The 72,089-nt window shown below is 49.0% G+C and overlaps 1 long non-coding RNA gene across 1 annotated transcript; it reads left to right on the top strand.

The window, feature by feature from the left end:
* The first annotated feature begins 32,204 nt into the window (after nucleotides 1-32,204).
* On the top strand, nucleotides 32,205-33,455 carry LOC149345428 (uncharacterized). The gene is made up of 2 exons (XR_016282849.1): nucleotides 32,205-32,676; nucleotides 33,264-33,455. It is a non-coding gene; the product is annotated as an uncharacterized LOC149345428 (long non-coding RNA).
* The last annotated feature ends 38,634 nt before the right edge of the window (nucleotides 33,456-72,089 follow it).

Raw genomic sequence — 72,089 nt, 5'->3', positions numbered from 1 at the left:
GTCGCGCTTCGGGTGAGCCATCCGAGCCAAGATTTGCCATAGCTGCGCATGCGCGAAACCGAGTTGTGTCACACGCGGCAAAAATAAAAAAATAAATCAAATATATACAGTGCGCCAGGAAACATTCATATCTCGGTGGACACCCAAAGCGCACAGTAAGGGAAGGAAAATCAAAAGAAAATTGGTCTTAAGGAAAGGACGCCTGTTTCTCATATCTCAGTGGAGTCCCGTACCACGGTGTCACAAGGGCCGTCAGAAAATGAAATGAAATTTTGTTTTAAGGAAACGAAATGCCTGTCTCTCATATCTTTGTGTACACCCTAAAGGAGTGACGTTACACCCGGCACAAATAAAATAAAAGACAAACAGTGAACCAGGAAACTCTCATATCTCGGTGGACACCCGAACTGAGCCGTAAGGGAAGGCAAATGAAAAGAAAATTACTTTTAAGGAAAGGAAGCAAAGCCTGTCTCTCTCTCATATCTCGGTGCATATCCGTATGTGCCATAAGGGCCTTAAGGAAAATGAAATGAAATCAAAATTGGTTTTAAGGACATGAAATGCCTGTCTCTCATATCTTGGTGTACACCCGAAAGGAATGGTGGTGGTGGTGGTGGTGAAATTAAGGAAAGGAAGCAAAGCCTGTCTCTCTCTCATATCTCTGTGCATATCCGTATGTGCCATAAGGGCATTAAGGAAAATGAAATGAAATCAAAATTGGTTTTAAGGACATGAAATGCCTGTCTCTCATATCTTGGTGTACACCCGAAAGGAATGGTGGTGGTGGTGGTGGTGAAAACTTATTTTGTGAAAAAGAGTTTGGGAGCCACAGAGTGGCCCCGCTACATTGTCGGCGTCCCTAGTCCGGGACACCGCATGACGAGGCCCCGTCTCTCGCCCGTTTCACCGGAGCCCTTTGGGACTCAAGCGAGGAGCAGTTGAGGAGGGAAGTCTCACATGTCTCTCTGGAAGGGGTAGGGGAAGGGGGGAGGTGGGGATTTTGAGTACATGCACACACCGTGTGGAAGATATCACAGGTCTCCCCACAGTGTGGGCATCGCCCATCCGTGTTAGGATCGTAATGTTTTATTATTGCAGGACAGAGTAGAGTACCTGTCTGCAGGCGCCTTAAAGTTCGCTCCTCCGTCTTACTCAGCCCTTTTGTAGGGGCCGGGAAAAGGCGGTAGTTGTCGCTATAATGTGTTAATATTTCCCTGAATCGTAGCAGCGGCTGGTTAGTCTCCGAGCCAGAAGAGCTGGGATGAGGAGCCCAGTGAGTAAGCGCTCGGGCAGCCGCGTCAGCGGCCTCATTACCTCGTAAGCCCTGGTGGCCAGGAGCCCAAATGATTCGTTTGGGTGTTGGATCAGTGGCAGTCCGTCGTACAATACAAGCAGCTAAGGGGGAGATCTCCCCTGCCATGTAATGTTCACATGCTTTTCGGGAGTCTGTGATGATTATTCTCGAATTGGCGTGGGCGGCAGCAAGCGCTATCGCTACTTCCTCGGCCCGCATTCAATTCGGGGCTCGAAAGGAGAGTCCATCAACGTGCATTTCCTGGTGAACGACAGCGGCCGAGTAAAATCCCGTGGGCGATGGCCCTGCTACGTTAACATAATATACACCGGGTCGGGAGCCGTGTTGTCTCTCAAGAGCCCGAGCCCGCGCTTGTCGTCTGTTTTCATGCATGTCGGTGTCCATGTTACGGGGGAGCGGGGAGACCCAGAGCATATGGCGCCATAGTACTGGGATACGCTCCGCCTCCTCTGGAGTGCTGTCGTGTTGGATGTGTAAGCGGTTTAGCAGGCGGCGCCCAGGAGCCGTCTGCGTGAGCCGCGTGTATTGGTTCACGAGGTGGGCCTCCCGCAGCTCCTGATAGGAGTTTAGCACCCCCAATGCCTTGAGTTTGGCATTAGAGGTAGCCACCGGGAGATCCAGGGCTCGCTTAGTTGCCTTGCGGATGATGGCGTCTATTCGCGCCTCGTCTTGCTTAGTAGTGCGGAGATATGGCACGGCGTAGAGGATCCGGCTAGTCACGAAGGCATAGACGAGCCGAAGCGCGTCCCTGCCCCGCAGACCACCCCGCTTGTTGGAAACGCGGCGGATCATGCGCCCTACCTGTTCGCCTACTCTCTTGAGTTTCGCAATAGTGGAGTCCGGTCTGAGTCTCTGGTGAATGAAAAGGCCCAGAATATGGAGCTCCTCCACCTCTCTAATAGGACCTCCAGCCAGAGAGAGGTGTATTGCTGTCCTATCCTTTGGGTTCGCTCTGACATGCAGAAGCTCTGATTTCGCTGGAGCACATTGCAGCCCACAGTCGCATCGACTATGGAAGCAGCCTGCTGAAGGCGGTCCTCCATGTCCCCAAGGCTCCCCTGAGTGGTCCAAATTGTAATATCATCTGCATATAACGCGTGTTGAATGCCTTCCACACGGGCCAATTGGCTTGGGAGGCGCATCATAGCAATGTTGAACAGGAGCGGTGATAACACTGCTCCCTGAGGGGTACCCCGTGTTCCCATCATGTAAGGGCCGTATTCCTCGTCCTCAATCCGAAGAAAGGCCTGGCGATTAGACAAGAAATCTCTTACATACGCGTAGGTCCTAGCCCCACAATCGGTAGAACTCAAGTTGGCCAGGATGCTTCCGTGTTTCACATTGTCGAAAGCCCCTTTCAGATCAAGGGCGAGGATGGCTTTGTCATTGTGTTGCATAGTTGTGGGTCGTATTACATCCCTGTGCAGCTGGAGAAGGACATCCTGTGCAGACATGTGAGGGCGAAACCCGAACATGGTGACTGCAAAGAAGCCCTTACTCTCCAGGCATGGAGAGAGGCGATCCCGTACCATCGTCTCCATAAGCTTGCCCGCACACGAGGTCAGTGATATGGACCTCGGGTTGTCCGTATTCACGGCCTTACCTGTTTTAGGGATAAACGTCACAAGTGACGTTTTCCACTCGGGAGAGAGTGGACGCCCGTCTCAGATCTGGTTGATGTATTCTAATAAATGAAGGTAGGCTGAGTCCGGTAGGTTCGCTAACAGGTTCACTGTTATGTGGTCCCGTCCCGGAGCCGTACAACGGCGCATTTTTGCTAAGGCCGCCTTAAGGTCGTGCAACTCAAAAGGGGCATCGAGTGTTTCATTAGGCCTGCCAGAGTACATGTACTCTGGCCCAGGCGGGTCCTCCATACGACAGAGATATCTGTCGCACAGAGTGTCCGCAAGTTGCGCCGTCGTACCTTGGAACCCTTGCAGAGCCCGCCGGAGCTGCTTTTGCGTCTCCCCTCTTGCTTGGGAGGGGTCGATTAGACTGCGAAAGAGACGCCACGTCCCCTTCGAGCTCATCTGATGAGCTGCGGCGCCGCAGCGTGCTATCCAAGTTGAATCTGAGAGCTCAGTAGCATACGCTGCAGCCTGCTCTGTGAGTTTGGCTATGCGGTCGCGTAATTTGCGATTAGTTTTCTGCTTTTTCCACCGTTTAGTTAAGCTCCGGCGCGCCTCCCACAAATGCAGGAGATGGGTGTCCACTGCGGGGATCTCTTCGGTGGTTTGTAGTGTTGTGACGTGTTGTTTCTGAATGTTGTATATGTGGTTAGCCCACTCCGCGTAGCCGCCGGAAAATAGTACGGGAGGGATAGTGTGATTCCGGAATTTCTGCCAATCGGTCAGCTTGGCCTGACCCCATTTTTTGCGCGCTGCCTTTGCCTCGAGTGTAATCCGGAGAAGGAGGTGATCGCTGCCTAGAGAATCTCCCAAGTTCTCCCAGGCAGCCGGTCTAGCATTTTTAACGAGAGAAAGGTCTCGACACGTGTCGCGGGTTACCGAATTCCCCACTCGAATGGGATACGCCGGTTCCGTGAGCAACGTGAGGCTGAGGGTGGAGATGAGCTCCGCCAGCTTACGTCCTCTTGCCTGTTCGAAGTGGTAGCCCCAATGAAGGCTGGGAGCATTGAAGTCTCCAGCGATCACTAGAGGCTCTTTGGCTGCCAATTTTATCGCGCGAAGGAAGATTTCATTGAAAGTTACGCGCGGCTTACGCGGAGGGCAGTATATGTTGAGGATATGTATTGACGGGTCGCGGCGTCTGAGAGGCAGTAGTCGGACCATTGTATATTCTTGCTCGGTAATCAAGTCTAAGTCGACCTGAACCACGGTGTAAGCCTTATTCACCAGGATTCACGTAGAGGGCCCCCCTGAAAGGTGCTGTAGCCTGATAATTTAGCGTCTATGCCGGGCTCCTGCAGGGCAATGAGCGCCGGCATGTCACTTAGGGACTGCAGGTAAAGCTGGAGGTATGACCGCTTTTTCCAAGCTCTGAAACCCCTGCAGTTCCATTGGATGATCTGGAATTTTTCAAAGTTTTTAGCATTCCTATTACATCTGCTAGCCATCTTGTCGTATTTATTTAAGGGTGATCGGAATAGCTCTGACCGGGAGTCGGCGCAACCCCAGTGAGGGGCCGCACCGACCCACCAGCTGCCGAACCTGAGCCATGTTCCTCCGCTGCCTGGCGGGAAGCTGTCTTACGTTGAGGTGAGGGGATTCGCAGCTTATGGCGTTCTTAATTTGGGTGTTGACCCAGGGCTGCACGGCTTTAAGGACCGAGTCAGTGACCTGGGCCATAAGGTCGGGAAGTGCTTGCGTTAAAGCTGCCTTGAACATGTCCTGGAAGGACTCGCGGACTGCTGACATGATTTGATTCGGGAGGGCCGCCAATTGCTTCTCCAGTTGCTCGGTTTGGCGCTGCAGTGCCTCTAGGCCGGCAACGCGACCAGTAGATCCAACTACCGTGTCTCCGCTCTGCCGCGAGACGCTAGTGAGGCAAGATGATCCGTCATCCTCGTCGTCTGGCTCAGCTTCTTGCATTGGTTCGGATGACCCGGCCTGTTTGGCCTCTAATTCCTGAATTTTGCGCGCTAGAATTTGGTTCTGGCGCCTGAGCTCCTCTACCTGCTGCTGTAGGGCGGTTTCGGTAGGGGAGGGAGGGGGAAGGGAGGGACGGGTAGGGGGCCCGGAGACTGCCCTATTCCAACTGCTCACCTGTGGTTGGACGGGTGCCAAGGGCGGGAAGTCCCTGGCGTTGAGGACCGGGGGCACCGCCTGGGTCGCGGACTTGACAGGTTTCGATGGCCCGGTTTGGCCTTGGTTTCCTGATCGGCTGGCGCTTTCTTGGCCTTGGGCGGAGGAGCCTGCTTGGGCCCCATCTTTGTCTTCGGTTTGGATCCTGATGGGGAGCTGGGTTTGATGGCTTTCCGGAAGCGCCCAGCACAGCCAGGAGCTCCGGTATGGTGGTGGTGGTGGTGAAAACATTTATTTAGAACGGACAGAAGGTGTTTGGATAAGCCCGTAAGGGACCGATCCTTACAAACACTAGGTGGAGGTCCCTAGTTTGGGACCCCAGTGGCGGTAGCCGCCGCCTGGGCGCGCCCGACTAAGGCTTGTTGGGCCTGTAAGTCGTGGCAGCCGAGCAGGGTCGCCTCCCAGTCCTCCCGGGTTGGGTTGGGGATAGGGGGAATGGCCGGGTTGGAGCGGCAGGCCCACACCATGTGATAGGTGTCCGAAGACACCGCACTACAGTGCGGGCAGTTGCCGCTAAAGGAGGAGTCGAAATGTTTTAGGGCTGCCGGGCACAGCAATGTATTGGTGAAGAGGCGGAGAAGGAGCCGCTCATCCGCCTTCTTGAGGCCTTTACAGGGGCTAGGGTAAAGGCGATGGCTATCTTGATAGTAGGTAGCGATATTTTTGAACGTATAGACCGGATTAAAATCGGGTTCCTGATCAGGTGGGGAGGAGAAAACAGCCCGGTGAGAGAGCGCGCGGGCGGCTGCGTCTGCGTCTGCTGCCTCGTTTCCTGCCAACCCCTGATGAGCAGGGGCCCATATGAGGTAACGGTGAGCGGGGTCCGTATCCCATATGCAATTTTGGTACCGGTAGGGTGGCCGCCTCCGCAGATGAGGCAGCTCGGAACACAGTCATGTTCCGCCGGGCCGTCAGGAGTGGCATCGGGAACCTGGACTCCGCCGCGTTTGCAGCGCCCCGGCTGCGGTCGCGAGCACGCATCGGCCCGATGGCTCACTGTGCCACAGCGGTGACATGCAGGCACTGTTTTCTTGTACAGGCGAACAGGGAGCCGTTCGTAGCTGTACAACACCGTCCGTGGTACCTTAGTCCCCGCGAAGGTGATCACCGCAACCGGGGTTCCCCCAGCTTGCGCACAGACACATTTGGTTCCGCACAGAGTTTTCTTTTAACGCTTTCAGACGTTTCGTCAGGCGAAACACTCACGACGCCGCGACAGAACGCACCGGAGAGTTTGGGGTGTCCCCGGAACGGTAGCTCGCGTTCCCCAACCCGCAGCACAATATCCCGGAGTAGCTTCTCCGCGGCGTCGACTGATTTCAACGCACATACTAGCACGTTTTGGTCCCAAACAGGCCACACCGCAAGTCCTGCATTTGAGTCGTCCCCGAGGATACTGCGGATTGCAGCGCCGGCTTGTCCAGGACCAAAAGTTGCTCTGAGGTCGACCGTGTTTCGCGGTTTCAGCACCGCGACGATGTCGTCTTTTTCGTTACGAGGCGTGTTCTGCGGCCGCCACCGGAGTTGCTTGGAGCGCTTCGAGGCTGCGTTCAGCGCACTCCCACCCTGCGTATGCGTAGAGCTAGCCGGCGCCTGTTGCTGGGTGGCACCAGCACCAGCGTCCCGCGATGCCGCCGCCGCGTTCTTCTTTCCGCGCGAGACGCGGACCATATCTTCAAGGTAATCGTCCTCAGTTGGTAGAGGATCCTCGCCTTGTGTCGTACCCTCGGATTGGTTGGTATCTATTGTCACGATCCGCAAGGACTGCGGGTCGTACCCGGTGACTTGATTTGGAGCCGTCGGAGCCGAGGGATCTCCGACCGGGGCCATCGCAGGCCCCGGCGCCGTTAGGCTTAGCACCACCGCGGCGCGACGAAGACTTCAAATGCCCGAAAAGTGGTCAAAGATTGGCCCCACCTTTACAAACGTGGTGTAGACGGATGCCGCTGAGGTTCCTGGAGACGATGGTACCAGGCTTACAGGGGGAAAATTTGATGTAACGCAATTGATTGCGATCTATCACGGAGCCGACGCGGCATGCGACCGCTCCCGTCACCGACGCTCGTGGCTCTCCCCCCGAAAGGAATGGACACACCAGTACATGTCTCTAAAACAGCCTTCTAAGAGAGCACCATACTCACTACACGCGCGTCTCCACCTTTGCCTCCGTACAGGCAGTGTGTGGACGGCTGAACGCCTCCACCGTTATCGTGGTGCTCCCAGTGCATTGTGCGCCAACTACGGTAGCCATGACGTCAAACCAAGCACTACTGCAGCTTTTCGCTTGTATATTGCCACGTGTCATTGTAGTGTCCGTTCGTTCGCGCAAGGCCGCAGGAAAGGGGTGTTATCATTTTTGTTTGTGACGCGAGAAGCAACCGGACTAATCTCGATTGACCACAGCCATGAAGAACTGCATCTACGTTGTTCTGGATTACTGTAGATGATCTTGACCGATTATCTCGAAGTTTCCTTGCTGGCTTTAAAATTGAGCGATGCCGCAAGCGGCGGGCATTCGTACTTCGACGACTGGCGAGCACGTTTGTTGCTGCCCGAGCTCGTCCAGAACCAGCGAAGTTTTTTCGGCGCTGGCTTGCTGAGAAGTTTTGACAAGTGCAGGCGGGCCTCGGATCCACTGCGACCCCGAGGATCCGCAACCAGCCTCCCAGCCCAGGCGCCGTGCCTTTGCCGGTGCTCGGGTAACTTCCTGGCCTTCAAGCAGCAGCCCAGTCGGCCGCCCGTGACGTCATGGGAGGCCCGGGACCTGCTGCCCCTCCGGTGTTCCGTGCGCCGCCCCCAAAGGCGCACTGTTTTACGTTTACAGTTACATCCGACGCGACAGCTGACGACATCGTCGACGGCATCGAGTTGGTTGTCGGCCCGAAAGGGCTAGAGAGCCTCCAGCACCATGGAGGCATGAAGTTCTGCGTCGCCATGGCCTCGGCTGCGGCGGCGGAGAAGATGCTCGTGGAAGGCGCCTTCAACGTGAACGGCACTTCCGTCCCAGTAGCCTGCGTGGGTCCTGCCGTGGTCCACGTGACGGCTTTTCGTGTGCCGCTGTTCGTGGGAGACGCGGCGCTGGCAGCGGCACTGAGCTCTTTCGGCAAGGTGCTGGACATCACCCACCCCGTCCTCAAGGGCCGTCGTCACGTCGGCAACGGGACGCGCGTGGTCCGGATCGAGATGAAGCAGGCGGTGCCGAACTTCTTGACCGTCCAGGGCCACCGCGTCATGTTTGACTACCGAGGCGTCCGGAAGGTGTGTTCCCGCTGCGGGCAGGACGGCCACATCGGCGCGGCGTGTCGAACGCCGCGGTGCGCTCGCTGCGAGGTGTTCGGCCACGACACGGCCGGATGCGGAGCGGCTTGCAGGCGCTGCGGTGGAAGCCACGCCACAGCGGACTGCCTGCGGCCACGGTCCTATGCGGCGGCCGCCGCCTCGAGGAAGGAACCGAGTAAGGAAAATGTGGCCGCAGAAACGCGGAGCCCACCAACCGTCCGGACGCCTGTTGCCGACGAGCACCCAACGACCAGCCGCCCGAGGGAGCCCGAACCAGCCCCCGCGACGGAGGTGCCCGTGAAGGAGCAGCTCGAGGGGACGCCTTCAAACGAGGTGGAGCCGTTCGGTGCTGTTTTCGCGGAACCCTTGCCGCCGCTACCCCGCACAGCTTCCTTCAACACCGAGAGCAGCAGCGGCGATGAGTCGAGCGTGGCGTCGGGCGACCTGGTGGACGTACCGGACAAAGTCACGCCGCTTCGCCAGACAGGCGACTTGACGTGCGGCCAGGTGTCAGGAACGACGACTCCTGGAGGTGCGGACGACGCGCGCTTCCCGTCACCAGCCAGCCACACCCTCCCATCGGCGACCCTGGCGTCGGCATTGGCTTCAGCTGCGAGCGTCGCCAAGACCACGCAGCAACCGGTGAGCGAGGCCACAAGCGCCGACGGCCCCGAAAACATGGACTTTTCCCGACCAGACTTCAAACGTGCCCACCCCCAATCGTCGGAATCCGAAGGGACTGTTAACGAACGTTCTAGCAAAAAAGTGCCGCGCGCGCCAAGCGCCGCCCATGGCAGCGCTCTTTAGGTTGTATGCTATGCCGTCGGTGCTCTTGGCAGTCATGGCGGTTGTGCATCTCCTCTCCCTGAATGTTCGGGGATTTCAATCCGTAGACAGACAGAGAGAGGTGATGCACTTTGCCAGGGCTAGGGGCGTCGACATCCTGTTTTTACAGGAATGCAACTTCCGTACTTCACTTGATGTGCTGAATTTCACCACCCGGTTTTCTGTTTTTGCTTATTTTTCGTTGACTGATTTTCATATGTGCGGTGTTGGTGTCGTTTTTGTAAACCCCTGCCTGCGCGCGGGTGCTCATTGCACTTTCGGGCTGGACGGCCGCACTCTTGCGGTCGACTTCACACTAAACCAGCGGCGGGTACGTGCGTTGGTTGTATATGCGCCAGCACGGCGGACTAATAGTTCTGATTTTTTTGAGCGCCTCGACTCATTCCTCCTTGATCCCTACCCCACTTTCATCGTCGGTGACTTCAATTGTGTACTTAACATCGACCGTGACGTCCGCGGACAGGGTCACGGTCGCCGTTATTGCGGTGCCCCCGCGCTCCGCGATCTCGTGACTCCCCAAGCAGCACAAATTGATTGGTCCAACAGTGGCAAAAGAGTGGCGGAAATTGGCATGAATATTGGTCCTACACTGGCATTTGAGCAATCCGAGACTTTTTCCAACAATGGCCCTTCATTCATGCCAAGATTGTGCCTATACTCAGCCAGTCTAGCTGCCAGCATTGACCCAACATTCAGCCAGTCTATCCACAAATGGCCAACGTTCGTGCCAAGACTATGCCCATGTTCAGCCAATCTATTAATTATGGCCCGACATTCGTGCCAATACTATGCCCATATTCAGCCAATCTCACGCCAATAGTATGCCCACATTCAGTCGATCTGTCAATAATGGCCCGAAATTCGCGCCAATAGTATGCCCACATTCCGCCAGTATCAATAATAGCCCCAGGTTTGCTCCGACTTGTGCCCACTTTTCCACCCTTGATCTAACTTTTATAGGTGGCATATCAATTGCAAGGCCAGCGGGAAATTGTACGCGATCGGGGGTCCCACCTAGTTTTGTACCACACCTCTTGCTGGCCAGCAACAATGCAGACATATACCGCTTGTTTTCCACCAGCCGGAGCTTGTATGTGTAACATTTTACATATGAGCAGTCAGCAGACATACAAAAAAGAAAGAACGGATTCAAAGAACAAAATTTATTGCATCTACGGTGCCAGTACATCGTGAAATGCATTGTGCCGGAGCCGCTGAATCGATGAGTCATATCGGCACTAATCGTTGCACTCCTCTTGTAAGAGAACTTTTGCAGTGCCTTGAAACAAATTCCTCGCCAAGCTCTTGCACGATGACCTGGCTGTACATCGCAGCTGCAAAGAGGTGCATGATGTGATCATGAGTGTAAGTACAACCATCGCAGAAAAAAGACAAGAAATAAAATAACACATTGATCTTAGTGGCGCGCAGTGTGCGAGAAGGTACTCGCAACATATGTTGAAAGTATAATTTCTAAATGACTCTTAATATAAATCCCCACACTAATAGCAAAATGTTGAATTGAATTTAACAATTTTTTCCCAGCGTATTGCTAATTTCTAATCCCAATTTGCCGTGTCACACCCTCAAATGCATATTAAAAGTCACAAAAAGAGATAAATATGGTGTTTAATACAAATCAATCTATTTTTATATTTCCTATAAAAATTATATGTCTATTGCGAGCTGGTTGTTTGCCTTTTTGTTCCAGCAAAGTATGGCACAGGTGGTAGCAGCTCCTCCCTATTGAACAGCTGTGAGCAATTTTTTTTTCGCTATGAAATATAATATTCCATGCAAAGACGGCTTGCACAGTTTTGCGAAATGCGCTGAACGCAGGAGACCGAATACACTTTTTTTAAAGTAAGCAGATTATCGATGCCGCTTGGCATGCATGTAACGGGGCAGACGGAAATCTTACTTGAAAACCACACGAAATCACTCTTCCGTTAGTCCATGGGTGATTAATTCCGAGACAACATGGATAAAGTTCGCTGGGACCAGGAATTCCGCTTTTCTCGTACGCCTGCAACTGGCCAAGACAAGGGCACCCGGCACGGGAATATTACACGCGGCCAGAAAACTGCTGCAGTGAAAGAATAAGCGCTTCTGGTACTCATCTTGCACAAACGATAGACGACCAATGTCGTAATGAACGCAACATGAGTCGGGCCACACGAAACTCCGCCACGGTGATTGAAGAGATAGTCAACGTTCGGTAAATCCATTTTTTCAAAGCTGAAAAATAAAGTTCTCACCATTCTGTGCATGCCTTTGCGTTAGACATTTCGCTGTGAAAGTTGCCATTCAGAAGTTGGCGCCAGTGCTTTGTCGCTTTCTCGTTTCCTGCCGGAGAAAAAAAAGGTCGGCGCTGATTCAAAGCGGCAATTACGCCAAGAACCATATTCATTTCCGAACACATTTCAATATAAAAGTATGGTGGTACTCACAAATAGAATCTTGCAGGCCAGGCTACTGAATTCCGTCATAATTGTCAAATCGTATCGGGTGCGGATTCTCGACAACGAACGGCGTCAGCTTGAGCGCGCATGCTTCGTCGGCACGCTGGTTGTGTGGCTTTTCGCCGCCTTGCTAGCTACAGGCGATAGTCGTTGGGCGAGTGTTCGGGAAAGGAGGAGACGACGATGGGAAGGTTTCTTATATTTTTCGGAGAATTTGCTGCAGCAAGAGAAACGGCAGCTGGAAAAGGGGTAGAAGAAAATCTAGGGAGGGTGGATGAGCGGCGTTGCGCTTAGTTGGGCGCGAGGGGAAAACAGGTTAGAGAAGGTCAGTGTACCTAAAATCACAAAGAAAAAAAAAACTCCTAGCATGGTGAGGGCCAGCGCTCTTCCAACAAAGAGGCTCGGCCCGGCAAAAGGCGGCTGTATGGGACTTCAAAAAGGGGCTGGAGAGGGGGGGGTGAAATGAGTGAAAGAATTCCGGAATGTCCGGAGGGTGCGCCATAGGCGTTGAGCACGTGAAAAGCGGCAAGGAAACGACAATGCGGAGATGTTGGAAGTGGAAACGTGGAGCTTGGGCATGAATTTCGTCAAAACGGCTCCAAACATAAGCGTAATCTCTGCGGTCGTGTGCCTCTTTGGTTGAAGCTGAGATAAACGTGTTACTATGAAAATACCGGAAATATAAAACAATAAATAAAATTAGCGGGAACAATGCGTGTTTTTTGAGTGTTTTATATATGATACTTGTGGCGGACTAAGTAGGATGACATACGTCCAAGCAACACCATTCATCAATATAATCCAATGATTCGCTTCTAGAGCGACGAATACTCTACATTTTATACACACCAGTGTAGGCAGGTCGGTCTAAGCCGTCATGCGGCCCACCCGTGCGTGTCTGCGCTAGCTCGAAATGACGCGGCGCGCTAATCAGCAATGCACCTGTTATGGCTCATTGGTATTAAGGATACGCGCAAAGAAAAGGCAAAAAAAAAACTAGTGGAAATGCGACCGGGAAAAAGTTCCGATCTTTAATTTGATAAACGTGATAATTTAAAGCAAAAACGTATGCTAGAGCCGTCGTTATAGAATACCCAAAAATCACAGCAGAATAACAAAACAATTTGCGACATTAAAAAAACCTAGCCACCTTAGCTTCGCGGCTTCAGGAAGCAGAGCCGTTTGTTCGCTTATTATTATTTTTTTAATTTAACATACATCTACATTTTCTTTCTCGTCTGCTGCTTCTTCACGCAGTAAATGCGCAGCAAGTTGTTCACGTCAACTGTTTATTTGCGATAAAACCAAAATCCCGTTTTACTCACATCGTTTCTTCTCTCAAAATGCGCCACGCAATAATTTATGACCTAGTGGAAAAAGCGATTTATTTGTTTTTTTCTAGGGTGAGCATCCTGTGGGTGAGGCATTGTATTCCGGATTGTGTAATACGATTCAGCGTTTCGTGCAGCATAAACTTATTAGTTAAGTTGAGCCTATATCTTGAGACACGAATTTGAACCGGCAACCTATAATCGGGGGCTGTGGTATGCGAGGTATGCGAGAGATATGCGAGGCAGTACGTTAATTAGTGCGTTATTATACCATTCCTCGAATCGAAATTTCATTTTCTTGATTGTGGCACCTCTTTCTCTCTTTCTTTTTTTTTGCATGCCATAATTACAAAAGACGCCGCTTTTCAAAATTCGTATACCTTCGTGAATGAATCTGACCTCTGCTCACTTTCGCGCAATCAATTACATCGCGCTTTTTATTGTAATTTCGCGTCAGAGTTCGACGCTAGCGCTGTTGTTGGTCATAAAAAATTAAATAAATAAACAAGTCCGAATATTAAAAAAAACGGATTGAGAGAAATAACCACGTATAATCACAGGGACATCATTTGGTGTGTCGTGCAGCGGCACTGCCAATACAGGGAAAACAGCGGACAAGTAGGGCCATCATAGCGGGTGTAATGAGGCGGCACTGCCAATATGGGGACGACAGCAGGAATTTAGGGCCATCGTTGGAGGTGTAACTAAGTGGCATTGCCAATATGGGGAAAACATCGGACAAGTAGGGCCATCGTTGGAGGTGTAAATAAGCGGCATTGCCAATATGGGGAAAACATCGGACAAGTAGGGCCAATGTTGGAAATGACACATTGTGGCAGTGCCAATATGGGGACAATGAAGGCAACATTGGTCCTGTATAGGGCCACCCATAGCCAACAGACTCCCAATATTGGGCCAACGGTTTGTGCTGCCTGGGTCAGTTCCGCTTGTCTGACGCGTGGGTGCAGCTTCACGGGGATGCCTTTGGAGCGACGTTTGAGAGAGCACAGTCAGCGAGTCGGATAGACAAATTCTATTTTCCACCAAAGCTCGCTTCTTTTGTCGTTAGCTGCGAAGTTCTCGCGTTCCCTGCAGGCACGCCGGTGATTTCCGATCACCACCCCTTGTCAGTCAGGCTCGACTTTGGTGAGGACACCCCACGTACTGTTACGTGGCGCATGTACACGAGCCTACTGGCGGACCCGGAAAGCGTGGCGTCGCTGCGTACGGCGTTGGCAGCATCGTGCAGGAGCTTCGTTGCGACTGATTCATGGGACACACTCAAGGCTCGTTGGCAAGCAACCCTGGTGGCGGCCGGTCAAGACCGCAGACGCCGGGTAACTCATGCACTGAATGACACCCTCAAGCGCATCCGTATAGTGCAAAGGGGAGCACCCTTAACCTTTGCCATGAGCGATTACCTGAGTCTACTTAAAGCACGTTACCACGTGTTGCTCTGCCAGTCATCACGGGCAGCTAGTCGTGCACACCAGCTCGGGCGGCCGATATCAGACCCGGCTGTGCTACGACACGTACGCGCAGGCACGGCAGAGGAATTCGCTCCCGCTACTGTGCCTTTCGTGACACTCCCAGACGGCACCCAAAGCAAAACCACGGCCGATATCTGCACGATCTTCGCAAGCCACTTTTCGAACCTGTTCTCTACGGACAGTTGGCTACATCTTCAAGATGGTTATGACGGGCTTCTACAAAGTTTTTTTGGAAACTTGCCACGAGTAGCTGAAGAGTTGCATGAAAACCTTTGCGCACCAGCCACAAGCCAAGAGCTGCACGCCATCCTGCAGAGTATGAATGCAGCCTCTGCCCCCGGTCCAGACGGCATTCCAACAAGTTTTTATTCAAACTTTTTTACGAGATCCAAGGAGCGCTCCTGAAGATGGTCAACGGCTTCCTCGCGGATGGGTTACGTCCAAACTCTTTCCGCGAATGTCGCATCATACTCATTCCGAAAGCGGGCGGTGACCCCTCCGACCCGCAAGCATGGCGGCCCATAAGCCTCTTAAACGCAGATTACAAAATAGTCACATCTTTACTGAACACAAGAATGCGGACGATCCTACCTCACCTAATTCACCGGGCTCAAACCACCAGCGTGCCTGACCGCTCTGTGTTTGATGCATTGGCACTCACTAGAGACCTGTTCACATTTGCCAGCAGGACGGGCTTCAGCGGGTGCTTTGTTTCACTAGACCAGGCGAAAGCATTCGATCGGGTGGAACACTCGTATCTGTTCGGAGTCCTTGAAGCCTTCGGATTCCCTCCGCAAATTGTCAGCAGGCTGCGCTTACTTTACGCAGACATGAATGCTCGTCTCTCCGTAAACGGCCACCAGAGCGCTCCCTTCTCAGTCACCAGGGGCATAAGGCAAGGATGCCCTCTCTCCCCAACATTCTTCGTGTTGTGCCTGGATCCACTCATCCGGCGCATTAACGACAGCCCATCCATACGCGGCTTCCCTCTGCCTGGCCAGGGCCAAATCAAGGTATCGGCCTACGCCGATGACGTGTCGCTTTTCCTCAAAGACGAGGATAGCTACGCCGCTTTTTCGCGGCTGTTTCTCGAGTACAGCGAGATATCTGGGGCCCTATTGAACAGGGGAAAAAGCAAGGCACTAAGGTTTGGCACCTTCACACCGAACCTTGCGGGCGAGGTGGAGTGGGTGCAGGGAGTGAAAGTCCTGGGAGTAGTATTCCTCGCCAGCGGAGAAGTAGCCCGCGAAACCTGGACTAACCTCCGCACGAACGCTGAGAAACGCCTCTCGGTGGCGTCAACTTTCCGCCTTTCAATGGCAGAGCGCTGCTATATAGTTAAGTCCACAATCCTAGCCGCATGTTTTTTTGTCGCCCGCGTCGCAAACCCACCGCGCACGTTTGCGCGCAGGCTAACCTCGGCCTGTGGCTCTTTCGTTTGGGCGGGCAAAACCGAACTTGTGTCACGAATGTTCATGCGCCTTCCATCGTACATGGGTGGGTTTGGTATACCTTGTATCCGCACCATGTGCAATGTGCTCGCCTTGCGAGGAGTACGAGATCTTGTACGCAACCCAGACTATCCCGGGAGAACACTCCTCACATATTTTCTGGGTACAGCGCGTAACGTGTTTTTTTCACAACACGTGGTTGGCCCTACAGCCGAGCAGCCGCCGGCATTTTTCGTTAATGTGCGTCGCACACTGACGTCGTTGACTGCCAGCGTGCCCGATCTGGATGTTGATGAAACCCCACCCTCCAGAATGTGTGAAGCACTAACGGTCGCTGCGCTGACCCGCGAACAACTCCAGAAAACGAGACGGGCACGCTGGCGCCAACTGACCTCAGCTACGCTTCCTGCAGATGTCAGGGACTTCGGCTGGCTGCGAGGCTGGCGGGTCCTGCCCACAAGAGACCGCCTTGCGGCGTGGGGCGTGGCGCCCTCCGCCCGATGCCCGCAGTGCGGTCTGCTTGAAACTTTGCAGCACGCAATGTTTGAGTGTGTAGTTGCGCGCACTTTTTGGACATTAGTGTCACGCATGTTTTTAACCCGCCTGGAAGCGCGCACTAGTTCTCCCGAAGTGTTTCAAAATATGCTCTTGTGTGTCGGCATGTTCGTTTTGTGGCGGCAGCGTGGAGTGGCATCCTTAAATGGGCGTCCGCAAAGAACAATGTTCCCAATGTTGCAGCGCCTGCGCACGCGCCTCTTTGAACAAGCATGCATGGACGCTCTGTCAATGAGCGAGGCTGAGTTCTTGCGCAAATGGTCGACATACTTTATCGTCCTGCGCGGCGGTCGAGTATCGGCATTTTTACTGCATTACTGACATGCTCAGTGCTGCGTCACTGCGCATGTGCTTGAATGATCAGAGAATTAAGTTCATCTGTTTTGTTGTATTTTCTATGCTATGACAGATAAAATAAACTTCTCTTTCTACGCCGGCGCCGAGTGATTCAGTTCTTTTGCGGGTGCAAGTCAGCCCAAATGAAGAGCTTCGTTTCCAAGTCTTGTTGGTGCCCTACTTACCGCTGGACTGCCGTCACTACAAGGTGACAATATGCTCTGCTACGTTAGTGCACTATAAGGCAGTTTTTATCGTAACGCGTGAGTTTTAAGGCCCCGTTACGCAGAAAATCAGTCGTCGGCGTTGCCGGCGCTGTGAGCGAAAACTCTCGAGCCTGGCTCTGGCAGGCGGTTCCCACAGAGCAACCTAGGAGGCAGGTGGGCCACAAGGTCGCGTGACCTTTCACCGAGTCATCGCAACCTGCCCATCGGATAGTGAGTCAGCTGCCCACCGTGGCATTTAAATTAATGACGGCTCGCTCGGGAAGAGCAACCTGGGCGGCACAAGGCCCACTGCTGGGAGCGCCTGCCATCGCAGGGATAGTGGCGCGTCGCTTAACCGCTGCATCACTGCGCTAAGAGGACTTCCGGGCATCTATGAATGTAAAGAAACGGATCGACCTTGGTTATATATGGGAATTAACCCCTTACGCTATCACATCATAGCCTTAAGGTGGAACTTGTGTCCTTAATTTTTTTAGTTGAGATTCCGCGGTCTAAGCGGCTGCAAACATTGAGAATTGCTTGGTTTACAAAGACACCAAACGACAGGTCGGCTATGATCGATGGTCGCTACGAAGGAGGGCTCCGGTTCAATTTTAACCACCTTAAAACTGCAATTTAAACTTACAACTGACATCGTACAATACACTGGAATTTTTGTATTTCGCTTCGATCCATCGAAATACTCTGCTGCGGGCGAGATCAGCAGCCGAGCGTCAAAACCACGGAGCCGGTACAGTGGGTCGCCATAAACATTACGCGAAAGTTATCGGCTAAAGGAACGTTACATGAAGATAATACAGGGAGTGTCACCTAAGAAGTTAAGCAACTTTCAAAAATACGCTTTTTTCGGCATTGCATTGCGATCAGTGCAGCGCATCAGAATACAGCTAAGACGTGCTAACTAGTAGGCTTTGTAACTAATATCGGCTTTTAACATTTGATGTATTACTGGCAATCTCCTTATTTATTGAGAAACGTGGAGGCCACCGGAGGTAACATCCATATCAGTTTTTAAAATTTGGGAAAGGAAAATTTCGGAACAAATTTACGCCACATCGGACCTAAATACATGCGCGCGAAAAGCAACCCCTCCAGTACAAGTAACTCGGTGAAATAGCCGAAATTTGGTGGACCATGGCGCACCAAATTTCGGCTATTTCACCGAGTTACTTGTACTGGAGGGGTTGCTTTTCGCGCGCATGTATTTAGGTCCGATGTGGCGTAAATTTGTTCGGCGACAGCGACGAGGGCAACTGCGCTTTCGAAATTCTAAAAACGTTGTGCAGATATTACTGTCGCAAAGCCGAAAGTTGCGCAATTTGGATAACGTTCGTGGTGTAGCAATAGCGCGAAAAACCACAGTTGCGAGTCGGCGCTTGTCTGCATCGTTTCCTTTCCGTTCCTCGCGTTCCATTTGCGCTATTGTTACATCATGGATATTACTTATGGATGGTTACATGCCTCTAAGTGAATAAGGACACACAGTAATAAAGTTCCCTACTCAGTATTAGTTAACTATACTTCTAGCTAGCACGTCCTAGCTCTAGTCTGATGCGCTACACCGCACACAATGTTGTGCCGAAAACAGCGCTCTTCTAACTGAAGAACCCTTCTTAAAAATTGCAGAACTCGTGAAGTGAATCACCCGTTCCAAGAAAGTTTGCGCATGTGTGTAACACAAAAATTCGATGTCTCACCAAGAATAACCCCTTAAAAAACAATATAATCGTAAAGTTCTATTACTCTAGTGTGCTTGAAGTCTCCGCAATCGCTGTTTGCGAACGACGTTCGTGTCTGCTATCTCCTCGATTGGGTGGCAATATTTTTCGACGATTGCTGAGCTCCCGCCAGCCGTTGTGTGGCGTGGGCCGGCTGCTTCGCTTGATAGTAAAATGTGTGCTTGGCTCTAGCGGAGGGCATTACGAACGTTGACGCACGCAGGATATCGTGTCATCCCGAAAGCAGCTGACAGCTTCTACAAATCGAGACCGTCAAGCCTCACCACTAGTTGTGGCGATGCGTGGTGGCTAGATTCAGCAGACGATGGCTTTGTGTTGAACCCCTATACCGCTTCGGAGCGCTGCAAATAAAGAAGCAACCCTTGATGCCACGATGGCCTTCGCGGCTAGTTGCAAACTTTCGCACGTTTAGCAATCGACGGGTGGGCTAATGGTATTCGCGACAGCTGCGCTCGACAACCGGAAACAGCCGCGTAAACCGGCTGGCGCGCATGGAGTCATTGTTCGGCAAATGCTCGACGTAAAAGTAGTCTGCTACGTAAATGATTGTTTGTTTGCTTGTTTGTTTGTTGGGTTTTATGGCACATAGGCAACTGAGGCCATCATGCGCCAAGCACGGGGTATGAGGGAATTGTCCTGTGCAGAATTTTATAGGAATATTAAAATAATCGCTGGTGTAGAGAGCCTATGACATTGGTATGTGTCATCTAGTGACGGCAGATGAAAAAAAATTGTAAATGGCTAATGATAAAAGCGTTACGAAGGTCAGGTAGGCTCCGCGGCCATCCTTGGCGGGGCAAGGACGTTGAGCCCCCAACAACCCAGATAAAAACCTCACTCCCTTTCTCAGGAATGAGAAGGTGGCTGAAGTGCATCTTAAGGTAAAGTGAGGCAGTGGATAAAAATTTAGATATTGTTGAGCAGACCTGCTTCTCTTAAAAAACCAAACACGCAAGCTGTGTTAACAACTGCATCTTCTCCCAACAATAACATCGGGTGCATAGGAATGTAGTAATTATAAAACTGTGTAAAATACTTTTTCCTTAGTTTTTCTACTTTTGTACAAGACAGTAAAATGAGATTTACTGTTAATTCCTCTCCGCACTTCTCACAAAGAGGTTTTGCTTGTTTTGTCAATAGAAAGTTATGAGTAAGATGTGTATGTCCTATACGAAGCCAGCAGAGAATTACTTCTTTCAAACGTTCCTGGTGTGTGCAAGAGTTCCATTCATCTAAAACTGGCTTTATCAAATGTAGTTTGTTATTTACTTCATTGTTCCAAGTTAACTGCCATTTTTTTCCTTAATTTACGGTGTACTAAGTGCATGCAATCATTAAAGGGTATGTTTACTTTGTTTATTTGCTTGCAACGGGCTTTAGCAGCACACAAGTCTGCTCTCTCGTTGCCTTGAATTCCAATATGGCTAGGTACCCAGCAGAGTTTTATGTTTTGTCCTTGAGCTATGGATGTTTTTATGTTGTGTATGAGGTCACTAAGTAGTGGACATTTTGCATTTCTTGAGTGGAGGGCTCTAAGTACACTTAGTGAGTCTGTATATAATACTGTTTGCGAGGTTCTCATTTACTATTTTTTTATGGCTAGAAAGATGGCGTGACATTCGGCAGTGAAGATGGATGTACACTGCGGAAGCCCTACTATTTGATTCCAATCCCCTTGTACCACTGCACTTCCAACATAGAGATCTGTTTTTGAACCATCTGTGTAAAATGCTGTGAAAGTACTGTACTTTTCCTCAAGTGCGAGAAATTCTTGCAATATATGTTGTTGTGGAGTTTGTTTTTTATGGAACTGTGTAAGGGTGAAATCGCAGACTGCAGGGAAATTGCACCATGGTGGCAGTGGATTTCGTCTTTGCGCAATACCAGGAAATGTGTTTAGTACGCCGAGATCCTGGCACATCTCTTCAAATCGCAGTAGTAGTGGTCTGGTAGCTTGCGGTTTGTTGTTAAAGAGTATTCTATATGGACACTTTGTGGCTGTAGGATAACATAGATGTTTCTGTAGTAACCGGATTTTTAGGATGTACGAGCATGTGAGCATGGCTCTTCTGTGTGTAAGTGATGGTTCGTTAGTTTCTGCACGCATACCTTTAATGGGCGATGTCCTGTATGGACCAGTGGAGAGACGTAAACCTGAGTTATGTACTGGATCCAGTCGTTTGAGATACGACGGTCTCACTGACCCGTACACGATACAACCATAATCTAAGGTAGAGCGCACTACAGAGCGATAAATTGGTAAAAGGCAGGTCCTATTGGAATGGAACCCCAGTGTTTTCGAGAGAGTACCTTAAGTATGTTCAAGGATCGAGAGGCTTTCTTTTTGAGACCGTTAATATGAGGTAGGAAAGTTAGTTTTTTGTCAAAAGTAATGCCTAGAAATTTTGTTTCATTCTTTATAGGTAGTTCGGTATTGTTCAGATGTAATGTGGGGTTTGATTGTAGGCCTCTTTTTAGTGAGAACAGGACACCCACTGTTTTCTGTGTGGAGAATTGGAATCCATTTTTGTCTGCCCATGTTGCCGGTTTATTTATTGTTAGCTGTATTTGTCTCTCACAGGTTGTTACGTTGGAGGACGTGGAGGCTATTTGGAGATCATCGACATAGACAGAATACATAATTGACTTCGGGATTATTTTGCTTATGGAATTCATTTTTACAACAAAGAATGTTGTGCTTAAAACACACCCCTGAGGAACCCCGTTCTCTTGAATGAAGTTCCTGGAAAGGGTTGATCCCAGGCGTACTTGAAATTTGCGGTTCGACAGGAAATCATTTACGCAGTTTAACATCCTGCCGCGAATGCCAAGTTCTGCAAGATCCCGAAGAATCCCAAACCTCCATGTTGTGTCGTCTGCTTTCTCCAGATCGAAAAATACTGCTAGGCAGTCTTGTTTGTGTATAAAAGCTTCACGCACAGTATTTTCAAGGCGAACTAGATGGTCGGTCGTTGAGCAACCTTTTTTATAACCGCATTGATGGATATCAAGGAGTTCACGCGATTCAAGGACAAAATTCAGTCTTATATTAAGCACACTTTCGAAGGATTTGGTTAAGCAACTCGTAAGGGCTATTGGTCTATAACTTCTTGGGGAGGTTGGTGGCTTCTCAGGTTTAAGAAATGGTACAATTATAGCTTTCTTCCAATCTTCAGGTATCCTCCCTAGTGTCAATATTTTGTTGAAAAATTTCAAAAGTGCTTCTTTAGCAGACTCGGAGAGATGGGCCAGCATTGAATAGTGTATTTCGTCAGGCCCCGGAGCAGTTAGTTTTCCGGAAGACAGCACTCTGTTTATTTCTGAGAGTGTGAAGAGACTATTGTATTGTTCATTAGTGCTGCCACTAGTTGGGAGTCTTTGCTTTTCAGCTATATTTTTGTAATTTAGAAATGACTGCGTGTAATGTGACGAACTAGAAATGGCAGCAAAGTGCTCCCCTAATATGTCTGCCTCTTCTTTTATACTTGTTTGTGTACCGAGTGTCGTCAAAAGAGGAATTGAGAACGGTGAGAAGCTGCCGTTAATTTTTCGAACCTGCTCCCACATTTTTTTCGACGTGACCTGGCTGTTTATGGATGAGATGTAACTTTGCCATGATGCTTTCTCGGCGCTGCGACGAATGCACCGAGCTTTAGCTCTGGCTTTTTTAAAATTTATGAGGTTTTCTTGTGTCGGGTACCTTCGAAATGTGCCCCATGCTTTGTTTGGTCGTTTTTTCGCTTCCTTGCAGTCTTGTGTCCACCATAGCTTGTGATTCTGTCGCACCACTCCAGAAGACTGAGGTATAGATAAGTGTGCGGCAGCTAGAAGGCAACTTGTGAAATTTTTATTTATCTCTTCGATGTTAAAATTATCTAACGTTTTTTTTTCTAAAGTGGCTTCTGTTCTAAAAAGTTCCCAGTCTGCTAAATGAAGTTTCCAACGTCGCGGTTTTGTTGGGATGATTTCTGTTGGAGATGTTAGACTGATTAGTACTAGAAGGTGATCGCTGCCATATGGGTTGTCAATAACATCCCATTTAAAATGGTTAAAAACAGACGGTGCACTAAAAGACAAATGTAAACAACTCATTTTCCCCGAAGTTGGGGAGCAATATGTACTTTTACACGAGTTTAACAAACAAATACTACTGCTAAGAATAAGATCCTCTAAAATGTGACCTCTGGTATCTGTTTTTTCACTTCGCCAGAAGGAGGAATGTCCATTAAAATCGCCAACTACCAAAGAAGGCTCTAGTAGCTGCGCTAAAAGGTTTTGTAGCCCTATGCAGGGTTGCCAGATTGGGCTATTAATAGCCAAATTGGGCGACTTTTTGTCCGAGTTGGCGTCAGAAATTTCGTTTTGGCTATGTGGCTACTTTTTGGCTACATCTTTTTCAAGCGTGAAAAAAAAAGTTAAAGTACTTATAATGTGTTCTTTTACAATTATACAGTGACAGAAATAAAAGGCATGCTGGAATCAAAATGCAGGCTATAGCAGGTTAAAGAAATTGAGCGCGTCTGCTACAAAATGACAATTTGTAAACGCTGTGTTCGAGAAAACTTATGTGTTTCAAGCGGTCAAGAAACATGGCCTTTCGATTTCTTTTATTAAGAGTGGACCCTACGTGAAAGTTGCCCCCGGAAACACTTCACGGCCTATAGATTGCACTCCATCCGGGAACTAACGCCACCCGCGCACGCGCGCCACCGAACATAGACTGCTGCCGTCTGCACATGTGAGCGTTCTCCCATTGACGGTGCACCGCGGGTGACCATGGTACCAGAATAGAGGGAAAACACTAGAACTTAAGTCTCCCTACATGGTGCGAATGCGTAAGCATTCAATGCTACTGTTTCGCTTCTGTTGCCTGGTTTCGTGATCCTTACATGTTAACCGTTAACCGTAGACGTGGCCTAGTGGTTTGGGCGTCCGCTTCGGCTGCGGTAGGTGGCTGGTTGGAAACCCATCGCCAGGGATGTCCTTTTCTTGTATAGTTTATTCTGGTTCTGCGGACACATTCTGCTCAAGATACGCATGAGGCAAGTAATGCGTACGCATTAATAAGGTCTTTTTCTGTTTCTTCCTATTCTCGTGGTGCACACACCAAGCGCGCCACACGCAAGAGCCTACGCTTTTTCTGTAGCCTCAGGCGGCACACGTGCAGCCCTCTAGATTCATTGCGAGCGACGCGAGAGCGCCGTGTCCGTTGCGTAATCTGCATGCACTGATCCGGAGCCATGGAGCCATCCTTCGGCGCGGCGCGGAACCCACTGTAACTAACGAAGGCGGCGGAAGTTAGTGGCATGACATTGCATTAGATCCGTCGCTACGAGAACTTTCAGAATGGGCAAGTGGATGATGTACAGAGGGCAAAACGCTTGTCTAGAACGACCGAACTGTGCGCTCCGCAGCTCCCAGAGCCGCCGCGACCAGGAAGGAACAAAATGACGATGAAATCGTATGAGTTTAAATGCACATGCTTATTACATCAAAACAACTTTTAACCAAATACTATTGCTAGATATCGGGCGTTAAGCCCGAAACACGCCCATAACGTGTTCTAGACCAGCGTTTTGCCCTCTGTGCATCCATAATTACAAAAAGAAATGAAAAAAGGAGCTGCAATTCAAGAGTAAATATGTTTTTCTCATTATTGTGAACGTGCTGTTAGAATGAAGATAAAATTGACATAGATTATCATGTGGTATATATCCTTGATTTATTCTGGGCTCATGCATATCGTAGAATGTAGCTTCAAGAAGGCGCATGCTAGATGCTTTGAGGTGACGCTCTCAGTGAGAACCTTTCTCTTAAAGCATAAAATTGAAATATGAGGCTGCGTAAGTATACAGTAAGGTATTTTCATTGTCGATGTGTCTAATCTGCGCGCGAACATTTAAAAGGTGAAATATTCCTAAACTAGAGCTGCGATTGCGTTATATAGCGCCGCCGTTCTTTTCCGCGTGCAGACTGGCTGTCGTCATCAGCCTCAGGTGATATGGCCTACTGCCGCGCCTGCGAAGTGGAACTGCGGCCCCATCTTTAGGACCTGGTTAGCGCACCTGGTTAGCCGCACTGGTTAGCGCGCATGACGGGTGCGAAACGTAACAACGGAAAGAACACGCTTTGCGCACCTCCTCAGACATCATGTGCGGGAAAGAAATCTAATGTGTAAATATTCCTGCCGAAAATTAATTCAATATGCTTAAGAAATGTCGTCACAAAAACAAATATTTTTGGCTACTTTTGGGCTACGCAAAAATTTCGCTTTTGGCTACGTTTGGGCTGCTACGAAGTCCAATTTGGCTACCTGAGGTCGGAGCCATCTGGCAACCCTGGCCCTATGTTCATGACTTAAGGTGTGGTTCCAGGTATACAGAGCACACTGTAATAGTTTTGTATGTAAGTAGAGTGGCTCCTACAGCCTCTAATTTAGTCGTAAGTTTCCCCTCTTGGCCTGCTATTCCATTTTGCATGATGATGGCTACCCCTCCCGATAGCCTGTTTGCATGCTCTCGGTCACGCCGGAATAACTTATATTTTTTTAGTAGATTTTTATGCTGCCGACCTAGGTTAGTTTCTTGCAGCCACAACGCAACAGGAGAGAATGAAGTTAGAATGTCCTTTATGTCAATGAAATTATTTAAAAGTCCCCTACAGTTCCAATGAATTATGAATGCCATCTTGTGTGTGAAGGGTAAGAACTGTGTTTAGGTTGGCCCCATCATTCGGGGCTTGTCTCTTTTTTTCGATCAAGGGAGTTCCGCCGTACTTGTGACGTCGACGGCATGGAGCTACCCGGGCTCTTGTCCATCACCTCTTCAGAGGCGCTGGACGATCGTGCAGACTGCACGTGGCTCTTTGTGACAGACCTTGCCTCGTGGGCAGAGGTCTTGAGGTCCGTTGCATCGAGAGGCAGCATGACCTGCTTTGGAGGTGGTGGAGTAGTGTTAGCTACTTCCACCTGGGGCGAGGATGGCTCCGCCGCAGCCTCATTGCGTGAGGTCTGGGTAGGTGCCAGAGGCCGGTGTGATGGGTCGCCCCGTCGCACCACATCGGCACAAAGCTTGTATGTACAGAGGGTGAAAAATTGTTTGCCATTCTGATACGTGTTCTTGCTTCTTTAAATGAAATGTTCTCTTTCGTTTTCAGTGTGATGATTTCTTTCTCCGTCTTCCACGATGGGCAGGACCTAGAGTAGGCTGGGTGTTCGCCTTCGCAGTTAGCGCAGCGGAATGCTGGTTCGCAGTTTTCGGAGGCGTGTTCTTTCGAAGCACATTTCGCGCACGTTTTGCGGCCACAGCAACTCTGGGATCCATGGCCAAATCTTTGGCAATTGAAACAGCGTCTGGGGTTGGGAATGTAAGGTCTCACGGCAATCTTTGTGTTCCCCACTTCGATGGAGTCTGGGAGTGTGCAACAAGTGAAAGTAAGTACTAGATGCTTCGTTGGGATTTCTTTGTTTTCTTTCCTTATTTTGATCCGTTGAACTTTGGTAACATTTTGATCGGTTAAGCCATCCAGCATTTCCTCTTCGGTGATATCCAGTAAGTCAATTTCAGAGATCACTCCACGGACTGTGTTCAGTGACCTGTGGGGTGTGACGGAGACACGAATGTCCCCAAATGTCAGAATGTTTGAAAGTTTCGGAACTTGAACTTTGTCACGAATTTCTAGGAGCAAGTCTCCGCTAGCTAGTTTCGTCACCTTGTAACCGGGGCCCAAGACTTCTTTGAGACTCTTCGCAACCATAAATGGTCCGCGTTGGGGTGATGGAGATTGTCGAGTGCGGGAAGCTGGAGGTGGAGTCAGGCTTCTATCCGATGCCGGTGAACTATTCCGCATTTGTGCAGGCCATGGGTTGTCGACATCAAGCTAGTGCGACGGGCGCCGAGAACGTACAGGTTGGTAATCTGGCCGCGGGGGATAGCCTGAGGAGCAGTAACGCGATGGTTGGCGGTGGGGACAAAATCGCGAGATGTGACCGGGCTGACCGCAGCGATAACATACAAGAGAGGGACCAGGAGCACGTTTAGCCGGCAAGTAGTCTTCTTGCCTAGTATTGGGCCAAAAGGTCTCGTCGTATGTGGCCGGCGGATGTTGGTAAAAGGGGGGCCGGTGCTCTGGACGCGATCGCGGTACGTTGCTCGGCCGCAGCTGTCGGGGCACCCGGTGGTCCTCAAAGTCCGCTGCGTTAACTGCGGTTGGCGGAGGAGGACGCGTGGGATACTCAGGGGAAAGCACTGAAGAATTCCGAGTGAGTTCCAGCGACCTGGTCAACTCTTCGCGCAAGATCTGGCGGATCGTGGAAGCCAGATCACACGACGATGTTGTGTCTACGGCTGCCACCGTTGTCACACCGGCCAAACGTCCGAATTTCGGTGTGATGCGGCGCGTCATCAAAGTCTCAAACGTGCTGCAGTGCTGGATGACGTCAGACACGAAATCTAGACTTGCTTTGCCGATAAGAAAATTGTAAATGTCTTCTGCAAACCCTTTAAGTAGGTGGCCAACTTTGTCCTCTTCTGTCATGCCAGGAGAGACGACCTTGCATAACTTTATGTTTTGTTCAATGTACTTTGTACAGGTCTCTCCGGGAAGCTGAGCCCTTTGCGCAAGCGCTTGTTCAGCCCGCTTCTTCTTCGTGACAGAGTCGCCGAAACACTTCTTTAGGTCCTCTACAAAGCGGTCCCATGGTGTAAATGAATCCTCGTGGTTGTCATACCACGTCAGGGCCGTGTCGGTCAGGGAAAAGACGGCGTTGGCAAGTCGGGCAGAAGAGTTCCACTTATTGTAGCGGCTCACCCGTTGGTAGTGGGTAAGCCATTCATCCACGTCCTCGCTGGTTGAGCCTGCGAATGGCCGTGGCTCCCGGAAATGCTGCCATGAACAGCTGGGCACACACCTCGGAGCGTCACCGTCCAGGGACATCATGAGCACAGAAGGCGGCAGACCAACAATGCGACGACTCCGGCGAGGTTGCAGCAGAGGATTCGTCTTCGGGGAACCAGTATACCCCGCTCCTCCACCAAGATGTTACGCCCTGGGTTTATTAAGACCGGGACGGAGGACTGAAAGCAGCTGGGTCCGCTTGCCGAGCACGAGACACCACCAACCTCGTTCTCCTCATCTTCGGAGTCAGCAACGCCGACCATGTATAATAGGAATAGGTAGAATAGGCCTTTTCATGGGCGTCACAATATTTTCTTTCCTGGTTTTTTAGGATCTTCACTGTGGACTACGTGATATTTCGGGAAGACTTCTTTCGTTTTGCTTACAAACTGCTTCGTTACTTCGGTCCGCCCTCTCTTGAGAGGGCGATCGTTTGATGAAGGAGGGGGAGCCATAGGATATGTGTATTGTTCGGCTACGGTGCCAGCCACCCACCATGGAGCCCAACAAGGGGACGGGACAGGTACTTGCGAGCAAGCCCTACCCACGCCAGCTGTACAGCTGCAACGGAAAAAGATTAGCACAAGTTACTCATGACCGGAGCGGAAAAATTGCGAGACGCGGCGCTATTGTAGCCGTATGCGCAGAGAGCGAGAGTGCCTGGCACATTCCACTTTCCAAAGTGGGGGTGGCCGACAGAAAGCAGCCCATCCGAAAGCAGGCACTGCCACATGTTACTTTTGACAGTGCATCCTCAACATATTTTTAAAGGAAAACGGTGATAAAGATAACGTTGCTCGCCACGCTAGCGCAAAAAAAGTAAATAAAACGAGATTATGGGCTTAGTCGCCTTAGCACATGGTTAGGCTGATAAGACATCTACAGGCCTTCGTTTAAAATGTTGAATTTCTGATGGGCGAATGTCTAGATGGGCTGCTTTCTGCCGGCCACCCCCGCTTTAGGAAATGGAATGTTCCTGGCACTCTCGCTATCGGCGCACTCGGCATTAATAGCGCCTCGTGTCGCGATTTTTTAGCTCTCGTCATGATTCACTTGTGCCATTATTTTTCCGTTGCAGCTGTACACCCCAACTATAACCAAATATGACGCAACTCAGGGTAGTTGGCCACACAAGGTTAACCATCGCCGCCAGGAAAAATGAAAAAGCGAAGAAGTAAGTATAAGACAGAAGAGTTGCGAGAAAGGAATAGGAAAGTGAAAGTTAGAGGGGAGGAAAAGAAAAGGCGACTGCCGATTTCCCCCGGTCGGGTCAGGCCGGAGGTGCCGTCTACAGGAAGCTGGGGCCAGAGTGGTGTGTTGCCTCCGCCGAGGGGCCTTAAGGGTCCAAACGCTCGGCATCGGCTCAACCACCAGGATCCCCTTTTCCCCGGACACGGCGATGCCACGCACGGCTAAGCGCGGATGCTCGGGTCCGTGGTGACGCATTGTTCACCATCATCCCCCTGCGGGGATGTCCCTGCGGATGCTCGGGATACCCCGTGGTGTCGCCACTCACCAACGTCTGCATGCTGTAGACGCCCCCCTGCGGGTACCTACGTAAATGAGGACGTAGATGACCCACTTTTGGCAGTTGCCCAACTTCGTACCACTGGTGCGAAAAAAAGTTCCGGAACTGCCGAAAGTGGAGGGCTGTCATAGAGAATGAAACTCACAATTCGGCGTCGTTTAGCAAGTTCGCGCGACGCCTCTGATTTACTAATGAGCTGTAATTGATACAGTTGCATTGACAGCAGTCTATCTGACTAATGGTCCAAAGACAAAGCTTTAGCTACAACTATTTCAATGCGAGGAAAGCATTATGTGAACTTACAGGGAAGGGGCGTACCTCGCTTTTTACGTGCATATTTACGCATGGTTCTAGATATAGTTTTCCTGCGCAGATATGACCATATATATGTAGTAATTTACATTTACTTGCATATCTGATCTAATTTCCAGATATAGATATATAATGAATTGGGTACATCAGGCCGTATATGGTCCATATTTATATTTACTGCCACAGATGACTTAAATCCAGATGCGAATATATAGGGAATTGGGTACATCTGAGTAAAGTTCAGGTTCCCTTCCTTCCTTGCACCAGGGGTGCCCGCCAGAGACGGTCTTATCATGAATAGAGACGCAGGGATAAAGGGAATATTTGCAGATTTATATACAGCCCAGGCAGCACAAACCGTTGGCCCAATATTGGGAGTCTGTTGGCTATGTGTGGCCCTATACAGGACCAATGTTGCCTTCATTGTCCCCATATTGGCACTGCCACAATGTGCCATTTCCAACATTGGCCCTACTTGTCCGATGTTTTCCCCATATTGGCAATGCCGCTTAGTTACACCTCCAACGATGGCCCTACTTGTCCGATGTTTTCCCCATATTGGCAATGCCACTTAGTTACACCTCCAACGATGGCCCTAAATTTCTGCTGTCGTGCCCATATTGGCAGTGCCGCCTCATTACACCCGCTATGATGGCCCTACTTGTCCGCTGTTTTCCCTGTATTGGCAGTGCCGCTCCACGACACACCAAAGGATGTCCCTGTGATTATATGTGATTATTTCTCTCAATTCGTTTTTTTTAATATTCGGACTTGTTTATTTATTTATTTTTTATGACCAACAACAGCGCTAGCGTCGAACTCTGACGCGAAATTACAATAAAAAGCGCGATGTAATTGATTGCGCGAAAGTGAGCAGAGGTCAGATTCATTCACGAAGGTATACGAATTTTGAAAAGCGGCGTCTTTTGTAATTATGGTATGCAAAAAAAAAGAAAGAGAGAAAGAGGTGCCACAATCAAGAAAATGAAATTTAGATTCGAGGAATGGTAATAACGCACTAATTAACGTACTGCCTCGCATATCTCTCGCATACCTCGCATACCACAGCCCCCGATTATAGGTTGCCGGTTCAAATTCGTGTCTCAAGATGTAGGCTCAACTTAACTAATAAGTTTATGCTGCACGAAACGCTGAATCGTATTACACAATCCGGAATACAATGCCTCACCCACAGGATGCTCACCCGAGAAAAAAACAAATAAATCGCTTTTTCCACTAGGTCACAAATTATTGCGTGGCGCATTTTGAGAGAAGAAACGATGTGAGTAAAACGGGATTTTGGTTTTATCGCAAATAAACAGTTGACGGGAACAACTTGCTGCGCATTTACTGCGTGAAGAAGCAGCAGACGAGAAAGAAAATGCAGATGTATGTTAAATTAAAAAAAATAATAAGCGAACAAACGGCTCTGCCTCCTGAAGCCGCGAAGCTAAGGTGGCTAGGTTTTTTTAATGTCGCAAATTGTTTTGTTATTCTGCTGTGCTTTTTGGGTATTCTATAACGACGGCTCTAGCATACGTTTTTGCTTTAAATTATAACGTTTATCAAATTAAAGATCGGAACTTTTTCCCGGTCGCATTTCCACTAGTTTTTTTGCCTTTTCTTTGCGCGTATCCTTAATACCAATGAGCCATAACAGGTGCATTGCTGATTAGCGCGCCACGTCATTTCGAGCTAGCGCAGACACACACGGGTGGGCCGCATGACGGCTTAGACCGACCTGCCTACACTGGTGTGTATAAAATGTAGGGTATTCGTCGCTCTAGAAGCGAATCATTGGATTATATTGATGAATGGTGTTGCTTGGACGTATGTCATCCTACTTTGTCCGCCACAAGTATCATATATGAAACACTCAAAGAACACGCATTGTTCCTGCTAATTTTATTTATTGTTTTATATTTCCGGTATTTTCATAGTAACACGTTTATCTCAGCTTCAACCAAAGAGGCACACGACCGCAGAGATTACGCTAATGTTTGGAGCCGTTTTGACGAAATTCATGCCCAAGCTCCACGTTTCCACTTCCAACATCTCCGCATTGTCGTTTCCTTGCCGCTTTTCACGTGCTCAACGCCTATGGCGCACCCTCCGGACATTCCGGAATTCTTTCACTCATTTCACCACCCCCCCTCTCCACCCCCTTTTTGAAGGCCCATACAGCCGCCTTTTGCCGGGCCGAGCCTCTTTGTTGGAAGAGCGCTGGCCCTCACCATGCTAGGAGTTTTTTTTTCTTTGTGATTTTAGGTACACTGACCTTCTCTAACCTGTTTTCCCCTCGCGCCCAACTAAGCGCAACGCCGCTCATCCACCCTCCCTAGATTTTCTTCTACCCCTTTTCCAGCTGCCGTTTATCTTGCTGCAGCAAATTCTCCGAAAAATATAAGAAACCTGTCCCATCGTGGTCTCCTCCTTTCCCGAACACTCGCCCAACGAGTATCGCCTGTAGCTAGCAAGGCGGCGAAAAGACACACAACCAGCGTGCCGACGAAGCATGCGCGCTCAAGCTGACGCCGTTCGTTGTCGAGAATCCGCACCAGATACGATTTGACAATTATGACGGAATTCAGTAGCCTGGCCTGCAAGATTCTATTTGTGAGTACCACCATACTTTTATATTGAAATGTGTTCGGAAATGAATAAGGTTCTTGGCGTAATTGCCGCTTTGAATCAGCGCCGACCTTTTTTTTCTCCGGCAGGAAACGAGAAAGCGACAAAGCACTGGCGCCAACTTCTGAATGGCAACTTTCACAGCGAAATGTCTAGCGCAAAGGCATGCACAGAATGGTGAGAACTTTATTTTTCAGCTTTGAAAAAATGGATTTACCGAACGTTGACTATCTCTTCAATCACCGTGGCGGAGTGTCGTGTGGCCCGACTCATGTTGCGTTCATTACGACATTGGTCGTCTATCGTTTGTGCAAGATGAGTACCAGAAGCGCTTATTCTTTCACTGCAGCAGTTTTCTGGCCGCGTGTAATATTCCCGTGCCGGGTGCCCTTGTCTTGGCCAGTTGCAGGCGTACGAGAAAAAGCGGAATTCCTGGTCCCAGCGAACTTTATCCATGTTGTCTCGGAATTAATCACCCATGGACTAACGGAAGAGTGATTTCGTGTGGTTTTCAAGTAAGATTTCCGTCTGCCCCGTTACATGCATGCCAAGCGGCATCGATAATCTGCTTACTTTAAAAAAAGTGTATTCGGTCTCCTGCGTTCAGCGCATTTCGCAAAACTGTGCAAGCCGTCTTTGCATGGAATATTATATTTCATAGCGAAAAAAAAATTGCTCACAGCTGTTCAATAGGGAGGAGCTGCTACCACCTGTGCCATACTTTGCTGGAACAAAAAGGCAAACAACCAGCTCGCAATAGACATATAATTTTGATAGGAAATATAAAAATAGATTGATTTGTATTAAACACTATATTTATCTCTTTTTGTGACTTTTAATATGCATTTGAGGGTGTGACACGGCAAATTGGGATTAGAAATTAGCAATACGGTGGGAAAAAATTGTTAAATTCAATTCAACATTTTGCTATTAGTGTGGGGATTTATATTAAGAGTCATTTAGAAATTATACTTTCAACATACGTTGCCAGTACCTTCTCGCACACTGCGCGCCACTAAGATCAATGTGTTATTTTATTTCTTGTCTTTTTTCTGCGATGGTTGTACTTACACTCATGATCACATCATGCACCTCTTTGCAGCTGCGATGTACAGCCAGGTCATCGTGCAAGAGCTTGGCGAGGAATTTGTTTCAAGGCACTGCAAAAGTTCTCTTACAAGAGGGGTGCAACGATTAGTGCCGATATGACTCATCGATTCAGCGGCTCCGGCACAATGCATTTCACGATGTACTGGCACCGTAGATGCAATAAATTTTGTTCTTTGAATCCGTTCTTTCTTTTTTGTATGTCTGCTGACTGCTCATATGTAAAATGTTACACATACAAGCTCCGGCTGGTGGAAAACAAGCGGTATATGTCTGCATTGTTGCTGGCCAGCAAGAGGTGTGGTACAAAACTAGGTGGGACCCCCGATCGCGTACAATTTCCCACTGGCCTTGCAATTGATATGCCACCTATAAAAGTTAGATCAAAGGTGGAAAAGTGGGCACAAGTCGGAGCAAACCTGGGGCTATTATTGATACTGGCGGAATGTGGGCATACTATTGGCGCGAATTTCGGGCCATTATTGACAGATCGACTGAATGTGGGGCATACTATTGGCGTGAGATTGGCTGAATATGGGCATAGTATTGGCACGAATGTCGGGCCACAATTAATAGATTGGCTGAACATGGGCATAGTCTTGGCACGAACGTTGGCCATTTGTGGATAGACTGGCTGAATGTTGGGTCAATGCTGGCAGCTAGACTGGCTGAGTATAGGCACAATCTTGGCATGAATGAAGGGCCATTGTTGGAAAAAGTCTCGGATTGCTCAAATGCCAGTGTAGGACCAATATTCATGCCAATTTCCGCCACTCTTTTGCCACGGTTGGACCAATCAATTTGTGCTGCTTGGGAGATATTTACATCACATACAAATTTAGGCACTGGAGACAAATTGACCAGCAAAAAGAGAAAACAACAAAAAGTGGAACTGGCTAACACTAGGGGAGGCCCCTACACGGCATAGCCGAAGATGCATAGCACCTGACCTTAGCTCAGAACCCTTTTTTCCGGCTCCGGGCCCAGTTTGAAAGCCCTAAAGGCCCGGCCGATTTCGTAGCACCCAATCATGTTACACTGCTCACATGATTGGTTTATCGAGAGCATGGCCAACCCTCCAGCTTCCGTAGGGCAAAACACCCTCTCCATTGCAAAATAAAAATAAAAACAAACAAAAACACAAAGTCGTGCCAGCATGTGCCAGGAGAAACATCCTTTCCCTCGCAAAAATAAAAGAAAAACCAAATGCAAACACACAATCGTGCCAGCACGTGCGATCGGTTTCCTCCGATGACCCTCAACTTTGGCGTCGTCCCGGAATTGGGGATTATCGGGCTTAAACGGTCAGTTACCGCTGTAATTGCCACTGCGAGCTCGGACCCGCGTACCAAGGCGACTTAGCATTCCCGAGGCTTAGTAGCTATCCGGCGCCTCACCGACACCCGGCCAGTCGCGTCACCCGACTCAGGCCTTCGCTGCTCGCGGCTAGCCACGCTGTCGCCAGCTATTCGTCATTTTTATTTCCCCCTCTCGTCAACGACGCCCCGACAAACTCCCGTCCGGCAGTGCTTAATCTGCAGAAGGTCCGCAGACTCTTCAAACCGCATGTTCGTCGCGAGTTTGTGTCGCATATCTGGTGTCCGCCGAGACGAGGGGGCGATCAGCGTGCGGCGGCTCTCACCGCTAGCTGAATAGGGCCTCGACGCCTTCGCGCGCGCGCATAGTTCCACGAAAGGTGACACTTCGCTTCGAGCGCACCCCTCCGTCCCCTCCCGCCGCAGTGGTCGGGGGTCCATTGGAGACGGCAGCGGTGGGGTGCTGAGAAGGGATTAGCGGCGGTCCTAATGACCCCGCGTGCACTACCGATATCTTACAATCTCGATATACAAGACAGTATATATAGGTGTATATGCCCAGATATACTCAATTCCTTGTATCTTGATTACGATTTTTTTTATTAAAGTCATACTGGTCATTGTCGTACTGGAGCGAACATAAAACACTGAAGACATGTGAACATGAACCAGAATCGTCTTGTCATTCAATTCAAGCAATAATATCACGCTATAGTGCTGTCGATAGTATGCGTTTCTTAACGCAAGCTAGTTGGCCACTGCGGAAAATCAAATAAGCGGTTGTTGTCCATAATTAGAATTCAAGCTGCTGGTTTGTGTTGATGGACAGGACAGAATAAAACTGACAACGCTTAACCTACCCTTAAGAGCACAATGCGAGATTCCTGCCACGCAAAGCCTCTTTCATAGATTTATATCATGCGGGGAGTCCTCATACGACTACTGTCGCAGCGCTGCAGCGGTTAAGCAATGTGCCACTGCCCCGGCAGGTGGCTATTTCAAACAGCCTCTGGAGAAGCTTGCGAGATAGGTTGCTCTTTCGGAGCAGCCGTAAGGCTCATATTTACATAAATAAGTCTTTGGGAGACTTTTTTTCTCTCGACCAGTCAGCTCATGTGCCGTGCCAAGGCTGCCACCTGCTCACTGTGAGCCGTCTGCTCTTTTGTGAAGCGGATGGAAGGACGCCGGCTTCTCTCGTGAACGCCAGCTCTGATTAAAACAAACTCACAGAAATGGGTTCAAAATCTATTGTAAGAAACAGAGTTGGGGTATGATGCCCCAGCAGCTAGCGCCAACGAAGGCGAGAAAGAAGAACGAAGGCGAAGCTGACGAAGTTCGGGTTTGCGCTTCCGAGCGCCGGCCGGCCGGCCGGCCTTCGTAAGAATGTGCGATTCTTCGCTTCATGACTCCAATTTGATCTTCCTTCGTCAGCCTCGGCCATTTTTCAACGAATCCTGGTCTCGTTTCCGTACCCCTCAGATATGTTTTGTGCAATCCCTCCTTAACCCCTTAAACGTCCGCGTTTCGGACATCCGTCCGCTATGCGCCAACTCTTCATCTATTCAGATTGTCTTCGATGACATCTTTCCAAAACATGCAAAGTTAATGCCTTTCCATTTGCTCAGCGGTTTATTGCAGGATTACCTGCTGTGCTTTAAATCTCATGTGCTCATAGCGACAGACGCCTCACAGTGTGAAGAAAAGGCCGGTGTTGGCATTTTCTCCATCTCCCTTGACTGGTCATTCTCACTCCGCCTTCCCGATTACACCCCTATTTATTTGGCCGAATTTCTAGCAGTAGTCTTAGCGTTGCGCAAATTAAACAGCTCCTTGTCATCTGTCATAATTATGACAGATTCATTATCGTTGTGTTCCTCTCTCACCGCGTCTACATCATCTCAGGCACTTCGGTTACTCAAATGCTTAGTTCCACCCCACGTGTGTTCATTACGGTTGGTCTGGGTGCCTGGGCACAGAGGAATCCATTTGAATGAGGTTGCCCATACCCTGGCGAAGGCATCTCTTAAAGGCCCAGTCGTATCTGTGCTTCCACCCAGCGCATATATTACGGCGGCCAGGTTTCGCAGGTATCTGCTCTTGAAAGAATTCGCAGCATCAGCTCTGACCTCTCCCGAATTCCGGCATCTCCTTTACCCGTGGTGCAGTAAAGGATGGCGATCACGCAAGCTTGAAGTTTCCTTCACGCGTCTACGTTGTCGCGTGCCTCACTTAAACTTCTACCTTTATAGATCTGGTCTTGCGGTCTACCCATTGTGCCCGTTCTGCGGAGAACCCGAAACGATAGATCATTTCTTGTTGACCTGCCGCCGTTTCTCCTCTTTACGGAGCCGCCTGCTGGAGCTTCCGTTACGACAGCTTCGTCTAAGTCTGTCTGCCGGGGTTGCTCTGTCTCTTGGGGCTTCCTCCCTTGGGCACAGCAACTGGAATGTGATCTCCGCCATGCAAAACTTCCTTACAGACTCTAAACGGCTGCCGTATTAAGCTCTGCTCATTCTCATGGTCAATATTCCTCTGGAACGAAAGCTTTCTGAAACGTGGAATATTTAGCCCCGTTCTCTATTTCAGTCACCGATCTCACAGCATTTCTTTAGCCTATTTCAATTACACATCTGAGATCCTTTCATTTATTTCCTAATTGCTATTATTATCATAATTATTTTATTTTTCCCAACCATTATTTTCTTGTTTAACATTTTGTGCACCTATCAGTTGCCGCCTGTGTCTTGGCCAATCCCCCGCAGTGGGTACGCGCCATTATCTAAAGGACAACAACAACAACAACAACAACAACAGCCGGCCTGCTGAGCAGCACCGCTGGAACAAGGACTGTGGCCTTCCACAATAACTGTGTGATTTCCCACATTACACGTCATGGAGGTGCTGCTTGTTGTCCCCCTGGATCTACGCCACGATGCCCAGGGTATCAGGCTCTCCGACACACCGGCGTCCGACACACCGGCCCAACCTGTCCAGCCTGTCATCTGTCCCGGTGCCGTCCGTCAGCGCAAACCCGAACTTCGTTAGCTTCGCCTTCCTTCTTTCTCGCCTTCATCGGCTCTAGCTGCCCGGGCATCCACCCTCAACTCTTTCCTAGACATTCACTAAAGTTCAGTCCTGAAAGTAAGTAACGGCTACACAGAAAAGGTGTGTTTTTTCTTCAAAACATGCATCCTCAGCAGATGTCAAGTTGAATCAAACAAACCAGACTTCTTAATAAAGAAAGCTTAAATTATCGTAGCTTACAAACTGCGTCGTGTTGCAGATGGGTTGACATTTGGATTTCTGGCAATGGACAGCAAGGTAGCCACTAATACCACCGTATACTAGATTGAAGAAATGTAGCGCTCTTGCATTCAACCATCGGCCTTTTTAGCCAATCTACAATTTTTTAAAAGCCAGGGGAATAAACTTCTTTTTTTCTGCAGACAGCTGCCAGCTGAAATACTGTCAGCAGGGAAAGCAGACATGCGTGTCCGCTTGGCCTGATTCGACACTATCGCTTAATATATGTGGGCGATTTTGTTTTTTTCCAAGGCGGCTTAGATGCAATTCATAGCAACCCCAGGTTTCTTTCTATTTTATAATATGAGCTGTTATAAGACGAAAGGTATTTTGTGACCTAGGGTTACACATACAATAGATGTAGTTGTCAACGAAAAAAATTCTCACTTCTAAAACTATATCTTGTTTACGCATGGAAATTGGTACGTGAACATTAAGCCTCGTTCAGCGACCTATAAAGACGTGACAATGTCGGGAACAGCGTCGTCAAGGATGAAATATGGCCGTTGTGTAGATTCAGCCATTTTCAATCAATATCGATACAATGTTAACGCTTTTTCTGCAGCATGCAGTAAAGAATTTGCCCGATGATAACAAGAAAGAAGAATGCGCCCCACAATACTAAGCACGTCACGAAGATCACAAAAATCCGTCACAAAGGTTGTTTTCAGTATTCCCATTGCTTGTAAAAAAGTCTAAATTAGACAAACAGGCTGATGTTTCAATGAAAGCTCTACAAAACTTCAATCGAGTAAAGGGTGGTATTAATTTAGGCTTGCTAGAAATGAAGATGTCACGAAATGTACAATAAGACGCAGTTTCCAAGCTACGCTAATGGCAAGCTTCAGCACGAAATCATTGGAGCTTTCTTTATCAAGAAGGCTCATAACTACGGCAGCACGCATTCATTATCGTTGCTTGAAAATGAAATGGTTTTTTTTGGAGACATGCAATTAGATTCTACGTCACGACAAGGTAGTTAAGCGTCCAATCTTTTAAAATAAAATCAGTTCACAGTGACAACACGAACATTCAAGGGTTGTCACTGCGAAATCTTTACAAGACATGCCGATAACCACAGGAAGCGTGGTAAACTGCCGCGGACATCCCTCGCATGTTTTGGCCGCGCTTTCTGTATTCAAGCGAGGTCTGTAAGAAGTCCCCGAGGATTTCACAGCCCTTAACAAAGGCATATTAGACATATTAGTCAACTAATGTAAACTGCCCTTTATATTTTTACTGGCCCAATAGGAAAGAACTTGCTCTGTCCACGTGAAATATACTCCCAGAATAATTTGTATTTTTCGTGGTTTAGACCTGAAGTCTACAACTGATTACAATGGTGTAGTTGCCTGGTCCGCTGCTGACAGTTTTAGGAGAAAAATCTATATGGCATTAGGTGCCGTCACGGCGTACATGTTGAAAAAGAAGCATATGCGAAACACAGATCTGGTTATAGAAATGCTACAAGCAGAACCCATGCAGCACCAACAAATTGAGCATGCATTGACAGAACGAAGAATTTCCTCGTGTTTACATGCTCCAGATCCAAGCTTCCTTTTGAAGCGAGTAGCTTCCGCTCGTTAAGCAATATTTCATTCAAATGTGAATCTGAATACACAAACAAGAAATGAAAATGAGCGGTCTACGTTCAAGATATCTTCTATCAGAAAAAAAACTGACAGGTGCGCTCTGCTATCTTTGTAGAGAACTATGCAAGCATAATGGGTCGTGAATGAAGCAAATGTCCTGAAGAAATGAAGCAAACGCCACCTTTCTGAACCAGCTCTCGGCTACGCTGTATTTCGGGGACGAAAGTAGAAACAAAATTACACTCGGCACCAGAGGAACCCCGCAAGTTGCTGTTCTTTCACAGTTTCTCTTCAATCTTACTATGAGTGACCTCCCGCGTCTGTTAGATGCTATCCCACATATACATCATTCTATATGCGCCGACATCACCATACGAGGGGGCACCCAAAAGAAACCGGACTAAATTTTTTGGTCGGCAAAGCTTCTGTGGTAGCGCGTTTTGCCACTAGGAGCGCATAGAACAAACTTTCCAGAGTCAATAAGCCGAGTGCCGTCGTTGAAGGAGGTCAGACTAGTTTAGGCAGAGTTTTAGAGTGACGACTGTTTTGTGTGAATGTCGTTTTTGCAATGGCTGATTTTCGTGAACAGCGTGCGCCGGTGAAATTCTGATTTTTGCGCGGAAAAAGTTCAATGGAAACTCTTGAAATATTAAGAAAGACGTACAAGGACGATGCTATGGGGACAACTCAAGTGTTCCTGAATCGAATCCTGAATCAAAGCAACAATCATGCCAATGGAAAACTTCAAATTCACCTCGCCTCAAGAAAGCTCGCCAGGTGAAACCGAACCTCAAAACAATGCTGATTTGTTTTTTCGACGTGAGAGGAGTCGTCCATTGAGAATTTGTTCCGCAGGGTCAGACAGTTAGCCAGGCTTTCTACTTGGATGTTTTGAAAAGATTGGGCAACAGTGTGCGGTGGCAGCGGCCAGATTTGTGGCGGTCGGGTGACTGGTTTTTCCATCATGGCAATGCCCCTGCTCACACAGCCCTGTCTCTACGACAACTTTGGACCAAAAATGGCATGACCCCTATTCCTCAACCCTCATACTCTCCCGACCTTGCCCCGTGCTACTTTCTTTGTTTCCTAGAATGAAAAGGTTGGTTTATGGTTGGTTGGTTTATGGGGTTTAACGTCCCAAAGCGACTAAGGCTATGAGAGACGCCGTAGTGGAGGGCTCCGGCAATTTCGACCACCTGGGGTTCTTTAACGTGCACTGACATCGCACAGTACACGGGCCTCTAGAATTTCTCCTCCAAAGAAATTCAACCGCCGCGGCCGGGATTGAACCCGCGTCGTTCGGGTCAGCAACCGAGCACCATAACCACTGAGCCACCGCGGCGGCTTCCTAGAATGAAAAAAATAGGTGAATGGAAAGCGTTTCGCTGATGTTCCTGAAGGGAAGAAAAAAAATGACGGAGGCACTGTCAAGCATCACAAAAGATGAATTTAAGCAATGTTTTGTAAAGTGGAATGAAAGATTCGACAAGCGTATCATTGCAAGTGGGGAATACTTTGAAGGAGATTGAAGGTCTGTGCTTAAAATGTGAACAAACAAGTTCAAACAAAAAATTCAGGGCACACTTTGACTGTCTAAAGTGCGTAGAGGCGAAAGCGTTTTCCGGACCACTTTCGCTGCTTCTGTGGCACTGGTGGCGTCACATATAATTGAGTACAAATTACTAAGTGATGACAAATCACTAATCAATGGTTAATTACTCGTTAATGACTGAATACTAATTAACTGCTAATTAATGACGCTTAATGTAGCCGAGGGTTTGACAGCATACCGTCTGGTCAGGAATCATGGTGATGAGGATTGCTGGTCACTGGCCAAAGTCAATAAAGATGGAAATACGTTTCGGGAGCGCAACGGCTCCCTTGTTCACGTTTCGGGAGCGCTACGGCTCGCTTGTTCACTATCTGTGAACAAGATAGTGAACAAGGGAGCCGTTGCGCTCCCGAAACGTCTTTCCATCTTTATTGACTTTGGCCAGTGACCAGCAATCCTCATCATAATGACGCTTAAGCTTCGCCTTTAGGAGTGGAACGCGACAGCATGTTGTAGCGCTGCCAGGGAGTCCACGGAACCCCACCACCCGTTCGGCGCGATGCCTTGCCCTTTGAACGCAACGCTCTTTGAAGAAAGGAAATGGCGCAGTAATTCTGTCATCTCGGTGGACACCTGAACCGCACCGTAGAGGAAGGGAGGAAGTGGGAGTGAAAGAAGACAAAGAGGGCCCGTAATGAAGAAAATGAAAATTGTATTTGAGGAAAGGAAATTAAGCGGTAACTGTCTCACATATCTCGGTGGACACCCGTCAAAATTCTGGGGGCCACTTTTTTCACCTAAAGTGTGGTCACTGATGTGTGGTTAAGATGTTAAGCTTCGCCTCTAAGAGTGGAACGCGACAGCGTCTTGCAACGCTGCCAGGGAGTCCATAGAACGCCATCGCCCATTCAGTTCTACGCCTCGCTCGTCGGTAATTTGTTTTTTGACGAGAGGGAATGTATCTCTCTCATATCTCGGTGGACTCCAAAACCTCGCCGGAAGGGAAGGAAGGAGAATGAGAGTTAGCAAAGACACCGTATTCAGACGCACCTATGTTCATTCCAAACCATCGAGCTGGCATGGCGGAGTGGATAGCATGCTCGTCACCATCGCCGACACCGACATTGAACACGCGCTTGTTGAACTCATTCCGAAAAAGCGAAGGGGAAACAGCACGTTCTTACTGAACTTGTACAGCCCGCCGAGACAAAGAAATGCCAAACTCTTTGAACTGTTTTATGGAGCGCACAAGCTGGCCAAAGAAAATGCACGCATCATCGTAGGAGATTTCAACGCCATGGACAGGAGTTGGGGATACCAGAAACAAGACATCAAGGGAGGAACATTAGTGAAAGTAGCGGAATACTTTGGCTGCAGTCTAATCACAGATCCTGCGACCCCCACGAGAATCGGGAATAGCGTGAGCACGGACATGCCCGGACCTCACCTTCGTAAGGAAGAGCAGGGAGTCACAGTGGGAAAAAATGATGGAAAATCTAGGCAGCGATCACTTTATCCTCCGGACACGAATAGCATCCGACACCATAAGACGCCAGATTGGACAGGCGAAAATCACTAACTGGAACGCGTTTCGCGGGGCTTGCAACAAATCTGAAGGCGGTATCCAATCACTAGAGGAATGAAGTTGAAGTTGAAGTTTATTTGTCGCTCTTAGTGGTACAGGTATCACAGAGAGAGAGGACGCAGGGAAAAAAGCTGCTTGAATGCAGCTTGAGAGGCACCCTGCGCCCACACTGCTGAGGCAACGTATTGCCGCAGTTGTTAGTTTACAAGACAGCTACAGGTGAGGCACTCGAAAACAATGAATAAAGTATCAACATGAATGGAATATTTACAGTGGCACTTCAACATTATCATCACAATCACAACAAAAAGCGTCATAAATACTCAAAAACCAAAAGCATCACATCATCCAGGTGTACAACGTAAGCATAATTCACACAGCTTTAGTCACAGTTCAGAACAAGTTGCAATTAAACGCCCTCAAGAAGATACAAAATGGTTTCTAGGCTCTTTACCGTGGTGTCTTTTGGCGATATGTTGTTATTTTCTAAAATGTTTAGGTATTTTGGCAGAATAAAAGATAAAGATTGCATACTGTATTTGGTCCGACAAAGAGGCAGTGAGCAATGAAAATGAGAGCGGGTATCGTGGACGGTTGAATAGCGAGGCATTTTTAGAAGCGAGAGAGTGGTTTCATTGTTAGTAAAAACCGCAGTTTCGTACATTGATAGGAATCTTAAAGGAAACAAAGAAGTGATCTTTAGAATGCCAAATTGAATGAAGTATGGATGTGTGTGGGTCTGCCACGATACCTTTGCTATGAATCTGATTGCCCGCTTTTGTACTGTTATTAGTTTGGATATGTTGTGCTGGGTCGTCGTTCCCCAAACTGTGAGACAGTAAGTCAGTGATGGGAGAAAGAATGCTTGATAAATGAGGACCTTTACTCGAGACGGAAGTGTGTCCCTATGTTGGCAAATAAGACCGTTGAAGCGATTCAGTTTTTTCCGAACATGATTGACCTGTTCGTCCCAGGTGAGACACTCTGAGAAGATAACTCCTAAGCATTTTATGTTTTTCACGATTGCAATTGTTTTGCCTCCTAGTGATAGGGTGAAATTGGTGTGAACAGTTTTGTTTCTTGTTCGGTATAAGACGGCCTTCGTTTTTGCAGAATTAACTTTTAGATGATTATTTCTTGACCACTCGTGAAGATATTCCAGGGGCACAACGCCGCGTCAGGCATGCATCATTTACCCGTCCTGATTGCGCAGGGTGCTTTCCTATGTGGCATCGCTTGCTGGCCGGCAACCTACCGTGAGCTTGGTCATGAAGCGACGCTACCGCCTACTCCTGGCTCACCGCCGCTGCAACTGAATTTGGACGCCACCGACCGTTTCATCAGGCAACATACGTCTTCGACAGCGATCCACGTCACAGCCAGCCGGGGAATAACAGCGACGGAGCAAGCAGTGGATTTGGGCACAACGCCGCGTCAGGCATGCATCATTTACCCGTCCTGATTGCGCAGGTTAGTTACATGGAAGGTGCTACTTGTCCTATGAGTTTTGATTACTGTATGCTTGCGGTGTCGTGCCCAACAGAGTTCTGCGTTAAGGTGAAGCGCTTGATATTGTCTGTGTCGCGATGTTGTTCCTTTGCCCGATCCTTGCTGCTCCTACTTGCTGGTGATGTGGAGACAAACCCTGGTCCTCCTCCTGAGCAAATAACTCAAGAGGTATTGCTTGCTTCTGTGTTGGAAACAGTGCAAAGGATTGAGTCTGGTCAAACAACGATACTAAATGAACTGAAGGGTGTCAGGGAAAAACAGGATGCTGCAGATGTTGCAATAAAACAGCTCACCGACAGAGTTACAGCGCTTGAAGCCATAACAGAAGTGTATAGCAAAACCGATGCCAGCATTCCTGACCCTGGTTTGCAAGAAATCACAGCAAAGCTGGACCGCGAGATGCAATGATGCAGAGAACAGGCTTCGGCGCTCGAACTTGCTGTTTTTCGGACTTCAGGACGAGGAGAATGAGAGCTGAGATGATTCCGAGCAAAAAATAATCACCTTCTGCTCCGAAAAGCTGGGAATTACGGTTACGAATGCCCAGTTTGAACGTGTCCATCGGCTGGGAAAGTACGACGTCGAGAAGATTAGGCCCATCACCGCAAAATTCTCACTTTTTTAAGATAAGCAGCAAATTATTGCGTCTGCGCACAAGCTGAAAGGCACGAGTCACTCTATCCAAGAGGACTTTTCATGGTCAACCAGGATAGCAAGGAAAAAACTGCTCGAGTTTGCCAAACAACAGGGTAAGAAGGGAAGGCTGGTTGCTGATAAACTGCGCATTGACAAGAGCATATACATGTACGACAGCGCGACTGACTCAGTTGTATTGTCCTCAAGATAGCTAGGCAGGAGCACAAACATTCCGCCATTGCCCAGGTCATCTGTCACTGATCCACAGTTATCACTTTCTTTAAGAAACATCCGAAGCCTGCTCCCTAAGCGTGACGAACTATGTTCTTTCTTGGATGATGCTGACAGCGATATCGTGGCACTCACAGAAACTTGGCTGCATCCAGATGTAGCGGATGATGAAATTTTTCCCAGTCTTGATAAATACAATATTTATCGCCGTGATCGTTCCACTAAAAGAGGTGGTGGTGTCCTTGTCGCCATCAAGAAAGCATTGCCTTCATTTCTCGTCAGCACTGATTCCATCCTTGAAATAGTGTGGGCTGCATGTACAACATCATCAAAGAAAGTTTTGGTTGATGTCTGCTACCGGCCACCTGATTCTGATCATTCCTTCATTTCACGGCTTCAGATCAGTGTTACGTCCGCTATCCAAAAATGCCCACCTGAAATCATTTACCTGGTTGGCGACTTCAATTTCCCTCGGATAGACTGGTCAAGTTTGTCATCCGAATGCCACATCTCAGTTGAGCTTATCAACCTCATGTTAGATTTTAATTTTTTTCAAGTTATCAATCAACCAACTCGTGGTTCCAATATCCTAGACCTAGTTTTCTGCAGCGCGCCTGAAACGGTCCGCGAAGTGCTATTCCTAGATGGTTTTAGCGATCATAAGCTTATCCAATTGCAGCTTACGGTCCCATTAAAATTTTAAGGTACTACATCTAGGCAAATTCGGGATTACAATAGAGCCAATTTAGTGATATGAATATCGCACTTAACGAATTTTTCACTACAACCTTCTTGCCTTCATTTTCGGACAGGTCTGTTGAACAAAACTGGATGCTTTTTAAGAACACTATAACAAATTTAGTTTATAAATATGTTCCGTTGGTTTCTATCTCAAACGACAAATCCAGCCCCTGGTTCAATAGGTCTCTGCGCCGTCACCGAAACAAAAAAAAGCGTTTGTACCGAAGGGCTAAACTTGTGTCCACGCCATTTGCTTGGCAAAAATACCGTGAATGCCTAAAATCTTACTGTACTGCTATTCGCGCTTCTAAAAACAAATACTTTTCTCATGACCTGCCTGCTCTCTTAAAATCTAATCCGAAAAAATTTTGGCGTGTGATATCTCCTGACGGGACTCGTAACCACATTTCATTGTGCAATGCCGACCTCACACCATTTTCGGACAGTGAATGCCCGCATGAATTCAACAGATGTTTCGCGTCTGTATTTACTCAGGAAGATCATTCCAACGTACCCAGTGTTCCTGACCTTGATTATCCATATATGGTTCCTATTAACATCACCACTGAAGGTATATCCCATCTCATTACAAACCTCAAGCTCTCCACTAGCGCTGGTGTTGACATTAATTCTAAAATATTAAAGAACACTGTATCGACTTCTAGTCAAATTCTTTGCCATATCTTTCAGCAGTCATTATCATCTGGCTTGCTCCCCGCAGACTGGAAAATTGCCAAGGTCGTCCCTGTGTTCAAGAACGGACATAGAAATTCGCCAGAAAACTATCGCCCCATTTCGCTCACATGCATATGCGGCAAGTTACTTGAGCACATTATCGCCTCTCACATTTACGACCACCTGGAACTTAATTCTTTCTTTTTCACTAAACAGCATCGTTTCCGAAAAGGATTTTCTTGTGATACGCAATTACTAGAATCCACGATTCACCTGCACTTCAACATGGACGCTAACCTACAAACTGATTGCATCTTTCTGGACTTTGCTAAAGCTTTTGACCGTGTTGCACATTCCCGCTTGTTCTCGAAATTATCTGCTCTTTGCCTAGATTCTTTAACACTGACATGGCTTCGCAACTTTCTTTCTTTTCGTCACCAGTTGACAACAGTTAACAATTTCTCCTCCTCACTCTGTGACGTAACATCTGGTGTGCCTCAAGGCAGTGTTCTTGGTCCTTTATTGTTTCTAATATACATTAACGATCTACCCGCTGGTATATCTTCTTCCCTGCGACTTTTTGCGGATGACTGCATCATTTACCGTCCTATCAATTCCATGAATGATCACCTCACTCTCCAATGTGACCTGAACCTCATCTCGGACTGGTGTACTAAATGGCAAATGTCGCTTAACTCTACAAAATGCAAAATTATCTCGTTCAGCCGCTAGCATACAAACTCTAGCTTTTCGTACATCATAGATAGCACTACAGTGTCTCAGGCATTATCGTACAAGTATTTAGGCATTCATCTGACGCATAATCTTTCATGGGCCACGCACATTCAAGCCATCTGTGCCAAAGCCAGCAGGTCACTAGGGTACCTGCGTCGCAATTTGCTAACCTCCCCTAACAGCGTAAGAAAACTGGCATATCTCACAATCGTACGGCCGCAACTAGAATTTGCATCACCTACATGGTCTCCATATCAAAAATACTTAATCAGCATGTTAGAATCCTTCCAGAACAGAGCCGCTCGCTTCATTACACGCAAATACAGCCCTCACTGCAGCATAACAGCAATAAAATTTGATATCGGTCTCGAGCCTTTAGACATTCGCCGTTCCATTGCTCTTTTGTGCTTATTTCATAAATATCTTTTCAGCACAAGGCCATCTCCATTACCTCTTGAAACGCCTACACGCATTTCACGCCGCCTACATAAACAGAAGAGCATAAAACGAATTCACGGTAGAACCCTCGCTTTTAATTCATCTGCACTTCCACGTGCCATCGCTCTTTGGAATGATCTTCCTGACAATATCGCATCCATCGTCAATCATCAACCATTCCAGGATCAGCTACGTAGATATCTCACATGACATCGCTTTTCTTCCTATCTGATTTTTTTTTTGTTGTCGCAGTGGACTTTCGTTCCTTCGTTGCCATTACGTTTTGTTTTGGCCGTATGTCCGGCATTCATGCTACTAATAAGTACCTTGTATCCTATGTATAATTTCGCCTTTAAGTACATTAGTTTCTTTTACTTAATCTCTTGTATCTCATGTTGTATTAATTAGTTTCTTTTGTACATTTCTCGTTCTTTGCCCCCCTTACTCAATGCCCTTCTGGGCCCTGTAAGGTACTGTGAATAAATAAATATACTTATTTGCTCGCGAAAATAATTCGGCTTCTGTGCTACCCGACAACAGTGCTGTAATATCATCAGCAAAGCCCACAAGGTCAACGGCAGGGGTAGAAAAGATGTCATTAATGTAAACAAGAAATAGTAAGGGCCCCATTATGCTGCCCTGGGGAACACCAGGGAGAAGTGGCTCAAGGCTAGATAACTTGTTATTATGAGAAACCATTTGTCTGCGATGAGCTAAGTATGATTTGAGCAGAGACAAAGTGACTCCCCTAATTCCGTAGTGTTCCAGTTTTTGCAGCAGCAGATTATGGTTGAGCAGGTCGAATGCTTTTGAAAAATCTACATAAATGCCAAAGATCAGGCATTTCTGCACAAAGGCTTCAACTATTAGTTCTTTTTGTTTAATCAAAGCTGTCTCTGTCGATTTTTCAGGTCTATAGCCAAGCTGTTGGTCAGATAGGACACCATGCTTATCTAAAAATTTAGTTAACCTGGAACACATCATTTTTTCTAAACCCTTTGATAACACAGGCAGGATCGAGATCGGCCGGTAATTTGATAATTCTAATGTGTCGCCTCCTTTATGAATGGCAATAACTTTTGCGACTTGCATTTCTGCCGGAAAGATCCCTGTAGCGAGAGCAATGTTGTAAATGTGAGTTAACGGTGCAGCAAGTAAGTCAATAATAAACTTAAACGGTTTAATGCGCAATTTATCTTTTTCCTCTGCACTGCTACATTTTAGGTTGCTAAAAACTGTTACGACTTCAGCTTCAGTTGTGGGAAAACGGAATATAGACTCGGCAACAATTGGTGTTTGCAAAGCGTAACCGGGATTCGGTGCGGTGGAAGAGAGTAGGGTTTTTGTGATACTCGAAAAATGTTCATTAAATGGAGCGGCATGCTGAGAGAAACGCGACAACGGTGCACAAAAAGTCTAAGGAGAACGACAGCAACGCCCGAAGTCGACGCCCACCTCCTCAGACTATGGGAAGCGAGACGCAGTCTGACCAAAAGATGGCGGAAGCAAAAACACAACAGGAAACTAAAACTAAAGATAGCAGAAATTACGGCACAGGCAGAAAAATACGCGATGCAACTCGCTAAAAAAAAATTGGGAACAACTCAGCGACTCGCTTAGGGGAATTCTAGGCACGGCCAGAACCTGGAATCTGTTAAGAGCACTAATCGATCCGACCAAAATAAAATCAGAAAACAATAAAGCCATCCACAGGTTCATCCACTCCTTCGAGGGATCAGACATCGCCCTACTGGAGAAGGCACGAGAAAAATGTTTCGGCGATCACAATTCCCCGCGATACCAAGGAACGTATCGAGGAGCCGAAAACGAGAAATTCGACCGCCCCATAACTGTGGAAGAAGTTTACGCGGCCATAAGAAACACCACCAGAAACACGGCAGGCGGAGCGGACAGAATCGACAACGCCCTAATCCGCAACCTGAGCGACGACCTCATACAAGAGCTCGTCACCTTTCTTAACAAACATTGGGAGGCGGAGACGGTTCCCGAAGATTAGAAACACGCCGAAGTAATAATGATACCTAAACCTGGTAAAAGCTACAAACTGAAAACCTCAGGCCCATATCACTCACGTCGTGCCTTGGCAAGCTTTACGAACGGGTTGTAACTTTAAGACCGCAAAATTACATGGAAGATAACGACTGTGTACCACATACCATGTTCGACGCAGGACGTTCTCCTCCAGATACAAGATGTCCTCCGAAACGTACCTCGGACGCGAGAAAATGTCATAATGGCCCTGGACATCAAGGGGGCGTTCGATAACGTCAGCCACGAAGCGATCCTTACGGGCTTAGACAACCTGGATTGCGGACGCAGAATCCACGGCTTCGTGAAAGCCTTCCTGTCCGATAGAACTGCCACCATCGGCATAGGAGTCCTTCGATCGGACAAAATTCGCACTCCAAACAAGGGAACACCCCAAGGGTCAGTTATCTCACCCCTACTCTTCAACATAGATATGTAAGGCCTAGCTCGAAAACTAGAGAACATCAAAGGCATCAGGCATGCAATCTATGCTGACGATATAACAGTCTGGACAAACACGGGTTGTCTCGCAGAGAAGGAAGAAAGGCTACAGCAAGCGGCCTCTTGTGTAGAGCAATACCTCGCAGAAAGAGGACTCGCATGCTCGACCGAGCAATCGGAACTGCTGAGAGTCTGAAGAGGCAAGCAAAACCGGACCGTTCCAACCAACGAGGACCTAAAACTCAACGTCTACCTAGAAGGGACGCCCATACCCGAAAAGACAACAATAAGAATTTTGGGCATGTGGGTTCAATCCAACCAGCGCAGTACTCACACTTTTACCCTACTGAAAGCAACAACGCTACAAGTCGCACGCATGATCACCCGCATCACCAACAGGCGACATGGCATGCGTGAAGAGGACACACTAAAACTAGTCAGAAGCCTAGTAGTTAGTCGAATCACGTACAGCCTACCCTACCAGTGCCTCAAAAAAAAACGAAATACAACAAGCAGATGCCCTGCTACGCAAAGCGTATAAGACAGCGCTCCGACTACCACGCTACAAGTCTACAGAAAAACTCATGGCCCTGGGATTACATAACACCTTTGAGGAGCTACGAGAGGCGCAGCCTGAGTCGCAAAAACTCAGGCTGTTGTAAACAACGACTGGAAGAGCGCTCCTGCAGAGGCTCGGATACCGCGAGCAGATGCGAGAAATGTCGACGACGGCAACGATCCCCGACGAGCTTCGCAAGACCCTCAAGGTAGCTCCAATACCAAAAAACATGGATCCCAACCTCCATCGAGAAAGAAGAGAAGCGAGGGCCGAATTCATTGAGAAAACATACGCCCCTCAAGCCACAACCGTGTATACAGACGCGTCTTGGAGAGGAGGAGATACCAAAATCGCTGTAGCGGTGGTGGTCGATTCGTCTTTACGCGAAATGACCAGCGCGTCTCTCCGAGGCTGCACAGCTGCAGAGTCCGAGGAAGTAGCCGTTGCTCTAGCGGTGGCGGAGGGCTATAGAACCGGGCGGTCACTAACAATACTCACGGACTCTCAAACAGCCTGCTGAAATTACATGAATGGCAGGATAGGTCGTCACGGGCTCCGTATACTCCTCGCAGCGAGCGACAGAATTAAAAACCAGGAAGAACAAAACGACAAGATCCCACACTGAATTGTGTGGGTACCGGGGCACGCGGGGGTGGCAGGGAACCAAGAGGCCGACAGGATAGCTCGAGGATACATTACTTACCGAGCATCCGACGAGACCGCCGAACTCGCGCCAGCACCCAGGGAATATTCGGCCATACTACAAAACTATAGAGGAAGAAGAATGCGATATCCCCCACCGCACAAATCTCTCAGCAGAGAGGAAGCTGTCACTTGGAGACAATTACGCGCGGGCTGGTGAGGCGCGTTGCCACCCGTCGCAGGGGCATGAGAAAATCCTGCCTATGTGGGATCATGCAATCATTCATGATAAGTCGAATCACGTACGCCTGCCCGTGCTATCATCTGCGTCGGAAGGACGAAGACGCACTTAATAGCATTATTATAAGAGCATACAAGGCTGCCTTTGGCCTGCCGGCATACGCCAACTAAGATCGACTGCTGCAGTTGGGAATTTTTTCACACGCTCGCTGAGCTACTAGAGGCCCATAAGACGGCACCAGTGACCCGCTTGTCGCGCACTGCTGCAGGACGCGTAATTCTCGAGGGACTCCACATCTACCCTGCTGAGGAGGTATGTTCAACATCACATTTATCAGGCGACACTACCAGTAGACTAGTTGCTAAACCAGTTGCGAAGAACATGCTGCCAGACAAAAACGACGCCCGCAGTAAAGCAAGTGCGCAGGATCTTGTGAAACAGTACGACAAAGGCGTAACTTGTATGGACATTCCCAAGTCAGCCCTCGTAATCGCCACAATCTTTCACGGTGGCTCTAAACGCCAAGCAGAGGGATTAGCTGTCGCACTGCCATCCCGGATCCCCGCACCAAAACTATTCTAAGCTATTCTAAGAGCGCCTTTCAAAATTTCGCCAAAAACTCGGTAAGCTCACTAGCAATGCGAGTTCTGCGCAACTGAACTCTCAATCACAACATCAATCTCGTAAGGGTTCCAGCTCATGCGGGAAACTCCGGAAACGAGGGTGTCGACCAGCTAGCCCAAGGTTTACCCAACCGGGGGACAGGATACTACTTGAGAACTGACGCCCCCGCCGAGGCGCCTCGCTCGTACGCGGAGGTTACAAACTTTTATGGCGAGCAAAGATGCACTTATCCCGCCCCTCATCTCAACGTGGACAGGGTGCAAGCCACGACACTCAGACGCCAGCAAACGAAGCCAATTCTTAGCCCCTACCGATAATATCTAATCACAAACTGTGAACATGACCCCGCATGCCCGCACTGCGGTTACGGAACGCAAGAAACCCATGATCATATTTTACGGGAATGCGCTAGCAAAACCCCTCCGACGACAATATTGCCAGCTACCTCAGCGGAGGAATGGGACAGGCTATCGGCCAGTTCAGGAAAAACTGGCAACTGGCCCTCATCACGCGAGCTCAATAGGTCGCCCCCGATTGGAGGCCACCCTGTTCTCGCCCCTTCCCCAACTAATCTCTTCCCTTTTGTGGCAATAAAGTTGTAACCACTACCACTATGTCTGCGCTTCGTTTGTGATGCGAATTTTTCTACACTAATTCTAGGTAATAAAGGTGCAGAAAACCTGAAAGGGTCACGTTTTCCCACAGAAAGAAGGCCCCGGGGGTCGGGAAATAACTCGTCATTGCGTCCCTCCTACTTCAGCTAGCCACTCGCTCTAAGAAGTCATCTTTCACGCGCAGGGGCTCACTGAGCCTGCGTGAAGGTGGCTTAAAGTCATCTCCACCGACAACTGAAAATTCAAGATGGCTACAACAAACACGACAGTAACTTTGCGTAAGACTGATTGCTGCGGTCTGATAAGACGGCTTCGTGAGTTCCAACCGGAAAAGTTATGCGTACAGTCACCCACAGACTGAACACTAATGAAGAAATGCGTGGCCCGGACTGCCGTCACCGCCCCGAAGCGATAGCCATCGGTGCGGGATAATGCTCCCTGTATGTTTACGGTGGCTGACGTCAGCTGGTGCGCAGCTCGCTTTGACAGATTTTTCGATTCTGTCCGATCGCTGCGTGGACAGCGCTTTCGTCACGGGGGCGTTTCTGCCGTTTTTGATCGCCGACGTGGCCTCCACGGCCCCACAACGCTCTTTGCAGTTTTCCTTCCGCGAGTACCAAAAATTGCGCGCTAAGCTGCCGCGGTTCGCACCAGGTATCGTCAGCCACCGTAAATATACCGAGAGCATTATCTCGCACCCGATTGCTATCACACCGTGCCGCTGACATCAGACCGGGTCATGCGTTCCGTCATTCTCGTTAAGTCTGTGGGCGGCTCTACAACGTGATCAATGCGCCAGTGGCTTGTCGAGTCTGAGCCGGAGCGCGAGATCCGTCTGCACGACGGCGCACGCGCTCCCTCGAGCTGCTTACAACGGCAGTCGTAAACAGCACACGGAAGTCGACAACAACAAAATGAAATCCGTGCTTCTTAGGGTTGCTTACACGCTGAAGAAATACGGTACCTGTAAGGACAGGGCTTTGAACCCAGAAAAATCAGAAAGCGGTTTAGCAATGGTCAGGACAGGAGCCATTACTGTGAAGCGTGAACCTCACTTGATTAGCCGCGTGCTTATGAAATAAAATACAGCATATACCGCTGGTAATAACTGCCCGAAAGTTGAATGAAGCGCAGGAACCGTAATATTGTAGTGAAATCGCAGTTCCACGCGCGTTCAGTTGGTTTACAACGAAGTAGGCGTAAACAAAGTTGTGGGTGCAAATGTTCTTGATCTCGAAGCGGCGGGAGAACAGCTGCTTTTATGTTTCGAATACTGCAGAAGAATGAAATATTCTGTTGGACAGAAACGTCGGCTTACCACATCTGGACTTGAGCTGAGCGTTCTCCTCGCGAAGCTCCTCAGCAGACTTCATGCCCGCGCTGCGCAAACACCGACTTTGTACTGGCTTGACGAGCGGATTGCGACTGGAGCGGGATGCTGGGCGGACGATGTCTCATGGTTGAGTAACCCGCGAAATAGTTGAGGGGCGTTATTGAATTGAACGCAAGTAATCACGGAAAAATAGTCTGCCAGCTACTTCCGGTTCCAACTTTCGCCCACTCACTACAGTCGCCACGCGTGGTGGCATCGTTTATTCACTCATTTCTTTGTGCTGTGACATGGTTCATTGTACAGCATCGTAAGATCAGCGCGTGCTGCGTATGTGCGTGTCCTGAACGCCCACCTATCTCACGCCCTCCTCCCGGCTCCTCTTGCCCTGGTGGCTGACGTAGACACGGCAAGAGAGACGGGGGCCTGTCTCTCTTGTAACATTCATCCGCAGTGCTTGTTGTCAGTGTTTCAGTGTCCCCTGAGTGCGCTCATAATGGCCGCCGGGCGTTTCGTGTGCGCCCGGACCACCCGCTCCACTGGCATGCTCCCCGGACACATCACAATGACACTGACAGTTGCCGAGTCCGGATGTTTGAAATCATTCCCGATGCGACATCCCCATTTCGCGCGAGTCAGTGTGAGCCTTCGAGCACTTCCCACATGATTGTCGATATCGCACGCTGCACAGAGGAGACGCAATCTGATCAACTTTACTGCTTTGACAGGGAGCGAATGTGTGTTGCAAAGCCACGACAGAACACGCTTATCTGTCGGGATTGTCGATTTCTGCGGTCAGGGCAAGCACATACGCAGCACGTGCTGATCTTACGATGCTGTACAATGAACCATGTCACAGCACAAATAAATGAATGATTGATGGCACCACGCGTGGCGACTGTAGTGAGTGAGCGAAAAGTGGAACCCGAAGTAGCTGGCAGACCATTTTCCTGTGATTACTTGCGTTCACTTCAAAAACGCCCCTCAACCATTTCGCGCGTTACTCATCCATGAGACATCGTCCGCCCAGCATCCCGCTCCAGTCGCCATCCACTCGTCAAGCCAGTACAAAGTCGGAGTTTGCGCAGCGCGGGCACGAAGACTGCTTAGGAGCTTCGCGAGGGGAACGCTCAGCTCAAGTCCAGATGTGGTAAGCCGATGTTTCTGCTTCAATAGACTATTTCATTCCTATGCAGTGTTCGAAAGATAAAAGCAGCTGTTCTCCCGCCGCTTCGAGATAAAATACGTTTGCACCCACAACCTTGTTGTCAACCAACTGAACGCGCGTGGAACTGCGATTTCACTACAAAATTACGGTTCCTGCGCTGTCCTGGTGATGTCATTACCAGTGGTATATGCTGCATTGTATTTCCTAAGCACGCGGCTAATCAAGTGAGGTTCACGCCTGAAAGTAATGGCTCGTGTCCTGAACCGCTCTCTGATTTTTCGGGGTTCAAAGTCCTGTCCATAGAGATACCGCATTTTTTCAGCGTGTAAGCCGCCCTAAGAAGCACGGATTTCTTTTTGGTATTGTTTACTTGCGTGTCCTGTTTACGACTGCCGTCGTAAGCAGCTCGAGGGAGCGCGCTCGCCGTCATGCAGACGGATCTCGCGCTCCGGCTCAGATGCGAAAAGCCGCTGGCGCATTGGTCGCGTGGTACGGCGGCCCACAGACTTAACGCGAGTGACGGAACGCATGCCCTGGTCTGATGTCAGCGGCACGAGGTGATAGTAATCGGGTGCGAGATAATGCTCTCGGTATGTTTACGGTAGCGGTTTACGGTATGTTTACGGCGAACCGCGGCAGCTTCGCCCGCATTTTTGGTACCCGCGAAAAGAAAACTGCAAAGAGCGTTGCGGGGCGTGGAGGCAGCGTCGGCGAGCAAAAACCGCAGAAACGCCCCCGCGACGAACGCGCTGTCTAAGCGGCGATCAGGCAGAATCGAAAAATCAGTCAAAGCGAACTGCGCACCAGCTGACGTCAGCCACCGTAAACATACAGGGAGCATTATCCCGCACCGATGACTATCTCTTCGGGGCGCTGACGGCAGTGGGCCACGCATTTCTTCATTAGTGTTCAGTCTGTGGGTGACTGTACGTATAACTTTTCCTTTTGGGACTCACGATGACGTCCTATCAGACCGCGGCAGTCAATCTTGCGCAAAGTTACTGTCGTGTTTGCGTAGCTAGCTTGAATTTTCAGTTGTCGGTGGAGATGACTTTAAGCCACCTTCACGCAGGCTCAGTGAGCCCCTGCGCGTGAAAGATGACTTCTTAGAGCGAATGGCAAGCTGAAGTAGGAGGGACGCAATGACGGGTTATTTGCCGACCCCCGGGGCCATCTTTCTGTGGGAAAGCTTGGCCATTTCACATTTTGTGCACCTTTATCACCTTAATTAGTGTAGAAAAATTCGCAGCACAAATGGAGCGAGGACATGGTGGGGGGGTCACAACTTTACTGCCACAAAAGGGGAGGGATTAGTTAGAGCTGGGGCGAGTGCAGGGTGGCCTCTTGACCTCGCGTGATGAGGGCTACTGGGGTTGTTTTTCTTGAACTGACCGAGAACCTGCCCCATTCCTCCGCTAAGGGAGCTGGCAGAAGTGTCGCCAGAGGGGGTTTGCTAGCGCATTCCAATAAAATCTCTTGGGTGGAGTGCGTCGCGTCACCGCAGTGCGGGCATGCAGGGTCGTATTCACCGTTTGTGACTAGACATCATCGGTAGACATCATCTGAATGTCGTGGCTTGCGCACTGTCCAGGTGGAGGTGAGGGGCGTGATACGTGCATCTTTGCTCGTGATAAGAGTCTGTAACCTCCGCATACGAGCGAGGCGCCTCGGCGGTTGGTTAAACCTTGGGCTAGACGGTCGACCCCTCGTTTCCGGAGTTACCTGCGTGAGCCGAAACCCATACGGGATTGATGTTGTGATTTAGAGCACGGTTGCGCAGAATTCGCATCGCGAGCGAGCCTACGGAGTTTTTGGTGAACTTTTGAACGGCGCCCTTAGAGTCGCTTAGAATAGTTTTGGTGCGGGGATCCGCGATGGCCAGTGCGAGAGCTACTTCCTCTGTCTCGCGTACAGAGCCAGCGTGAAAGGTTGTGGCGATAACGGGGGCTGACGTTGGAGTGGCCATACATGCCACGTATGTTCCGCCTTTGATGTGTTGAGCTGCGTCCACGACACTGCTCGTGGTTCCTTCTCGTACTGTTTCACAAGATCCTGTGCCCTTGCTTTCCTGCGGGCGCCGTGTTTTTCTGGCGGCATGTTCTTCCCTACTGGTTTAACAACTAGTCTACTGGTAATGTCGGCTGATAAATGTGATGTTGCATATACCTCCTTAGCAGGGTAGATGTGGAGGTGTCAAGAATTACGCTTCTGCAGCCGTGCGCGACAATCGGGTCACTTGTGCCGTCTTATGGACTTCTATTAGCTCAGCGAGCGTGTTAAAAATTACCAACTACAGCAGTCGATCTGAGATGGCGTATGCCGGCAGGCCAAGGGTCGCCTTGTACGCTGTTATAATGATGCTATTAAGTGCGTCTTCGTCCCTGCAATGCAGATGATAGTACGGACAGGCGTACGTGATTCGATTTATCATGAATGGTAGCATGATCCTGCATAGGTAGGCTTTTCTCATGCCCCTGCGACGGATGGCAATGCGCCTCACCAGCCCGCGTATGTGGTGCACCGTAACGCGTAGATGGCGGATCGCTTACGTGTTGAGAGTATTCTTCTTAATAAACATAGAAAGAACCCTGACCGTGGCTACCGGGGGTATTGGATGGTTGTCAATGTGCAACTCGATGGGTTCCCGAGGGTCGTCGGGTGCTGCCTGTGAGGCTAGTTTGTTCCTGATAACGAAGAGTTCGGATTTAGCCGGTGAACACGCAAGGTCGTTGCCCTGCACAAAAGAGTGTACCGTGTCGATAGATCGTTGTAATGACTCTGCAATCTCTCGATTGGATCTGGAGTTGGTCCATATGGTGATGTCGGTGCGTGTAGAATGATGTATATGTGCGATAGCATCTAACAGACGTGGGATGCCACTCATAGTAAGGTTGAAGAGAAACGATGAAAGTACAGCGCTTTGCGGAGTTCCTCTGTTGTCGAGTGTAATTTTGTTGTTACTTTTATTGCGAAAGCAATACTACTTGCACTTTCAGCCCGTGGCGTAGCGAGGCCGGTAGCTACCAAATTAGCATATTGGATTAGATTGGATTGCATTGGATTGGATACTAGTTCCGCTTTCAGCCCGTCGCGTAGCGAGGCCGATAGCTACCATATTATCATATTGGATTGGATTTGATTGAATTGGGTTGTATAACGGATGCATCACCACAAGTCTAACCACAAGCACCACCACCAGCTACACTACCAGCGGACTTATGGCGTAGCTACCACTATTATTGCGAAAGCAATACTACTTGCTTTTTCAGCCCGTCGCGTAGCGAGGCCGGTAGCTACCAAATGAGCATATTGGATTGGATTGCATTGGTTTGGATACTAGTTGCACTTTCAGCCCGTCGCGTAGCGAGGCCGGTAGCTACCATATTATCATATTGGATTGGATTGGATTGTATGACCGATGCATCACCACAAGTCTAACCACAAGCACCACCACCAGTTATACTACCAGCTGAACCATGGCGTAGCTACGGATATTGCTTTCGGAATAGACCCTTTAGAAAATTCAGTCTGGCAACTCGGCAGGCATCATCATCAGCAACTTTCGTCGGCGCCGGGTGCCATATTTTGGGCACCTTTGGCTGGAAGACGCGCAGCTGCACAGCCTTTGCACTAGTTTCTACCTTGTGGCATGTCTGGTTGCGTTTGTGAAATCGATGGCGGAAAATTTGCAGTGGTCGAGGGACCTGACTGTCATTCTGGGCAGATTTTCGGAAAGGCTTTTGGACTCCTGTCGTCCGGCCGCACCTCTCAGCGAAGCTACAAGCCGGTATCACCGCGATCCGTCGACAGTGCGCGTTGTCGTGTCCCCCTGCAGGTCGAATCTACTGTCGATAAAGGAGGGCTAACAACACTTGGACCGGACTCGACTACGAGCAGGCGCACTGCAGGGCGAAATGCGTGTGGATCCGGATATGGGCGCTCGATCAGCAGTGCCGGTGCGAAATCAGTCGCGTTGTAGTTGTTCACCATCTAGGCCTAGCGACGACTAGGGCAGTCGGGGACCAGCGCGAAGTTCGTCGCCCGGCGTTGCCGCAGGCGGTGTCGTTGCCGAAAGCTCCACTCTAGCACAGGCATGCTGTAGTTGCTAGAATCTAGCAAGCATCCTTTCTGGTAGCATGGCTGCTTTGTATTTTCTTGTGCGAACGTGAAGTGAGCCGAGCCTGCCGGCCGGCCAGCCTGTATCCCGTCTGCCGGCGTCATAAAAACGAGCTAATGAGTATTCTCGACGTAAATAATAAACCCTGGGATAGGGAAATGAGAAATTATATCATTTTTCTGGGCCATTGGTCAATACCGAGTTGCTGGTAAAAGTGACAACTGTATTACGAGCGAATTTGTTGCGAGAACCGCCTCGAAGCTGCCGCTAGCCCGACGCTGGGGTCCGGCTCGACTGGCGCCCGCTAGCTCCGCTGCTGAAGGCGCCGTAGAAATTGACCATACTATTATTTTATTGTGAGATGATGCTGTTGACAGCAAAACGGAGTGAAGAATAGGCCTTCACTTATAGCGCGGGCGAGTTCCGAAGCGCCGGCCCCTGCCGCTTCGATGCGAAGCAACCTATAGGCCTAGCGACGACCATGGCAGACAGGCAGCCGCAGAGCTCTTCGCCCGGAGCGCCCGCGAGCGGTGCCGTTGCCGAAAGCTCGCAACATCAGCTGGCATGCTTTGTCGCCGCTCGAGTATAGCTGGCAGTCTTTGTGATAACAAGGCGATGCCAAGCCAAGTGCGTCGCGCTGCGGCGAAGTGCGACGCCGGTTGTGGGCGGAGCTTGGGTAGAGCGGCGCAGCAGTGCTTGCCGCTGCGTGTGTCCCTGCTTGCTGTGGTGTGGTAGTTCGGAAGCGGCGACCGGAGCGGCGCGCCGGACGTGTTGCCGGACATGTGTCTCCTGCCTTAGCCAGAGTGCACAGGCCCTGACCGAACGAAAACACACAGCTGCTGCTGCTGCACTCCGCCTATGTCGCCGTCGTTTGCTGCATGTTCGCAACGGAGAGAACGACGGTGCACCTCGCCGCGCCGCATCGTCGTGCTCTTTTTCGCGCACACGGCTCTCTATGAATGGACGTGGATGCTTGAAAATCCAAAACAAGCGGGTTTGAGCTACGTTTTGATTTTGTGACGCGCCGAAACAGTCGCCAGCATCGGAAAGCATGTCCTCGAGTGCGCCGAAGGTGGCACCTTTATTTTTGTGCTCACTATACAGCGGAGCGACTACACGGTAGAAGGAACTTTTCGCTGCTCTTTCAATACTTATATCATTTATTTTAATGTGAAAACGAACAGGTCACGGACGAGAAGAAAGAAGCATGCAGCTACTCCGTGCGCTCCGTGCTCTGGAAACACAGCTTGTTACCGTGCGCGTCTTTTCGCCGCGCTGGCTGCAGAAAGGCACACAGTAGCATGCCGGCATCGCGACTATAGCTTGGTGCAGAGAGCCAATGTCAAAGAACATGGCTAGGACACAGAAACAAGAAAATTGCGCTTGTTGTGGCTTCACCGGGCGCCGTACTTTTCAATCTGGCCCGAGTGCATACCGGCAGGCGTATGCCCAAATAATGGCGGAGGCACCGCGGTTTGCGCACCACACACCAGATGGCGCTGAATTTTCTAAAGGGTCTATTACCGGGCTTAACCAAGCTAAGCCACAGCCATTTTTTTTTTTGTTCCCGAAACCTCCCTTCCATTGTATCATCTAACATTCTTTTGTTTGCGGACGACTGTGTTGTTTTCCGCGAAATAAAATCCCCCGACGATGCTAACCTTCTTCAGCGTGATCTCTCTAACATTTCTCTTTGGTGTAATGAATGGCTTATGGATCTTAACACTAATAAGTGCAAAATTATGCAAATATCAAGAAGTGCTAACGCTCCGCCTGTGTGCAACCTAAATAACGTTCCCTTAGAAGCGGTTACTTCATATAAATACCTGGGGGTTCATATTTCTGCTGACCTTAACTGGACGCGCCATATTGAGTACATTGCTAACAAAACTAACCGCATGTTGGGCTACGTGCGCCGTAACTTTTCAAAAACTCCGTCTTCCTTAAAATTATTGCTTTATAAAACACTAATACGAACTAATCTGGAATACGCCGCCGCCATATGGGATCCCCATCATGAAAAACTGATAACCTTGCTTGAGCTAGTTCAAAATAACGCTGCTCGTTTTATCCCGTCCAACTTTAACCGTACCGCAAGTGTAACAAGCATGAAAGCTAATCTTTCTTTGCCTCTTTTGGCATCCCGCCCGCAGACAATTCGTTTGAGCCTCTTTCATAAACTATGCCGTCATCCCATGCTACATGATGCCCTCATTTCCTCCCCCAGATACCTGTCAAACCGCATTGATCATCGTCACAAAGTTGGCATTGAAACGTGTAGCACTGTAACTGCATTTCAGTCTTTCTTGCCTTGTACATCACGCGAATGGAACCGTCTTCCCGCAGATATCGTCGACATAAGTGATAACCAGCATTGTCGTTCTGCGCTAGCTAACATTGTATAACAGGAATATGATAATACTTTGTTTTGTATCATGTATTGCATCTGTTTATGTATTTGCTTATTTTTGTAACCACTCCCCTCTTTAAAGCCTTTGGCCTCGAGGGTTCAATAAATGAAACGAAAAAATGAAATTTCCACCATGTCCGTCATTTCCATCATGCCCACCGTTTTCATCATGCCCATCATTTCGAAAATTCCATAATTCTATGCCTTTTCACCATGTGCACGGAAAGTCATTCGTTCACGAGAAATTTTCGATATGCGATAGCCCCGACGTAGCCAGAAAGACATGGAGGCCAGAACTACATAGGCTGGAAGGCACGTGTGGAAACCGCGCGGGAGTGCTGTCATCATCATCAATGCGACTCTCTCCTTCCGAGAAGGGCAAGAGGACTTTCATGTTGAACGAAAACAGATTTGGGGGGCCATACCTCATTCCTCGCGTCGTTATACAATAGCCATCACTCGTATAACAAAGATGACCAGGCTCAGGCACTGGGCGAGATGCCACTGTAGGGCCTGATTTGACAGGACAGAATTCCGAGAGATGCTCCACAGAGCAACTTGCAAAAACAAATTAGAGAACATCGATCGACATGCGTGGTATTCAAATATATGCTTATTCGTGCGTAGAGCGTATGCAGGATTAAAAAAAAGAAACGGCAGTCGTAATTTTCATGTCTCCCCTTTCATCAGCCATATCATGAGTTTACAAGAAAGACAGAATGGGCGGTAGTGCTTGCTCCTCAACGGCGTGGACATCTTCAACCAATATTTTGACAGCCGACGTGCTCCATTCTCTCGCCGCCATTCTTTCACGCCAACCTCTTAGCTAATCAAAGCCGTGATTTCGTGACATACGTTGCATTTTTTTATGTTGTACAGTTTTATCCAGGCAGACCGTGAGGACAGAGGCACGCAAATGCGTATTTGCAAATTCTGGGAATAAGAACAGCAAGAAAACTTATACACATGCAGAGATACATGCGACAATGAGTTTTTTCCCCTTTCCTTAACAGAGACAATCATTGTTTACACGGGTCGGTCCCTACGATTTGGGTGCATGTGGCGTTGTTGTCGTGACTGCCTCGTGGCGTGTCTGCCACATAGGCAAACGCATGCTGGTTGTGCCGATGTATCGGCACGAACAACTGAGTTCGCTGTGACAAATGGCACGACTAAGAGTTTGTTCGCGTGTTCGGATTTGACAGCACAAACACAAACAGCAACCGCGAAAAACCTAGACACGAGGACGCGGAGAAAACAGCGCTGAGACGCGAATTAGATCTATCACGCGCTGGACAGACAGCTAGAGCGCCAAATAGCAGAGCTCACGAAGGCAGTACGAGACCTCAAATCGAACAGCCCTCCGCAGCCACAAACATTACAAACCCAAGCCCCGTCGCAAACAGGCAAAGAGCATCTCACTAAATTTAAGGCTGATGATGCAGCAGATCATGCAGCAGATGATCCAGCAAGTGCAACTGCAAGCCACAGAACTCCGGAGTAGCATCCGCAAGCAGAAACTCGTCGAGAACATTAGAGAAAAGGCCTACCACCACCCTGCATTGGCAGCCCTCGCCAACTCGCCCGCAAACAACACTGAAGCCTAAATATGGCCAACAAAAACTTAGGCAAGCAAGAAACCCTAGATATATGGCAATGGAACTGCAGAGGCTACCGCAAGAAGCAAGGCCTACTCCAACAACACATTCATACACAACAAGGACCACCCGACATCATAGCGCTTCAAGAGACGGGCACTACGCCAAAACTAGCAGGATATACGTACTACGAGACTCAATAAAAAGGAAGACCGGCAACCCTAGTCAGTAAGGCGCTCATCGCCATAAACCACGACAGGATAGCCGACACCGACGTAGAACACGTGATAGTACAAATTATACCAAAGAAGAAAAGAAAGAGAAAAAGAAGAAAAAAATTGTGAATGCATACAGCCCTCCAAAACAAAGGAAAGCGAAATTCCACGAACTTTTTCCTAGCGCACGCAAACTAGCAAGAAACACGCTAATCAGACTAGGAGACTTCAATGCCATGGACAAAAGCTAGGGATAAAAACAGCTAACCCAAAACTTAAAGCACTCGCAGAGGCAGCAGAAAACACTGACTGCAACCTCCTCACATGCTCAGACACTCCAACCAGAATCGGAAACAGCGCCACTAACGACACGTGCCCCGACCTCACATTCATACGGGGAGAGGAACAGGCAGTGTGGGAGAATCTGTTAGAAAATCTGGGCAGTGACCACTACATACTCAAAACGCAAGCAACCTCAGACAGGCTAAAGCGCCAGCTGGGATCGGCAAAAATCACGGATTGGAGCGTTTTTCAACAGGCATGCGACGGGAATCTCGCCGCGAACGGGATCCAATCAATAGAAAAATGGGGAAACATGCTGAAAGAAAAACAGCGCAAGTACACTAAAGAAATCGCGCAAACGACGCAGACACCTGAGGTAGACGCCAGGCTGCTCAAGCTGTGGGAAGCTAGACGCGGGCTCACCAAGAGGTGGAAGAAACAAAAGTACAACAGGAAACTAAAACTTAAGATCGTAGAAGTCACAGCGAAAGCAGAGAAGTACGCGGCAAAATTGGCAACAACTCAGCGACTCTCTCAACGGAACTTTGAGCACAGCGAGGACGTGGCATATCCTCAAGGCTCTCATAGATCCAACCATTACCAAGGCAGAAAATAACAAAGCCATCTACCGGTTAATCCACCAGTTCGAGGGACCAGACTCAGAACTCCTGGAGAAAGTACGCGTTAAGTGCTTCGGGGACACAAACCCAGAAGCTTACGCAGAGCGCTACCAGGGAAGGGAAAACGATACGCTGGACAGACCCATGACGCGAGAAGACGTCTACGCAGCGATTTGAAACACAACCAGAAACATGGCCGCCGGTGCAGACAAGATCAATAACGCACTCATCCGCAGCATCAAAGATGAGCTAGTCGCAGAATTCACCGACTTTCTTAACAAACATTGGGAACCAGAGACCGTCCCCGAGGAGTGGAAGCATGCGGAGGTAGTCATGATTCCTAAACCGGGCAAGAAACTACAAATTGAGAACCTCAGACCGATCTCGCTCACATCGTGCCTAGGAAAACTGTACGAACGAGTGGTGACACTGAGACTACAATAGTACAGGGAGGACAACGAACTGTATTCCCACAGCAAGTTCGGTTTCAGAGCAAAACTATCGACCCAAGATGTACTACTTCAAATCAAAGAAGAGGTTCTCGGGAACGTCCCCAAGAGCGGAGAGAACATAATAATAATGGCATTGGACATCAAGGGGGCTCTTGACATTGTAAGTCACGAGGCTATGCTTACGGGTACGAACGACCTGAACTGCGGGAAGAGTCTACGGCTACGTCAAAGCCTTCCTCTCAAACAGAACGGCAACTATTGGCCTGGGGGAGCTCAGATCAGACAAATTCCTTACTCCAAATAAAGGAACACCTCAAGGATCGGTCATCTCCCCTACGCTCTTCAACATAGCCATGATTGGCTTGGCAAAACAGTTAGAAGCAATAGACGGCATACATGATATTGTTCACAGCGCAACAGAAACGGGAAAAACGAAAGACGAAAGAGTAACACACACAAGCGCTGACTATCAACTAGTTTTTATTGAAGAAAAGAAGGGGTATATATAGAAACACTTATCAAGCACACAGACGTTTTCTGGAAGGCGCGTGAAAACGTCTGTGTGCTTGATAAGTGTTTCTATATATACCCCTTCTTTTCTTCAATAAAAACTAGTTGATAGTCAGCGCTTGTGTGTGTTACTCTTTCGTCTTTCGTTTTTCCCGTTTCTGTTGCGCTGTGAACAATATCATGAATACTTACCAACTCGCCCAAATTTCTGCTTTGCCAGACGGCATACACCATGCCATGTATGCCGACGACATCACCATATGGGTCGACACAGGCTCGCTCGGAGAGAAAGAAGAGAAATTCCAAAAGGCAGCCACCTGCGTAGAGAACTACGTCAGAGCAAGAGGGCTAGCATGCTCCACCGAGAAATCCGAGCTCCTAAGAGTTTGGAGAGGAAAACAAAATCGCACAGTCACCACTAGCGACGGCTTAAAATTAAGCCTACCTCGATACCAGAAAAAACAGTCATCAGAATCTTGGGGATGTGGATACAGTCAAATCACCGCTGTACCCACACCCTTGCCCTACTCAAAGCATCCACTCTACAAGTGGCCCGCATGACCACGCGCATCTCACACAAACGTCATGGCATCCGAGAGGAGGACACACTCAAGCTCGTTAGAAGCTTGGTAGTCAGCCGACTGACATACAGCCTCCCCTACTACAATCCCATCAAGAGTGAGGTACAACAGGCGGACGTGATCCTACGCAAAGCCTACAAAACCGCACTCCACCTTCCTCACAGCACTTCAACCGAAAAGCTCCTAGCCCTAGGACTACACAACACTTTCGATGAATTGAGAGAGGCACAACTAGTCTCCCAACTGCGCAGACTACAGCAGAACCCACCTGGCAGGGAACTCCTAAAGAAACTGGGCCGCGCCGATCAAATTCAAGAGATACAGAGGACAGAATCAATTCCGGACCAATATCGCAAAACACTAAAAGTAACGCCCATACCCAGGAACATGGATCCCAACCTGCACAAAGCACGCAGAGAGGCAAAGGTTGAATACCTACAAAATACATTAGCACCCCAAGAAACGACGGTATACGTGGACACAGCCACATACACCAGAACAGCGGGGAAGCACAACAGCAATGCGGTAACAACGGTGATTGACTCCACCCTATGCGAGATCACGAGTGCATCACTACAAGACTGCACGATAGTCGAGGCTGAGGAAGCGACCGTCGCTCTAGCGGCAGCGGAGGGCTATCGATCTAAACGGTCTCTAACAATCCTTACAGATTCACAAACAGCATGCCGCAACTACCTACGCGGCAGAATAGGGCACAGAGCGCTCCGCATACTCCGCTCTGGGGGCCACATAACACAACGACAACCAAACGAAGAACCAATCTGGCATGTGACAGTATGGACGCCGGGACACGCGGGAGTAACAGGGAACCAAGAGGCGGACAGGATAGCTCGAGGGTGCAATTATTACCGAGCATCCAAAGTAGGCGACCTCGAGGGGAACGAACCTGTACCCCAAGATTATTCGGCGATACTAAACTATTACAAGGGCTGCAGAAAGCGGTATCCACCACCACACAACGCCCTGAGCAGAGAGAACTCTCGCCTAGAGGCAGCTACAAACGGACTCATACCCGAACCTACACGTGCTTAACAAAATGTACCCCACACAATACAGACAAATGCCCTTGGTGCCAAGAACCACCCACGCTGTACCACATAACGTGGGCATGTCAGAGGATAAGCGTGGTACCCGTAATAACAAACCCGAGTGCGGAGCAATGGGAGGGAGTGCTTTACAGCGATGGCCGAATCGACCAAGAAGGTCTGATTCGGCGAGCACAACTGGCAGCAGCTTCCAGCGGAGCCCTGGACTAAGGGCAGCCGACCTTTGTACAAGTAGATGGACGAAGCCATCTGACAGCCGCCGAAGAAAAGCAAATCTAGAGCTTAATAAAGTTTTTCACTAACTCGCTCACTCACTCACTCACACGGAACGCACTCGTGAGGGACCCGCACCCCCTCAGCGAGCTGGGCTTGTTGGCCGCACACATCACATGTGTCCGGTCTTGGGCCGGGGCAGGCGTCCATACAGTGACCGGCAACAGCGCAGTGACCGCAGACCGGGATGGTGCGCTGGTATTTGCATACTTGAACGAGCATGCACTCGTAATGTACGTGGCGCGATTTCTGCTTCCCGCAAAATGTTATTCGGGCCTTCTTTGAAGTGCCAAATTTGCGTATCTCCAGAATTTCGCCGTGGCGCCACTCGAGACTTGAGCGGAGGGATTCCGATGTATCTGTATTTCGTACGGTTACCACGCCGTAACAGACGTTACCACCGTCGTGCCTCAGGTGGCCCGTAAGTGGGACTTCCTTATTCTGCAGATTTATCTCGAAGTCTGCGATAACTGTCTTCAATTTCGGCTTTTGGAGTGTAAATTAGAATTAAGTTCTGATCGCGTACCGGAAGAACTGTGAAGGATTGCGAGGAGTCCGGTCCGAGGTAGGCTATGAACACCCGTCCGTATCCGTTCTCCTCAAATACCTCTTACAATTATACTCGAGTTTGCGGCTTGAGGAGCCACGAAGTCTTCGGTTGTCGGTTTGGGTAGTGGCTGCGGCCTCCACGTCGTAAGAGGCCGGCCCGTTGTGCGTTGAGCGGAGTTGCAGGGGAGGCCGCGTCGACGGACGCCGCTTCTAGGGCACGGCCCTGAGCTCGACGAGCTACCGCGGCAGCCAGGGATGTGACCCGGGGCCGATGACGTGGACCACCGTTCATCCCCAGAACGTGGGCTCGCGCGAAGCGCGGTGGTGGTGCAAGTAGTGAAGCTTTTCTCTTAAAAAAAAAATGATAGCGCTTTGTTATATTACCGCGATGCCCACAATGAACAATGTATATTACCTACAAGAATGAAGCTATTTTCGCGGCAAGGAATTACTCATCATTCCTCATTAAGCCTCTGATGAAATTAAGCGTGCGCACCAAGTTGTACAGCTAAAGAGTGTCTTTTCATTCCTTTCTTTGAAATACCAGCTCTCACTACAACCAGATGGCCGCCTGCAAGTCTCAATTTACTCCGGTCATAACTCCCCTCCGTGCAGTGTAGTGACTGTTCGATTGTGTTGACGGGTCACTTGTATAGCCCCTTCAGTCCCGCATTATGCTCTGCCATCGAGAAACAATGCCTATACTTAAACACCGAAAGAGAGCTGACACGGACTGTACCACCTCCCACGATCGAGAGCGGTATGGCTGGCCGAATAAAAAAAAAAGATAACAGCACGTGCAAATCGAAAAAAAAAACAAGCAGTGCGACCCAACTAGACAGCAGAAAAGCTTCACCATCCCGTGTAGCCGAGTACGGCATTCTAACACATCACGGCCGCAGCTTTGCAAGGCTCGGGAAGGGACGGAGGTACTGTCGCAATTGGACTCTGTTCGCCAATACGACGTGCGTTTTGCACCGATGATGTCGGTCGAGGAACTCTCGTGTGCAGTTTTTGCCGAAAAAGCTTTGGTGCTGCTTCGGGCCGTCGATTCCGACTTGGAGACCGCATGCTCGTGACTGATAATGCGCTGACACATTTAGCATTCTCAATACGATAGAGAGTGCGGTGCAGATTGCATTGCCTGCGCGAGACGTGCTCCGTCAAAGAATTTGAAAGTTTCAAGACAGCAGGACAAGCGCCTCGCGCTCACCTGTGCAATGCGGGGCCAACCTTGTAACGATGTCTTCGAATCATCTGCTGTTGAGATCAAGAGGTTGGTAATTAGAGTGGGTTGTATCCCACAAGAATTGCCCTTCTGCGACCATCAATATAGGATCACTCTTTTGGCTCGTCGAAAAGAACGCCAGCGTCTTCGCACGAGCAACTCTAAAACTTTTCTGCCGTGGTCCGAAACTCGTGCGGAATCATTTCAGGCTGTTGCGCTCATTCCGCGACGCGTCCAGACCGCAGAAGACGAGGCCCATGACAAAGGATGGGCCAAACAGGAGGGCGCTGAGCAATTTTAAAGTAGCGGGAGGGGAGATCGAGTTCCTTCATGGCCGCCGGCGTTGTGTAGTGCTGGGTGGGCTTTCAAACTAGACAAAAGTTGGTACAGTCGCCGCCTGGAAGCAGGGTTAGTTGAGTGAAAAGGTCGCGGTTAAAACGAAGTATTTCTCGCAGTAGGACAGCTGGGACCGGCGCCAGTTATACGTCGTTTTGATATCAAATTGACCGCTACTCACGTTCGCTACTCACGGGACCGCTACTCACGTTCGTGAACGCTTTTGAATCCGCAATTTAATATGGTTGTCAGTGCAAAGAATCGGCTCTGTCACATTGACATGTATGGTAAGGGGTAATTGAATATAGAATTGACATCCGTTCCGTAATGTTGAGAAAGAATTTGAAGGTGATTTTTTTCGACGGCCGTGTTTACTGTACACTGCACACACTGAGTTCGTGCCGGTATACCACAATAGATGCATCGCTATCCAGCGCTGACTGAACGAGGTAATAATTCTGTGCGACGCGACGCGCGATGTCTTCGCGCGGTGGCCTGGGAGCTGCTGTCGCTGATGGCTCCGGTTCTGGGGTTGAGGAAGATTTCAGCCACTGCCCGGAAGCCACTCGCGAGGCAGAAAGCATTGCGGGCGCCCGACTTCCGATCTAGGTTGCGAGGAAAGTTCGTTTTTCTTGCTTAGTTTCAGCGGAACGCTGCGTGACGCTCGCTTCGTCGTGAGTATGGTTCCGAGGGGTTGCAGTTTTCTATATTGAATTTCCGACAATTCAGTCGACTTTCTTCGATGTTTATTTCTGAAGGAACTCCGGTTTTTGTTCTCGCTAATATCGCTTTCCTTAACTATATGTTCAAATCACTTGTAGTCTATCATGACCTTTTTATCATCACGAGCAGTCGATTTTAAAGTAATTAATGCTCAAAGCGTCTTTCTTACCTACAGCTGGGCTGACGATGAGACAACTCTGAAAATATTTAGGTACGTTGATGACTATTTAGTGTTTCTTAAAGATCGACCTGGCGCGACGCACACTGTGATTGTGGAAGAATTTTTATCGATTTTTAGACGACATGGGAAGGGTCTAACCTTTACTCACGAGTTACTGGAACATGACAAGCTACAGTTTTTAGATATTAACCTGACTTTAACACCAGATCACGTTTGCTGGATGTACTTACCACGTGCACGGAAAGACCTGCTGCCGTTCAGGTCAGCACATTCCAAGACAGTCAAACGGGCTATCGGAACGTATTGCCTGCAGGGCGCCTTGTCTAAGTCTTGCGCTCACCTGGTGCACGAGAGCCTCAATAATCAGGTAATTAGGATGACGAAGGCTGGTTTTCCTGCTTCAATCATTGTTGCAGTGGCAGAGCAGCTTCTGCGCAAACTGAAAGATAGGACGTGCCGGGATAGTGGCCGTTCTAAGGAAATGAGGCCAGCGGTTCTACCGTATATTCACAGAATTTCCCACAACTTGAAGAACGTGGCGAAAAGCTACGGCGTGCCGGTAGTTTTTACCGCCCCATGCAAGTTGGCCTCATTGTGCCCTCAGGTCATGTCCGGAGGGAAGAGGAAAGCGGACTGCGAGAAGCGTCATGCCACTCGATTTGTCAGGTGCCAGACGGGTGTCGTATACCAGATTCCCCTCACCTGTGGCAGGGTATACATCGGCCAGACAGGCCGATGTCTGAATGAGCGCTTAAGAGAGCACCAGCTTTCCATGAAATCAGGGACAGGGTCGAATTTACCCCTGCATTGTGGCGCATGCCCGGATGCTACGCGCAATAACCCTTGCCTGCCCTTGCTGACAGATACAAAAGTTTTGAGGAGGAGCCGTGACCAGGTGGCGCGTGAGTTGGCGGAGGCGTTCTGTATCAAACAGAAGGATAAAGATTGCGTAAGTGACCCGTCTATCAAACTGTATCAGAATGAAGAAAGGTTTTTGGTTTCCACATGTGTGTGATGTGACAGTTTGAAACTATAAAAGGAGTATCGTGTTTTCAAATAAAGTTAGTCGCGAGTCTGCGCTTGTTGTGTTATCTTCTTGTGCTTGTCTTTTTGTGCGCAGTACCCCCCTTCTATTTTCCACACGAGTGTTAGCGCTATTTTAAAGGTGATGAAATAATGCTGATAATAATGTGAGTGGAAGTTTGTTTTCTCTCTCTATTCAGAGGTACCCCGCTTGGCCAAAGGGCGTATGAGCAAGGAGGGTTTACAAGTTGGACAAAAACAAATCTTCATTAGTACAGCACACTTCTTTACAGGACAATTGATTGCACTCTGCAAAAGTTCTTGCGAAAAATGAATTAGCGTAACGGTTCGTTCTAGCGCGGTATTCTCGTATTTTTTTGCTTTTAGTTGCTTTTGGATATGTAGTGTCCCAGAACGATCCTTGCTGCTGTGTCCTCCGCTCTCTTTACTTGATCAATCAAGGTTTTCTGCTGAGGATTCCAAACACAACACGCACACTGCAGGATCGGTCGAACGTGGGAAATATAGGCAGTGTGTTTCAGTAAAAATTTTGAGGATATCAGATTTCGCTAAATGAAATATAATGCTCTGGCAGCCTTTGAAACAACATTACTGATATGGGCACGCCAGGAACAATCAGATGGAAAAGTCACTCCCGAATATTTATACAGAGCT

Source organism: Amblyomma mixtum, chromosome 5 (genome assembly GCF_055824585.1).
Source record: "Amblyomma mixtum isolate Tamu chromosome 5, ASM5582458v1, whole genome shotgun sequence".
In the NCBI taxonomy this organism is placed as follows: domain Eukaryota; kingdom Metazoa; phylum Arthropoda; class Arachnida; order Ixodida; family Ixodidae; genus Amblyomma; species Amblyomma mixtum.
This window is presented reverse-complemented; position numbering and strand designations above follow the sequence as displayed.